This window comes from Nicotiana sylvestris, chromosome 9 (assembly GCF_000393655.2).
Source record: "Nicotiana sylvestris chromosome 9, ASM39365v2, whole genome shotgun sequence".
Taxonomy (NCBI): Eukaryota; Viridiplantae; Streptophyta; class Magnoliopsida; order Solanales; family Solanaceae; genus Nicotiana; species Nicotiana sylvestris.
In genome coordinates, this window is record NC_091065.1 from 150,942,888 (window position 1) to 151,012,962 (window position 70,075).

Genomic DNA, 70,075 nt, shown 5'->3' on the forward strand with positions numbered 1-70,075 from the left:
ACGTGATGATTCAACTAGTAAAATCAACAATGAAGGAGATAAAACAACTCCAGATCGCAAAGGTCAAAATCCTCGACGTGTGAGGAGTCCAACTCCTAAAGATGCGGATGATGAACATGTTGTTGAAATGGTAAGAGCAACAAAGGGAAATTATGGATCCCCTCTCAAGACAAGATCAAGTGATTACAAAGTTGAAAAAAGAGTTTTCAGGTGCTTCCAATATTTCTAATGGAAGAATCCATCAGATTCCTTCCAGCATCCCTACAAATAAAACAATTCAAAGAACCGGTAATAACGCTCCAAGAGAGGAGTTCGGTTTTAATGAGGCAGGAGGTACCGGTAGTGGATCTGGAAACGACAACAATGCAAATGACCCTTTCAAAATCAAGCTCATGAGATACGGGAAGTGCCACGTGTATTAAAGGGACTGGATTCCAAGAAGTATACGCAGCTGCTGTTCAAAACCAATGCGACCCCAGAGTTAATTCCAAAAAGTTCAAGATGTCAGATATTCTGAAATATGATGGGACTTTGAATCCACATGAACATATCATTCCCTACACTATGGCTATAAAGGGAAATGACCTGGCCCAACACGAGATCGAATCTGCCTTATTGAAGAAGTTTGGCAAAACCCTAATGAGGGTGCCTTAACTTGGTATTCTCTTTTACATGAGCATTCTATTGATTCTTTTGATATGCTTGCAGATTCATTTATTAAAGCTCATGCTGGAGCAATAAAGGTCCAAGCTAGAAAGGCGGATATGTTCATAATATCCCAAGGAGAATCCGAACTATTGTGAGAGTTCGTGATCTGGTTTCATAAAGAAAGAATATTGTTGCTAGCAGTACCGGATGAGTGGGAAGTAGAGGCATTTACAAAGGGTCTCAACCCGTTGAGTTCCGATGCCTCTTAGAAACTGAAGGAAAGCTTGCTAGAATTTCAGAAAACCACATGGGCAGATGTTCACAATCACTTTGAGTCAAAGATTAGAATAGAAGATGATCAACTAGGTTCTTCGGTGTCTTCTAAAGGACAGAATCATGATCGGATTCAAGATAAGTTCAAAAGTGATTTTGATGTAGATCATAGGTCCTATAGGGGTTGTTTTCAACCTTATAAAAGGGTCGATGGGCGAGTTAATAAAGGTTTTCAGTCTTCGGATAGGTATGCTTCCGATAGAAGGGCAGATCGTTGTCGAAGTAACAAATCTTTGCAGGAGAAAGAGGTATCAGGGTACCGAGATTCAATATATCCTAGGTTATCCAATTACAAATTTAACATCATCTTGGAATAACAGATGTCAGTTATGAGGAATATTAAAGAAGTTAGGTTCCTGAAACCTAGCTAAAGGGATCCTAATCTATGGTTTGAGTTCCATGGAAATCACGACCACAGTATTGGGGACTACCGGCACCTTCGTAAAGAGGTAGCAACATTGTTGAACATCACCTCAGGGAGTTTTTAAGTGACCAGGCTAAGAGCAACTATGGGAAAACTTGGGATGTCGCAGAACCATCAAACCGGCTGCAAGGTCACCTCATATAACGATAAACATGATCTTTGGTGGAGATGACGTAAATGGGGTGACGTTTTTGGTAGCAAATAAGACAAAGATATTGGTAACTCATGAAAAGAGGATCCGAGAAGTTTTGGAAGATAACATCACCTTTACAGAAGAGGATGTTGATGACTTCTTCTACCACACAATGATGCTCTGGTAATTTCTCTAGATGTTTTAGATTTTAAAATTAAACGTATGTTGGTTGATCCAGGATGTTCAGCCAACATCATACAATGGAGAGTTTTGGAGCAAGCAAAGTTAACTAGAAACATAGTTCCAAGAACAAAGCTTTTGGTCGGGTTCAACTTAACAAGTGTAATGACCCAAGGAGAGATCTTACTTCCAAAACATGCCGAAGGCATAACGAAGACCACCCTGTTCGAAGTGGTAGATGGTGACATGGGATACAATATGATCCTTGGAAGGCCATGGATACATGAAATGCAGGTTGTTCCTTCAACATATCCTCAGCTGTTGAAATTTCCCTTACTGAAAGGGATTAAGCTGATCAAAGGAGATCAACCGACTGTAAGGGAGATGAACGCAGTAACCATATCTAGCAGCAAGGGCAAAGAAATGAGTAAATAGCAATTACATGAACTGGTGCCTTCTTCCACCTCGATTGAAGATAATAAAGAAGAGAATTCATCGAAATTTTATCAGGTACCAGAGGAAACAGATATGACCAAATCAACCGCAGTAGAGCTCGAACAAGTGGCCTTGTTCGAGAAATTCTTTGAAAGAAAATTTCACTTAGGGACGGGGTTGAGCCCCGAACTCAGGTATTCCATTGGAAGTGGATGTCCGCAAGTTGAGTTTGGATCCTAACTTCCCTTCGATAAGGCAGGAAAAACAACTGATATAGAGGTTAGAAAAAGGTTTGTCAAGGAAGAGTCTCTTAATGCAGGATATCATTTGAAACATCTCCAAGAAATATTTGACATTCTGAGAAAATACAACATGAAGCTCAACCTGTAGATATGCGTCTTTGAAGTTGGTTCCGGTAAGTTCCTAGGATTTTTGCTCTCTCAAAGAGGAATCAAAGTAAACCCCTACAAGATCAAATCCATCGAAGATATCTCGAATCAGTTAACAAGTGTGAAGGAGGTACAGAGGTTGATTGGTACAATGGCAGTTCTAAGCATGTTTATCTCAAAGTCTTCGGAGAAATGCCATCATTTCTTTTCATTATTGAAAAAGAAGAATGACTTTGTGTGAACTCCAGAATGCCAACAAGCATTGGAATATTTGAAAAGGTACCTTTATGGACCTCCTTTGTTGTCAAAATCGGAGGAAGGTGAACAATTGTTAATTTATTTGGAGGTCTCGAAAGTAGCGGTATGTGACGTTTTTGTTCGGGAGGAAAAAGGTATGCAATTTTCTATTTACTATGTTAGTAAAGTGTTATCAGGAGCAGAAACACTGTATCCGTACCTTGAAAAGTTGGCCTTAGCTCTCGCAATTGCCTTTTGAAAGCTTAGGCCTTATTTTCAATATCACCCTATAGCCATTGTGACTACCTTTCCCTTGAGGAATGCCCTTCATAAGCCTGAATTATTGGGTCATTTGGCTAAATGGGCAGTCAAAGTTAGTGAATTCGACATTGAATACAAGCCTAGGACTACAATCAAGTCACAAGTTTTGGCCAACTTCGTGGTTGACTTTAGTCTAGGATTAATGCATTTAGCTACTAAAGAATCAGTGTTGGTATGGAGAACGGTATCAGAAGTTTAGACCTTGTTTACGTATGTCTGATCTCGGGGTTATTTTAATAACTCCTTCAGGAGAAACACTGAGACAGGCCATTAGAATCATGCCTTTAACCAACAATGAAGCCGAGTACAAAGATTTGGTTGCAAGACTTGAATTAGCTCGGGGACTAGGCTCCGAGGTGATAGAGATAAAGTACGACTCCCAGCTGGTAGTGAACAAAGTATATGGAATTTTTAACACCAAGGAAGAGCTCATGCAACAATACTTGACAAGGTTCAAGTATTACTTTCCCGGTTCAAGGAATAGTCAATCATCCACATTCTAAGGGAGGAAAATGTGGAGGAAGATGTGTTGGCCAATTTTGGTTCGTCCACGGAAATGAAAGGATCTGATTCTAGTGCGGTAGTTCAATTATTGCATTTAGTTTTGGACATGGATGGAAATTGTGATGTTAAATCAACCAAATTAATTTGGGATTGAAGAAATGAGTTGATACAATATCTAAGGCATGAAAAATTGCCTGAAGACCTAAAAGCATCCTGGGCACTACGGACTAAAGCAGCTCGTTACTATCTTGTTGACGGTCAGTTCTATAGGAGGTCCTTCCAAGTACCATTGGCCCATTGGCTTGGTTTTTAGGGACATAGGAGGCTGACTATGTGATGAAGGAAGTCCATGAAGGATTATGCGGAAATCATTCTGGTGCAGACTCGTTAGTTCTTTAATTGATAACGGCAAGTTACAATTTGCCCCGAATGGAGTAGGACGCGAAGGCATTTGTTCAAAAATATGATAAATGTTTGTGTCGTGCACAGTTAGTGCATTAACCAACGGAACTTTTCCATTCGGTGGTGTCACTATGGCTAGTCATTAAATGTGGTAATGGACAAAGTCGGTCCCCTACCTCAAGGACCCAGTAAGGTAAAATTTCTTTTGGTTTTAACTGACTATTTTACTAAATAGGTTGAAGCAGGTGCCTACCAAAAGATCAAAGAATGAGAAGTGATTGATTTCATATGAGATCATATCGTCTGTCGATTTGGAATACCAAAAGAAATCGCTAGTGACAATGGGACACAGTTTATAGGTTCCAAAGTCACAAAGTTTTTAGAGGGATTGAAGATCAAACGAATCACATCTTTACCATACCACCCGAGTGGTAATGGAAAAGTAGATTCAACGAATAAGGTAATAATTCAAAACTTTAAAAAGAAGTTAAAAATGCTAAAGGCAAGTGGCCAGATGAGCTACCGGGTGTGTTGTGGGCATATCGAACAACAGACACGTGAAACACCATTTTCACTTGTATACAGTGCAGAAGCTTTGATCTTGATGGAGGTCGGGGAATCGACCCTAAGGTATTCCCGAGAAAACGAAGAGGCAGATAATGAAACATTGTTGGTTAAACTAGACGTGCTTCAAGAGCATCGGAATTTGGCATATGTGAGGATGGTGGCACAAAAACAAATAATGGAAAGATACTACAACCGCAGAGCAAATCTTTGATATTTCAAAGTCAGGGATTTGGTTTTGATAAAGGTAACTCAAAGTACTTAGGAGATTAACATCGGGAAGCTGGGACTAATGTGGGAAAGACATTACTGGATTTTTACTATAACCGGGAAAGGATCATATCAACTAGAAAATCAAGATGGACATAAATTGCCATGCAGTTGGAACGTGACTCACTTCAAATGGTATTATTGCTGAAGACCCTTGTTGTTACTAAAAGTATATGCTGCACTATTTTTTGTTTCGTCTAATTTTTTGTCCCAATTAGTTTTTTTCTGGCTAGGTTTGTAATGAGACAACAATGTAAAGCATACTACGAAGAAAGGGTCATCGGCAAAACAAAGACTTCCACTGTTCTAAATCTCATACTTAGAATTCAAACACTGGGGGAAACCATTATGAAGATACTAAAAGTGTTACGAAGACCGGGACTGTTATAATTGGGATCAATGTCTTATTAGGACCGAAAACTGCATAATCAGCCCCGTAGAAGTAAGTTGTAAAAGTTAGCCACATGTATTGGCACATTTATTTACTTAAGAAAAACAATGTTTATGTACATGTACTTTTAATGATAGAGGGAATAAATTACAATAATAACAACAACAACAACAACAACAACAACATACCTAGTATTACCCCACATTGTGGGGTCTGGGGAGGATAGTGTGTACGCAGAACTTACCCCTACCTTGTGAGGATAGAGAGGTTGTTTCCAATAGACCCTCAGCTCAAGAAAGCATAAGCACCATATTAATGAAAATATAGACAAGAAGGGACAATACTAAAAAGCCATAAAAACAGAATAACAATAACAAGATAGTAAGGTGATCAACAATGAAAGAGAACAACGGTTAGTCATAAAATCCTACTACCAATAGAAAGCGAGATTGCGTGTCAATACTACTGTTATGAATGCTCTAGACTATCTACTCTACTACCCTAATCATCGACATCCATACCTTCCTATCAAGGGTCATGTTCTCGGTCAACTGAAGCTAGAGGGAATAAATCGAAATCTTTTTTATCTTATTTCTTAATCTGAGTGATAACATAATTTATGTTTTTGCTTGAAAGTTAGTTAAAACTTCAAATGCTTGTGCCAGAATGAACAGGAGACATCATCTTCAAATAATGGCCCTCTCTTATGAAATCCTCACAGTCAAAGGGTAGATTGCGAAATTGTTAATGCCCAAAATAAAAAGCTATCAAATATGAAAGGAATTCCCGAAGCTTTGTCAGTTAAATGAAAAAGTATTTTTTGCACAACACTTAAGCAAGAAATTTCTTTCATTAAATAAAATGTCAAACTCAATAGAGAAGTTTTGACATTGTTACAAATATAAAAAAAATATACACATCAATTGTTTTTGTTGCCATAGCCCAAAGGGAAAGAAGAGTCTTCGTTTTCATTTTCATTTTCAGGAGAAGGTTATTTCGCTTGCGGTTCGAGGCCTTCTTCCTATTCAGTTTCCTCTTCAGTTCCCAAATATTTGGAGTTAGTATTCAAAGAGTCAAAAGCAGCGGACCGAGTAGGGAGCTTCTTGAGAGCAATTGTCTCTAGTTCACAAGCTTTGGCAATGCAGTCATCGATGCTTGTAATGCCTTATTTGGCCTCCTCCAAAGTCTTCCTCTTCGTGTGGTATATGGCATAGGGTTTTTTGAAGAGGATAGAATCTTCCTGGTCTTGGATTTTAGTTTGGAGTTTCCAAATTTGTATGAGGAACTTATTGTTTTCACTTTAACAATGTTGATCCTGGAATTGAATTCAACATTTGTTGTAGTATAAAGTTGATTATGCTCCATGAACCTTTTTAGTCTTTCCTCCATCTTTGCTCTCTTCTAGTAGTATTGGCCTCCTCGGTTTTGGAGTATAAGTTAGCCTTCAAATTATTGACTTGCTTTACAAAGTCAAACTCTCACTCGGCAGCAGCAGTCACGGTATCATGCAGGTAAGACCACGTAGCCTTTGCCTCTTTAAGTTCTTCATGTAATTGAGTGGCTTCTTGACTATGGGTTATTCTATCTTGCTCGGATGGCTACAATCGAGCCTCGAGGTCACCCATTTGTGAAGCTCTTGCTTCTGAAGCAAGGAAATCAAGGAGGTGCTCGGCAAGCTAACTCTGTTTAGCCAAAAGTTAATCTTGTTCCGTAGTAAGTGCCTATTTATCCAAAATCAAACTTTGTATGGCTTCGGAATCAAGAAGGTAGCCTTGGAAAAATAAAAGCTAAGGTTATTAATTAAAAATATAACAAATGAAAAGGGATGGAAGATGATTAGATTGATACTTGCGCCAAGCAGTGCATGTTGTTGTTTAACAAGCACTCCCCAAAAAAAAGAGTCCATTTTCTCCAATCTTTTTATGTTGCTAGTTTATTTAGATAAATGGCAACTCCACCGACTTGGAAAGTACATGGAACTTATTCAAAACCGTAAGGATGAATCTTCTTATTCCATTAGGGTCTTGGGTGGGTGTCGGGTAAGTATTTCCCAAATTTCCATAGTCGGGTGACCGTGAGGAAGGAACATCTTCCATATGTTCGGATGGAGTCAGTGGAGAGATAGCAGCGAAGTAGAAGGAGAGGCGGTTGTGATCGGCTCAGAAGTTGGCAGTGGAGTAAAGTCAAGGATTGAACTCTTTTGATCGAACGCAACATCAGCGATTCGAAAATGTGATACAGTGTTTTCTGTCAATCCCATTCTGGTTGTAGAGTTTGAAGCTATGGAGTTTGAAGTTCACCCGACTGAGTATCCGGTTGAGCTGATGAAGATCTTTTTCTTCAGAAGAAGAGTAGCTTAATCATCAGTTTCTTCATTATCAAGGACCACTGTGGTCGGTCGGGTTGGTGTTCCTTTCAATTTCTTCTCCTAAGTCCTAGCCGAAAAGGTATGTTTTCTCTTTGGTTTCTTATCTTTGGACTGGGGAATCCGGGAGGAGGCACCTTCACCGGATGCAAGAGTAGATCCATGAGCTCTCCTCCGATTAAGGATATTTTTCAATGCCCATTGATCTTCCTCTGGTTCATCGAGATCCTCGATGTCAGGGCAAACAACAGATCCCTTTAGAAGTCCTGTGTGGTATAAGAAGATAGTTAACAAATGACTCTTAGTCATTTTGAAAGATTGAAAAAAGGGAAGAAGAGCTTTTGTTTATCATGGTTTTTGGCTTTCTACCCAAGTCTAGGGGGGGGCATTTCTTTCCAACTCTAGGATTCTGGTGTAGTAATATTCAAAATTGTTTGTATCTATTGGGCTAGGTTCTAAACCCGTGGTGGTTCCTAATGAGTAGCAGAAATAAGGAAAATGCAAGATTATTGGGTTGTTGTTGGGAGGATGTCCCTAGTAGCAATGAAAATAAACCATTCCATCCACGGTTGTTGTCATCGTCAATGCTGGTAAGGAGGGCATGATGACCATTGAAGATCTTTGGGGTGTAGAAGTTCATCATATGTGCAAGAGTTAGGGTTTTTCCGGTCTCAGAGCACAATTGGCAGAGGCAAGCCACCATATGCCATACGGTTGGGCCCGCTTGTGCCAAATAAATTTGGTACCAGTGGCAAAATTCTAAAATTATTGGGTTGCTTCCTTTACCAACTTCCAAAGTGAAAGGGTATGTATAAACATACATGAACCCTGGTTTGGTGAAGGTAACCCTTTCTACTTTACTAGGAGCGAAGATCTCAATGTTGTTTCATTCGCAATCTTCCTTCACGACAGGGATGCTAGAAAGACGAATGGAATAAGGATACCTATGAACGGGCCAGTGTCTGTCACTTTTGGGATTATTGGGTTCTTTTTGTTCTTGAAGGGTAGATTTGGTGTTAAGTTGAAGGGGTATGATGGAGCGCACAGTAGGAGGTTCAAACTCGACATTAGGCGATTTGTTTTGTTCTTCTTTGGGCCTCTACCGAAGAGAAGGCCAGAGTTTTCCAGGGCAGCAATATTAGAAGACATGATGGTAAGAAATTTGTGAAAAAAGATTTTAATGAGAGAATTGAATTTTGTAGTAGGATTCGAAGGTAAATCAGAGAAGAAGAAGAAGAAGAAGAAGAAGAAGAAGAAGGAGTTGTAAAAATAAGGAGTAAAATTGATGAGTAGTGGAGAAGTTTATAGACGGAAAAAATTGTGATCATGATTACTTCGGCAACTGGCAAAAATATTTGCATAATCGGGGGGTAACACATGTTCGGGTCATTAAATGCGAAGAGATGTGCGTCCTTTCAAGTGTCATAAATTATTCGGAAACTTGCTCGCTAAGCAAAGAGGTTTTATCTACTTCCTGGTAGCACTAAAGTATTGTCATCGAAAAGTAGGGAGACTGTCTGTATGCAGTAAAATTGGTTAATAACAGTTGGACAAATGAGGAGGTGGCACGTGAAACTGAAGACAGGTAAGATGTGAGTCATCAAGAAGTTGGTACCAGTACAAGCACGTGACTGGTGTTGTGTGAATTTTGAAGATAGGGAAACCGATAACAAAGATTTGAAGGGGTGATATCGAATAGCATTCAATAATCAGTCGTTACAGAGAATATTTGCATTTATAGCCAACTGTTATGCAGCCATCAATGACTATTTCATTCTCATTCAAGAGGAGCTTGATTTGGGGATCTTGTCTCGCTAAATAGAGCTATAAACAGAAGAATTAACTAGGGGTGGGCGTCGGTTCGGTCGGTTAGTATGAAAGTATGGTTCGATTTATCGGTTTTGTAATATTAATAACCAAACTAAATCAAAGTATTTACGGTTCGGTGTGGTTTTTTCAAGGTTCAGTTCGGTTATCTCCGGTTTAGTTTTTCGATTATTTACGATGCAAAATTTTTACGATTATTAACAGTGATATCCACCTTGATAGTGTCGAGGTGGATAACTTATTGCATACAAACCAGAAAGGAGATGAATCCAGCTGTGGCACTAAAAGCACAGATTATGCTCCACAAATTCCCTCATCCTCAAGTAATACTTACTACTCGCCATGAAATGAGTAAAACTACGAAACACTGAGATTCATAAGCACCTTACAATTGTTGAAGGAAAGCAAGAGTATGGGTATGGGAACTTCACCACAAGAGAACGAAAAACATAAAGAGACAATCTAAACACATCAATGAGATGAGTATGGGAATAATACTTCTTCCTGAAGGCAGCATAGTTTGCACGAAGAAAGAGCAGAACAATCAGCAAGACATCAGAAGAAATTGATAAGGTAACTCTGAATACTCAACGATTATTAACTTCAATTTTTCGGTTTAACCAAAAACCGAAATACCAAAATCGTAAATCGCCCGAATACCGAAATTTAATAATTTATAAACCGCACACTAATCGAATAACCGATTAAACCGACATCGAAAAATCAAAATTTACGATTCGACTGATTTTTCGCTTCGGCCGGTATTATGCCCACCCCTAGAATTAACATCCAATATAGACAAGAAATATTCTGTACAAAAAAGCTATCCCATTCATAGAATTGCTTTCTTTATTTTATTCTTAACTTTTTTTGGGTCAAATCAATTCACGTGTCTATAACCACATTACAAATTCAACTGTACCGTTTTACGGATAAACAGTTGTTACCTTTCTTTCATTTTTTAAGATGGAAGTAGGTCTAGTATAGAGCATTCTCGGTCTAAGTAAAGATGGACTTGGCTTATCACTTTCCGTTCGGGCTTTGGGGAACCCAAAAATAAAGTCTTTTGATTTGAGAATCAATTTATAGATAGATAAAGAGATAGATAGTATGCCTCTAGTATGGCAAAAACTATGAAACAAGTTGAATTTGCCGAAAAGCTTCTAGTGTTCGAAGAAGGCGTGGATTAAATGATAGAAGTGTATGTGCAAACACATATAATTATGTATTCATCAAATGATTTGGTGTAAACATCAAGTCTTAAATCATCATCGACGGTCACAGTTTGATGCTTTTGATTTGAATTGCGTCTATTGTTCAGAAATCAAAGCATGCTCTAGTAAAAGGCGAATCTAAAATTTAAAATCAAATAGTCTCCAACTGAATACGGTTATGTATATACATATACACACACATCACTCATACTTCAAAATAAATGGGTTCGACATGAGTGTGATTCATCTTATAGATTTAAGTTATATATATAGTAAATATTTTTTACATTATCAGTATAATTTAACATATTATAATGGTTATTTATTATTTTATCAAGTTACTAATATTTATTAGATAAGTTATCCTCAATTACCTTATAATTGACCTATTCGTATGAATAGTTTTGACACCATTAGTAAATAAAACTTACAATCTTATTTAAGGAGAACTCACGCACGCTGACAGTTTCCCGTGCGTCTGTCATTTGTACATACATAGGCCGAGTCAAAAGTAGTGTGTACAATTGCACACGTTACAAATTGCCTTGATCTGAAAACAACTGCATTACTCTTTCCAATGAAGACCAAATCAAGGCCAGGTGTTACTATAAGACTAGGTTTTATACTCCCTAACTTGGAAGTAAATGTTCGTTGATCCTCACACTAGTATATCTTCCCACAAAAAACGCACCAAGCAAAATTTGTGTCAAACCCCCGTGTGCTATGAAAGAGCAAACTTGTGCCATGCAACCTTTGTTCTACTGCCTGGACCACGGAAGATGCTTTTTGCTAGCAATGTATAGTTTCCTGTGAAAATTTTCAAGTTACAACAAAACATATATGAGATTGTCTTTCACCATCAAAGGTAACTTCAGAATTTAAGCTTGTCAAGTTCACTTTATAAGGTTCTCATCAATTAATCTACGCACGTTTTAAATTGTTTGTGTTCAGAATTTTACACTCGTTGACATTTTAATAATCTTTCACGTACATATCTATGTTATGTATCAAAAACGTTCACCCGAACCCATCAATTTAAGGTCCATCCTTTACCTTGGATAAGGGGGTTCGGTTGGGGCGCAGGGAGTTCACCCTGTGATATTGGCTACATCGACAATGATAGCAATGTCTTTCTAGATCTCATAAAAAATCTCATCAAGTACAAGATCTTATCAGTTTATCATCATTATCAGAATACTATCATATAATGCACATCGCATTATATAATGTGCATTATCAAGGGAACGGGGAGATTGACGAAGATGTCGCAAATCGCATCGAGCGGGATGGATGAAGTGGAGGCTCGCTTCCGGTGTTTTATGTGATAAGAATGTGCCACCAAGATTTAAGGGTAAGTTTTATCGAGTGGTGGTTCGACCAGCTATGATGTATGGGGCTGAGTGTTGGCCAATCAAGAACTCTCATGTGCAAAAGGAAAGTTGCAGAGATGGGATGTTGAGATGGATGTGTGGGTGTACCAGGAGAGATAGAATTAAGAATGAAGCTATCCGAGACAAAGTGGGAGTAGCCTTCGTTGAGGACAAGATGCGGGAGTCGAAGCTAGGATGGTTCAGACATGTTAAGAGAAGAAGCATTGATGCTCCTGTCAGGAGGTGTGAGAGGTTGGCCATGGAGAGTTTGAGAAGAGGTCAAGGTAGGCCTAAGAAGTAATGGGGAGAGGTGATTAGACAGGACATGGCGCTACTTCAACTCACCGAGGACATGACCCTTGGTAGGAGGGTGTGAAGGTCGAGAATTAAGGTAGAAGGTTAATGGGTAGTTTTTAGTTGTAGCATGCATGTCCGTTCATATTCTTAGATTTTTATTACATATGTGATTTTGTTCGCCTCGGGTATTGTATTCCATGTTGTTATTATTTAGTACTATTTAACCTTTATCTCTCCCTTTTTCTTCTCTTCCTTCTTTCTTCCTTCCTTGTTTTCCTCTTCTTCTTGCCCTTCCTGAGCCAAGGGTCTATTGGAAACAGCCTCGGGGTAAGGTCTGCGTATAGACTACCCTCCTTAGACCCCGCCTGTTGGGATCGTACTGGATTTTTTTTGTTGTTGCTGCTGTATCATATAATGCACTGTTCCAAAGAGAGTATTCTGACTTCTGCATATTTACAGGTCTTGCTTGGGAGCCACCTCCTATATATCTCCATGACCCGTAGGTACACAAGAATACAGATTGGGTAAACACATGATGCGAGAAAGTTTTTACCGTACAAATTTTCTGCTCTTTTACGTCTATAAAATCTAAAATATGACTTGCAGAACAGATGTTCAAAAAGAGCTACACGAAAACAATGGTGTGATTTCATTTCCAAATGAGATCAGAATCTATTAGAATGTACAGAAAAAGGACCGAAACCTACACAAGAAGATTCTTCTCCTCCTTTTAAATCCCCCAAAGAAATAATAAGGAAATGATTCAGTTTCAATTTTGCTACTTGTTGGAGGTCGTCACCAAAATTTGTGCCTCCAAGAATCATGACTTCTAAATGGAGCACATCACCGACGTTCTGGAGCTCCAAGCTTCAACTTTTAGTACTGGCATCTCAGGTTATGATCTCTTAACTTCTATAGATGATGTTACAAATCTGTTTTGGTTCTTGCTACTTTTGTCATTTACCTGTCTTCCTGCATACTGTACATGTTAGTGTTACCTGTAAGTATTTACATTTCGTATTGCTGCCTTAACCTGCTACTGCTTCTTCTGCCACTACCGCTATCACTAGTTCTCATTCCGCTACCCCATTCTCCATCGTCTTCATCATCTTCATCATCACCACCCATCATTCGACCACACTTCCTACTTCTTCTTGGAGGAGGGCGTTTCCTTTTGATGTTTGCTGTGTATACTGCATAGTCCACTGTATCTTCCTTCATGGCATTCTTGAAATCCTACAAAGAATGGTAATCAAAATGCAACAAATCACATGTTTAGTCTAAAGTTTGTCTCTGTGAGTGCATCCCAATTATGTTGTTGCGTAAAAATATCAAAAGCGAGGAGGGGGGAAGAGGGAGGGGGGCAAACAGCCACTTCAGTTTAGCTGCAAAGTAGTCTATCTTTCCAGAATGAATAGACGCAATAGATAAACAAGTACCGCAGTAACTTTGACTCATTTACTTAATGCTGTTTAATCCTCCTGCTATTGCAAAAAAAATCCTAATGGCCATGGTTAAAATAAGGGGAAACATCACATTCGTAGAAAGAGCGATTAGCCTAATCACATGGGCTATTAAGAGTTCATTCCAGCTTGTCTATTTGGACATAACAAAAGCTAATTACAAAGTGAGAGCCCTAGATTTGCAATCACAACACAACACCTGCAATTTAGCTTCAATAAACAATTACCTGAGAAATAAAACAAAAAAAACATATTTAGAAGAGACAAGAACTGAAAGAGAAGTGTTACGTATTTAACCATGAAAGCTTCAAAAGCATAGGGTGGCAAATTATCCAGAAGATACTCCGGAAGAACTATAAGCTTAGAAACCATAAATGTGTGAATAATTGTCTAGGCATAATCTACGCAACACATATAAGTGTAATATATGTGTTCTCTCAGGATTACAAAACTCCCATACAGAATTAAACATGCAAGTCGATGGACACATACATAGCATCACCACTGCACTTAATTTACCTGATATCTCCGGACAAAGTCTTCATAATTGTTTGGGGGGTCAATGTTAATTTCCTTCACATTGAACTGAAGATTTTGCCTTGAAAGACCTTCCCCGGGTTTTGGGGTTTCATTTGGAGAATATGCCTGATGACATAACCAGCACATATAAGTACCAGGTAGATGCTGCAAGGCATTCATTTGCATAGTCAGAGGCAGAGTTAATCCAGAAAGGCAAACCTGACAACGGGCATCATTTAGATCATACACAATCTTGAGGTGCCTCTTTAGCCTCAGAAGCAACTGTAAAGCACCGGCTGCGAGACATTCCACCTGTATTATGCATAGTTGTCAAACAGAAGAATCAAAGTACTCGCCATCTATTAGCTTGGAAAGTTAAGAGGTAACATGTGAACCATAAAGGAGACGACAGTAAAGCTCATAATGACATATTTCACGTGCTCTGCATGCCAAACCACACCATGCTCATATGGTTAGACTGAACTTGATGGAGAAAGCATACCTGGATCGTGTGCAAATCAACATTGGATATGCCATGTGGATTTAATGATGCCGGATGGGGCATATATGAATTCACTGATCCATAATCTACACAGCCACGATCCCTTTCCAACCCTTCCTGGATTTCGTTGGTAACCATTGTTTCACTCTCACACTTAATAGGTTGAGTGGGCTCTGTTTGAATGCTCCCACTTCCATTTATTTTTTGACTACCTGCTTGTAAAAACTGTAGAAATCCTTTCATATTTGCCTCCACTGTGCCAGCCCTAACTTGAATAATCCGATTTATAGAATAGATCAAATAAAGGGGCTCATCAGGCGATGTGAATGGAAGTGAAGCAAGAATTTCAGTGCAGTATCTGGAAGAGAGGAGGGATAAAACAAATTCAGGATCAGTAGTCCAGATTAACGCAAACAAAATAAACATGGAAAGGGTAACCAACGTTAGGGGCAGTAATCCAGATTGGTGCATACATCAAAAACGAGACTACTGAATCACTCAAGCTTGGTGTATCAAATTTGCGCACAACTGAGGCTATAAATTTGTTCCTTGAAAGACGATTTCCACGGATGAGCTTATAGATTCTAGACACCCCATGCTTTGCATGATCAAATGAGCCAGGGTCCGACTTTCCTGACATGATACCTGGAGCTTTAGCCTGAGCATCTAAACTTTGAGAACCACCTTTATTCATGGCTTGTATGAACATAAATGACTTTTGCAGACCATCACCAAGACGGCTCTCAAAGAAGGATGGATACCTGAAAAGAAGCCACCGACAATTAACATAAACCCATAATATCCAGAGATAATTCTAGATTCTAACAATACAGAGAGCGTACTTCTCATTCATGTTCATCAACAAATGATGAGCCAGCTTTGAGTTCACCTCCTGAGGATCTATTTCAAGCGCTATCAAAAAGGGAACACAAGTAATAGGATGGACAAGACCTTGACGCAATACAACTTCCAGAATCTGTTTGAACAAATTCAAAGGTAGATCAGAATAGGAATCTACCCATAATTCGAATGGGTAAAAGGATCTATCTATAACTCTGAGAATAACTACTCCATGCTTCAGAAAATAGCATTACATAGAATTTCCAAATACTGAGGATCGATATGGGGAAATGTAACGCCAGCAGTGAACAGACCAGCTCTTAGACTAAATGTACTATAAGTGGGAGTGAGTTCAATACATACGAGCAGCTTAATGAATCAGTTTTTACAGGAACAGAAATAAGAAAAATTAGGGAATTACCTTAAGAGCAGACTGACGCACTTGTTCATTCACATCCAAGGATCTTTCTAAGATTTTAGCCCAATACAACTGAACTATTCCCCCACAAATATTGGTATCACCAGCCCCTGCAGCAACTGGCACACTAGGGCCACCAACTGCCGTATTAGCTGCTTCATTTTCACTTGCACTATCTATTCCCATTTGACTTTCAGCATCAAGAAGATACTCATACATGTTTTGCAGTGATTGCATCTGGTCCACGAATGATTCAGTACACAGCATTTCAAAAGCATGACACAAGCAGAAAAGTTACCTTGAGTCGTGGATCAGTATTAGAAGAAAGTGTGGCCTCCAAGATTTTCCCTACATCCTTTTCCAGCATACATTCTGGCCGAGCAATTAAAACATAGCCCAGTGCCTGGAAAGTTACAAAGTTACACAAGTGATGATTACGACATACGTGCAAAAACTTTAAGGGAATAGCAGGACTCACCTGCAATGAGCGGACCTTGATAACATAGTCCTCGGTCTGAAGATATCTCTTAAACAGGTTGATGCTGCTAGCAACATGTGAGTTGTTACTGGAACCAGATACATATAACAAAGAGCTACTGTAACGTATTAGCAAACCCAAGCAGAAAAGAGACCGTCCCACTTGCTGAAAGTTCTGAAAAAGAACTAATGTAAGAATGCCATATAGATCACAAAACAAAATACGAAGAGCAACATCTGTTTTTTCCTAGTAGAGATCAGAAACTTCATGGGGTATAACAAACCTGTTTATTACTGAAACCTAGGGCAGCTAGGCGTTTGAAGAATAACTGGATAAGATGTTCAATAATAGTTGAACACTTTCCAGCAACTTTACTCGCAGAGCAAAGACACCTGTAATTTTGTAAGCAAAAGCTTATAAGGAAACAACTGAAGCATGGAAGATGAAGTTGCGAGAATTTTATGAACAGAAATGGTTAGTTCCTATATATAGCGAGAAGAGGGTATCAATGAGAGTAGATACTTGATGCAAGCATGGACAACAGTCAAGAAAGAATGCCGAACAATCATTTGCTTCAGATCTTGCTCAAGTTCTTCAGCAACACTTTGAGGAAGCTTCCGTAATAAAGGCAAAACAGAATCAATTACAAAAATTATACTCTCCAAAAGCTGGGCCGCAACTCGATTATCAGCCTACACAGAAGCCAGAAGAATAAAGCTTATCATAACTTGTCCGTAGTATCAAACTTCTAAAAGTATACTACTCAATAGAAGAAAAGGAGGAATCGGGAGGCAATAGCAATGACGGCCATAAGTTAACAAGCGGGTACAGCCAATCTTGGATAATATTTTAGTATGAAGGAACATCCACCCACTAATACACAAACTGGATACGCTGTAAGCATTTTTCAATCTATCCATCTCCCACAGACTGATACATTGGAAGGTCAAGGTAGGACACAGTCAAACCATCTCAAGCAACCTCTCATTTTATCATCTACTTGGGTTACTTGAGCCATATGATCAATCATTTCCAATCTAGTCCAATTTTGTATGATTGTACATTCATCTCAACATTGCATTTCTACGACACCAATCTTTTGGATATGTTGGGCCTTAGAGGTATATTCTTTCCCACATAACTGATTGTTGGTCTCACAATCGTTCTATGAGACTGACCTTTCACTATGTTAGGTATCTTCCAATTGCATAGCGCTCCTGTAACACACTAACACTCTCTCCTTTCAGTTATTATATCTTAATTCGATGAGCTACACCTTCATCAATCAAGCTATTTTCTGAGAAGATTAAGCTTATACATCTGGAGCCAATTAGCTTCTTCGTTAATGAAGAGCTTCCATTGATGTGAACAGAACTATTTATTTGAATTATTAAGAAAGCTGCCCTCCATTCCTGCTTTGAGAAGTAGATTGAAGGGGTGAACTTCACTCGCTGGGAATGGGATTCATTCACTTGCATTCCTGCTAGCACTACAAAAAGCTCTGGTCTTAACGCGCTTACTACTGATGTACGCCTTTAGGCACCATAATCTCGTCCAAACTCAATTCACTTTTGTTCATCCAATGAGGACTAAATTACATTTATTCTGTCTGTCTCCGTTAATCCAACTTTAATTGACTCCTCCTACAAGTTCTTCAATTAATACAATATCATCTGGAAATGACATATATCATGGAACCTCACCCTATGTACTATTAGTTAGCTTATCAATATACGGCAAACAAATATGGCCTAAAGCACATCTTTAGTGCAACCCACGATTATGAGAAAGTCCCTTGCATTTTCTCCTACTATTCTCACACTAAGATAACTCACTCATACATATCCTCTATGTCATTTCCATATTTGATAGATTTGTTTCTTCTCAGGCACCCAAAAAAAAGCAGAATTTTTTGTATTTTATCATATACTTTTTTGGTAAATTAATATCTATTAATATTTAGCCACAAGATAACCTTAGTTGTAAATTAACCAAACATAAATCCTAATTAGTTCTTTGCCACCATTGCAATAACTGTATATCTCTGCTCTACCACCATCGTTTCCCAAGGATTCAATCGCATGATTCAAAATTTTAATACCACTATAGTTCATACAACTTTGAATATCTATTGTGCTCTTATGTATCCCAACCAATTCTTCACTCAATTTAACATTTTTCCGCTTCCTAACACAAGATTGAATAGCTTGGTTTCCGAAAATAGTATAAAACATGGTTGGTATTAAATGATAACCCACCTGTTTCTGGTATGCTGCTTTTGGAACTAAATAGACTAAAGTACTATATCACCTTTAAGTTGGCTACATAGACAAAACTGCACATTGAATATGTGCATTGTGCTTCAAACCCAAAAGAGCCATTTGTACTATATCCCTTTCAAGTTAGCACACAGAATGCACTGTTGACACCCAAATGAGCTCTATGCTCTATTATCCCTTGTTTATACCACATGTTTCTGGTATGCTGTCTATGTAGCGACTAACAACTTACAACATCTCAAATTAGTAGTGCATGCACCAAATGCATATGCACACAAAAGATGTACTCGACTCCATTACGAAAATTAAAAATACAACTTTTGTTCTCCAAAAATTAGAAAAGCAAATTTTCTCAACAAGAAGAGAAGAAATAACATAGAACCACAGCGGAGTAGCTTAAAGACCAAGTAGATGCACAACCTGACTCTTCAAATAAGGTTGTAGCGTGACCACAAACTGAGAAGGATCAGAAGCTGGTGCACATAGAGTAGGATCAACAACACAAAAAGCATGCAAGAGCCTCATGTATGGTAGCATGTGCACCTCTCCTTCTCCAGTATTCATCTCCGTCACCTGTAGAGGAAGATACTTGAAGATTCTATTTAATAAAAAGGAAATCCATATATTTAATAGGAACCATCCTACAAATCAGACCTGCAGTATTTTCTCCAATAAGCACTTGCACATCAACTCGCAGCGCCTACGGACCGAAGCAAGGGACACAGGGTTGATGCCAACAGCTTTAGCAGATTGTGAAAAGAAATCAAGAGCTATGTTGCGTTTAATCACAGTTACAAGAGGTTGAAGACTGGGCATCCTTCTGAGCATTTGAACAATTTGCTCTGTTTTCTTAGCCACCTCAAGTGGAACAGAACTTCCATCTCCGAAAAATTGATGTTGTGAACCAGAAGGTTCCTCAAACCAAAACTCATAAAGTGTCTTGCAGACCAGGTCCTATAAACAAATAATAGAACAGCGTCTAAGAATTGCTTCTATGCTACTGGACTCTAGCCATATAAAGCATTGTCCACATCAAGGTTATTCAATGTGACATTGAATTAATCTTCAGGCAAAACAATACAAGTATAAAACCAAACTCAAAATTGTGAACAAGACTGTTTGTTCCATCCACTCCTTGATTGGCAAACCCCAAAATATATCTTGCACAGAGACCAATGCATTCACACCCAAAACATGCTACCAGCCATCATTTTACTATGGTGCAGAAAATGTTTTAGATGCAATGACACAAAAAGTACTCCCTCCACCAAAACTATAACCCCCTTAACTTATAAATAGATCCAGAAAAGAAAGAAAGTCTGAACAATAAGTTGCCAAAAGATTTCGAATTTGTTGCAGACCTAGCATAAGTAAATTAAAGAGTAGACAAACCTAACATATATAAAGAAATGTGACCCTCTAACAGCTTTTTCTTAGACAAGGCGGTCACACAGTTCAATATGGCATTAAAGTAGAAGTTGGGCTTCAAACTTATATTTACCATCACCTATTATCCAAAAAAAAATAAAAAACCACATGCTTGCTCCAAAAGAAATAGCCAGACCTACACATAGGGAGTGTTCAAGACCTAAAATAAATAAGTAAATGTGCAGAGATGATATAAATAAATAAAAGTGCTTGCTGTCTAACACTTCAAATTTTAGGTGATGTGGTCACATGCTTCAACAAAAGTAGTACTTTAAAAGTGGAAAAAAGTTTGTGATAAAGACATCACCTCAAAGCAAAACCAACATTAAATAGTAACTAGCTTTCTGTTCAAGTTTTTGGAGATGAAAAACTTCTCAATCCAGAGATAGGGGAAAAGAATTTAGACATGGACTAAAACGTGCTGGCTCAATTGAATTGAACAGAGAGACTAGTTGCTTTATTGCTTATATGGTACTCTATTTACCTGAATTTAGTTGGCAGGGTTTGGCTGGAAACGGAGTTCAAGAAAATGTACATAAGCCAAATATAAATAAAATACTGAAAGTACCAACAATTCGTTTTGTATGAAGTGGGATCAACAATAAGTAATGTCAATGGATGATCTAAAATTACCTAGTTTCTAAATAAAAATAAGCACATTATTTTAAGGGTGATATCCAGGCCAGCTTGAGCGCACCTCGACTACTGGTGGAGGGATGGCTTGTTTGCCTCCTTATATGGTCTTGGACAATTTGCACCTTATGAGCTAGCTTTGAGGGTTGATTTAGGCCCAAGGTCCATTTCTTCACAACAAATAACCTATGAGGTTTTCTTCTTCAATATTACACTTCATTTTTTATTTAACAATAAATTAAATACTTAAATCTTGTTATACAAAGTTCAAAATTAATTTAGAAAAACCCCGCCTACTATCCAGTCCACCAAAGTGGAGCGTTTGTGGGCTGGATCGGACCCCTTCCCACTTGTATAATGACTGGCTCGGGACCTACCTGCTAGAATTGGGACTGGCCTATCAACCGCACCAAGGAAGTGCCTTCGTCTGAGTCGATGTTTATGGGCCAACCAACCCGTTTGTCAGGTCTAAAGTATAATGATAATTATGGTCAATCATTGGATGAATATACCTTACAAGTTCTACATTTATCTGGCGCAGGTACTGTTATGGTCATGTTGCTTTTATCACCATTAACCACGGACCTGGGCCAAAGAGAATGGGCTAGAATGTTAAACGGGAACAGAAATTGATTTGACTACTTCTACCTGTACACTGGATTCCTCATCATTTACTCGGGAAATAATTTCAACGCAAGCAGTAGTGAACTCCGAGAAGCTAGAATTTGAGGTGCACATGTCCCGAATGATTTTGATAGCACGCTTCCGCACACTTACACCAGTATCCTTTATTCTTTCCGCCAACTTCTCAAAGTACTGTGCAACCAAAAGAAGAGTTAGGAGGACAAATACTGGCATCCTGAACAAGGTATCACCACAAGTTTTGTGGGATCAAATAGATTTAAATTCAATACCTTCAGACCAACATCAGGATAGGAAGCAATATGTCTGCCTACAAGTTCCAATGCAGCTTCTCGGGCAGATGTAGCGGAGTCACAAAACCTCCCTTCCACTGCTGTTTGGACATGCTTATCACCCAAAACCTCCGGATCAACATTTATAATGATACTAACCTGCTCTCATTATGGCACAAACAAGAGGAGCAGAAGATAAGTACTCCAAAAGTTGGAACAAAACAGATATAAATTTTAGAACAAGTATGCAACCGACTTACTGCTCGCAATGCTTTTGCACGAATGATTGGAGAGTTCTCTCGCAAACTTGCCTGTAAAGCATCTTATAATGAGTATAAAAAAAATTAAGTTTCGAGAAAAAAGGAGAAAGTGCTACTTTACCAACCAGAAGCACTTGCAGAATCTTGTCAAATCCTCTAGAGAAAGAACTATTCTGTCCCAATGCTAAAGTTAGCTTTTTTGCCAACTCTCTCGTCATTAGTGAAGAAAGAGAACCAGAGTCACGCACAATTGCTTGTGACTTTAATCTAGCAACATAATACATGAATTTCTGCTGAGAATTAGGGTCATCTTTGTACCAAAGGCAAAGATAGAACCTGCAATAGATTATCTTCTCAGGCAAGGTTATCAAACAGAAAAATACTCATAGCATAAAAATATTTATTTCAGAGAAGCACTGACCAACGAGTAAACAGATGTCCATCATCCACAGCCGCAGCATCGTAGAGATAATTCAGGAGTAGCTGCTGAACAGTCTCCAAATTTGTGATTGCCTCAGTAACTTGTGAAGTCTTTCCTGACTTGTTACGCTTATTTTGACTAGCATCCTTGGACTGAGACTCGCAATGTGATTTCAATACAAGAAGTTGCTTCCTAGAGAAACACATCGGACAATGAAAGCCGCGATTAGGAACATCATGACCCCTAATTCCGGTACAGTCAACATGAAATAGTCTCTGACAACCATGACATCGAACAAGTGATTTGTCAACTCTGGCATCCAAACAAACAGAACATGCATCCTTGGGAAGAGTCCGGTCATTCATGTCCTCGCTTCTCAACTCCTTCACAATCCAGAATTTCTCCTCCCTACAGTGGACTGCATCCTGTTTCAGCCTTGCAGCAATTGTGCCGAGAAGGTCAATGGCCATTGAACGAACAGAAACATCTTTAGATTTCAACCCAGCATTTTGAAGAAGTAAAACACAAAGAACCTGCAAATAAGTGTATCTTTAACATATAGCCAATGAAGTGGATTATGTTAGAAATACAACCGCGTCTCTAATACCTCCAGAAGAGGAGCAGAGGCAGGATATTCGGGCAAATTCAAAGTAATCAACAGATCAATGACAAGATTCTCAATCATTGTCTTCAACTCAGCTGCCTCTTGATTTTTTGTGTTCGTTAGACGTTGAAGAACACGACTCCAGAAAAGACAGCAAGCTTCAGTGATGGACTCATAGGATTTGATAGGGTAACTGGCATCAATTGAGACTTCCAGTGAAGGACTGTCAGATGCTTCCATCAAAACATCCGGAAGGTTTGAACTGCTGTGAACTATTTCAATCAGAAGGCCAGTGATGAGCTGAATTTGCCTCTGCTCTTCATCAGGAAGCGGATAAGTTCTGGGCATGCGCTTTGAAGAGGGTAACTTCAAAAGAATCTGAAGTGCCTCATCCATTATGTAAGCACGATGCTGTGTGTATGCGTAAAATATCTGGACACTCAACAACGTATGCACAATTAAGATCCAAAGCAGTCACTTTTAATTTAGACTTAAAGGACAAACTTATAGTAATGTAGCTTCATTACCCGACTTATTAAGCTTATAGATTCCAATTGCAAACGCTGGATATTCTCAACCACAAGCGTTGTGAAGCAGGTCTTGATAAGCTGGAGAATGCAACTGTCAGGTAGGCGCTCTATCGTGCCCAACTCCTTAAGAAAACCAAGAATCACACAAAGCTTCTGAAGTATATCACTAACAGCAGAAGAAACCCTAAAAAAGTAGAGACACCAGCATGAGGTGATAGGACCATTTACTACGAGAGACAAACAATACTCATTATCAAGGACACCAATTTATAATCATACTTGTTTGATGTTGATTTCCTTGGTTTCACACTCCTAGATCTCTTCTTCTTATTTGGTGAAACAAAGTCCCCATCAGCCTCTTCATCTTCTTCACCTGGAAGCATATGAAAACATAGGTAAAGATTTATCTCTAAGTAAAAGAATATGAACTATATCTAGCAATACAATACTAGGGTTTAATTATAATAGATGGTCTTTTCCAAGATTAGCCAATTAACAGAGACAAAATTGGAATCAGAACTCACAGTTGTAAAGCTACACAAACTAGATAAAACAGAGTGTCCAGAGAAGAATAGAACAAGGAAAGTGTATGGTAATTGATGGAACAAACGTTTTACTGTACCAGTTATCCATGCCACCCTCAAGCAATAAACAATAATGATTCCAAAAGTTATCCCCTTCACGTCTTCTCCAATTTTAGGCTGATTTAATTAGATACTCATCAAATTAGAATGATTCCAGAACCATCACAGAAGTTGTCACACTCTTAGGCGGATCGTAAACAGAGAAAGCCAAGATTGGAAAAGGTCATGTGATGAGAGAAAAGGACAGATAATAGCTATGGGCGAAGTTCAAAATATGAACTGAAAGAGGGAGAAAAATAATTTGGCCACTGCGAACTGACGGTTAGATCTAATTTAATATACTCTACTTCCATATTTTGGTTGGAACACTTTAAAACTCCTTACTGGAGTTCCCAACCAGTTTTCAGCTCTGCAGAAAGATTCTTTCAGCAATTTCCGAGAAACACACATGCTAACCATTCCATTCAAGACATCACCAAGAAGTTTCAAAATCTTAAGATTGTCATTATGCTAACATTGCTTTTAACTTTCTCACATTTTGTATTCGGTTCACAAGAAGTCTTGGGGTAAACACTTCAAAAACTTACTGTCTATAAATTCTACAAGCTATAGAATTTCTCTACTTTTCATTTTCAATTCAATCTAACTCATTCCTTTTCCTTTACCTGACTTCACAAATTACTGAGAAGTCAATTATCCAATGACTTCATAAATGTCCAAATGAAGCCCTAGTATACAAACAATCAATAGTCCAGCTCAGAATCCTACCTTCAGGAACCCCTATGTCGGTTGGTTTGTGCAGCGCACGGTATACGGGATCACTACCAAATATAACATTCATTACTTGGTGCCGAGAGACGTCCATGATTCTTTCAATGATCTGGTACCAAAGACCATGGTCAGCTGGAAAGTTAACATACATAAACGAGACATGCAAAGATACCAACAGAAGAATCTCAAGGAAATCTTTATTTGTAATTAACAAGATACATGTAGTAAGAAAAAAAATTGAGTTAAGAACATACTTCTTCTTTGTATAACTGCTTAGGCATCCCACGGTAAGCCATTATAGCTAAAGTTGCATGAATGGACTCTAAAGCACAAAAAATCAATGACACAACCTCTGTATCCACCTGCATAACAATGGAAAAGCAAAGCTTTGTTATTGATTATGGTCAATTGGTCATGACACTATTATAAAACAACAATCATTAACAGGTGTGGCATGTCGACGAGAACCAAAGATTTCCAGGCGGTAGCATGACCCAATAACCTTGCATAGGTTAATGAACAAGAAAAGGCTGGTAACTCATTGTTTCTGAGAGAGTTAATAGAAAATAGTGGGAGCTCAAGTCGAGAATTAACTGCAAAGAGGAAATTATACAAGAAACCAAATGGAAAATTGTCTGCACTGCAAGTCTAAAGAATAACATGAATTGCATAATTGCTAACTTACCTGTTCATAATCATTAATTGATAAACCTTCTGCTCGATGAATCTGGTGATCTAAGACCCTGAGTGATCTCATTAGAGTATCAACTGGAATCAAATGCAGTGCTTTCTTTGCTCGGATAGATGTGATTTCATTCCGAACAACTTTAAGATCTGCTAAAGACATTGGTAAAAATTCTCTTTCATCCCGCTCATCACCAAAATTTTCTGCTCTGCCACAAAAATCTTCCAAAATCTCACAAAAGCCTGCTGCAACTGCATCTGAGGACAGGAAATATTCCCAAATCATCAAATAGCCATCTAGAGCCAAGAAAAATTAGAAGTGCAGTTACCGAAAGGGAACCTTGACATTCAGAAGCATCAGGACCACTTGATAGTAAACTGTTCTCCCTTCCTTTCTTCTTGACTTTTGGTTTCCTAGAAGATGCGGTAACATCCTGCAATTAAGTGCTAAATTTTAGTAAATACAATAAATCAGCCACTGTATTGATTGTTTTCAAACTTACACTAGTAACATGGTCATGCTGATAATCGTGGATCTCTACAGTGCTTCGTTGTGGCAGTTGGACAGCAGGTATGCACTTAAGAGGACCCGAATCAGCCTTACGATTTTGTGCAGTCCCCTTAATGTGGCCTGAGAAACTTGAACAATGTGCTATATAGTAAAGCCAAGTAATATAAATGACCTAATAAACCATATCACTCAATTGCAAAAATGTGACATCATTTTACAACCAAGAAATCCCAGACGGATAATGGCGCATGGTTTGAAACTCAGTGGATAATGAGCTCGCACCTCTATCCTTCTCCACTTAATAACCAAGTTTTTTTTACCACGGCAAGGTTTGAACATGTGACGTGCGCTTATCCACACATTTTACCACTGGGCTAAGCCAGAAATAGGACATTTTATCTAAAGCCAAGAAAGATAAGATTGTTCTAAAGCAAAACCATGAGTAAATAGTAAAATCAGATCTTGTTAGGTTTAGGTTAAAGAAGTTAATACCTCAAGAACAATGTTAGTCCAAAATAAACTAATGACTTTCATGAGCTGCATTCAATCAATATAAACAATTGTGACTTCATATTGGAGTTAACAATCACAAAGAAGGGGTGAGTTGATTTCAACTACGCTTTCAAATACAGTTGTCGCTCAATACTATGGGCGCCCTTCAAATACTATCTCAAATCATCTAAAAGAACTTGCACAGAACCAATGATTTATCCTTGCGAAAGAATGAAGAGAAAATATGGGTAGAATATTAGTTGGTGCTACACATTGAATTAGCAAAAGGATGTAACACAATCCACAAGCACAGTCAACTATCGCAAAACTCGGAGATCTCCATATGAAATTCAAAAGAGATAAAGGGCCAAAACTTTTGCTCAAAATATAATAGCACCGATTGGACATGGTAGAAATCAAACATAGGAGATTGGAAACAATGAAATCGACTAAATAGGACTTCTTTACCTGCACCTATGCAAGCAAAGGCTTCAGAGTTACATCTAAGCACTTCATTATAGAGGTCCAGATTCCCCACAAAGCCATACGGTTGAGGACTCGCATCAGCTCTAAGGTTCCTGCAATTAAGAATTTATAAATCAAAAATATGTAGAGCAGAAAGTTCTGCCATTCTATGGTCTCCTTTTAGGTAGGATGCGGGCCCAGCATATTCAACTGCATGTATGTCTTCCTTTTCTTTATCTTCTCTTTTACTCGAAGGTTGGCCACTTATGAAGAAAATAGTCAGTGCTTGCACCAAAGGATGTGTAGCCTAGCGACCAATGAAGTTAGATAAAACAGCAAACAAGGGTTCAAATCCCAACAAAGACAAAATTTCTAACTGATATCTTTCCATTTGCCTAAGCCTTGGTAGGTAGAGTTATTTGATACTTGTGCTGATGGGAGGTAGTTAAGTAGCAAGTACCCGGCGGAACAATTGAGGTACACACAAGTTGGCCCCCACACCACCATTTTTAAAATGAGAGAGAGAGAGAGAGAGAGAGAGCTTGTTCTTCTAAATTTTTAATTACAATTAGTAAGCAATTGCAATTTTGAGTTCACAATTATCTCTTATTCTCATTTTTCCCAGCTCAAGGACCTTCAAGTTTTTGGGCATCTCAGACCTTTAATCCTAATATAAACATAAACGCAATGTTCATATGTCATCCACTAACATCTGAAAGCACAAAAATAGGATATACTTGTTACTTAAAGAGGCCAAGAAAAATAAATACAGTTTGATGTACAACTACCCCACACCTCTTAACCTGGCCATTAAATCTTTCTGAACAGAGTAAGTGAACAGGAAAATAGAGAAAAATACTCACTTAACTTGACTGTCCAAACTATTTACAAGAAGAACAAGAAAGAAAAGGTTGCTCAAACTTAGCAAACCTACTAGCTTGAATCATTTGCTCATAATAATCAATTAATAGTGCAAGGCATCTTAGTCCTTTAGATAGAGTAAGCTTATAAAATAATAAACTACCTCACACCAAATTAATTTCCTGCTTTGGCTTTCATGAATCATAAAATGAGAATCAATGCAAGTTTATACTATTAAGTGAGAGAAAATGTAGGACATTTGTCTTTTTATCAATATTTAAGGATTACCGTGGACGAAATGCACATGAAGAAGTGTAAATATGAGGTCCATATAACCTTTTGGTAAGGCAGTTCCATTTCCACCTCTTAGACAGGGCTATGTTGTTAGTCATGCTAGTACGTTTACTTTAGGTCTTATGTTTTTTCGTTTTGATAAGGTAAGGTAAAATGTTTACTTTAGGTCTTAGTCTTATGTTTTTTAGGAACCTTTTAGTCCCATATGAAATTTATATGCCAATAGAAAATATAAAGAGCTTCTAGTACCTTCTATTATTATTGTTATTATTATTATTATTATTATTTATTACTATTATTATTATTATTATTATTATTGGTGGTGGTGGTGTTGTTGATGTTGTTGTTGTTGTTGTCGTCGTCGTTACTATTAATATGGGTCTAAGATGAACTTAAATGGAGCAGCATGGACACTAAGGATTCGTATAGTCCATCCCAACTTGCTTGAAACTGAGGCATAGTCGTTAGTCGTTATGTATAATGCATTTTCGTTTCTGCATTTGTCAATTCATGCTTTCTCTATTTCCTATTTTCTCTGATTGTATATTGATCAACTTACGAAATAAATTTTAGAAATTGACATCAGTTGCAAATTGCAACCCTGTAAAGTTAGGAGGACAAGTGCCAAGCTCTTAAAAGATAAGATGGAGAATTTGAAATACTTAATGCCTTTAAAAAGTGGAGTCATTGAACTTAGAGATTTTAGACCAATAAGTCTAGCAGACGGTGCGACCAAGATTATTATTAAGCTATTTACATCATAGATTGATGAAATTCATCCACACATTGATCTCCTGATGCTCAAAAATTAGTTTGTAAATGGTATTCACTATTCAACCAAAGGCTTGAACTATGGAGAAGCAATTGGAAATAGGTTTTAGTCTATAAGTATGATGGTTTTGGACAATTGCTTTTCTAGGAGTATTTTGACTTTATCATAGATTTATATTCGCGTTAAAATATAGAGACCTTTTAATAATAATAATAACAAAAATAATAATAAAATATTGTTATTATTATTACTCCCTTAATTTTAATTTATGTGACACAATTTCCTTATTAGTCTGTTTCAAAAAGAATGACACATTTTTAAATTTGAAAACAATCCAACTTTAAAGTTTCCATTTTACCCTTATGAGAAGTTGTTATAGCCAAACATATTAAAAGTCACACAAAAGCTTTTACTCTTTAAACTTTCAAGACCACACGTTTTAAAAGTCTTTCTTTTTTCCTTAAACGTTGTTCCGAGTCAAACTACATCACATAAATTAAAACGAAGGGAGTATTAAATATTTAACTTAATTTTCTTTTCTTTAATAACGAAACTTTTATTTTTATTTGATATGATGATGACATAAGTTGAGCTTTAATGACAAAAAATGATCAGTGAGGATTTGTATCGTGAACCCAACTTGTTTGGGACTAAGGCGTAGTTGTTACTGTTGTTGTGATTGGTCTACAGCACTTGTAGCATGTAATTCAATCAAGTCAATGTTGCAAAACTTGAACAACGAAATGCTCAAGCCAGAGAATAGAATCAACTTGATTGCAATATGATTATATTTGTGCCAAAGAAAAAGAATCGCAACTTGTATATATCTGTGGTCTGCAGCACTTCTACACATTTAATTCTACCAAGTCAATGTTTTCAAAGCCTAAAAATAAGTAATCTCACAGACCAGGAAAAAAAAAAGGAGTAAAATTCGTGCCAAAAAAATTCACAACTAAAGTATATATGTGGTCTTAGAACACTTGTACACATGTAATTCTACGAAGTCAATGTTGCAAAGCTTGAAAATAAGTATTTTCTCAAACTAGCAAAAAAAGGACGCAATCTCGAGCTAAAATGAGTAAAATTTGTATCAAAAAAATACACAAGTAATATATATTTCTGGTCTACAACTCTTATGGCATGTAATTCTACCAAGTCAATGTTGCAAAGCCTAGAGATAAGCAATTTCAAAAATAGAAAAAGAAAGATGAATTTCGAGCTAAAATGAGTAAAATTTATGCCAAAAAAAATACACAGCAAACACACACATGCACACACACACGCACACAAAATATATACACTTCTGACGTGTAATTCAGCAAATCAACGTTGCAAAGCCTAAAACTAATAAATTTCTCAAACCAGAAAAAAAAGGAATAAATTAGAGTTCAAATGAGTAAAAAAAAAGGCCAAGTGTACAGGATCTTTCCCATGCATTAATGGAATTGTTTTACTTTATCAAAAAAATGATTCTTCAGCACAATAAACCTTAGTTTAGGCTGGTCCAGAATCTTGGAAGGTGACATTGCCAATGAACAATAATCACTTAGTCTCTGAATTTATTTAATAAAATGAATATTTTCAATTTCTAATGCAAAACATGAAGTATTTCACGCCATGACTAAAGAACTTTGCCTTTCTTCTAGTTGAGAAGAAGACAAGACTTTTGATATCTTGATCACTTCAAAAGCAGCTATAATCCATTTTAACTTAAAAATCTAACATTTGCCCTAGTTTATAAGATAAGTAACATTCATTCGGTCTTACGACCAGGATTACTTCGTAGATGTGATCCATCTACAGATTGCTCCACTAAAGCGTAATTAAGTGCAAAAGTTGCTATGCTACGTTTATCTATAATGAGTATTCCCTTAGAATCTTCACAGGTTGCGTTTTTCTACAGTTGGAATGCTGTATTACTTTTCTGCCCATACTCGGTGAAAATATCACTTAACCGATAATTGGATGCTCTAGGAGTACAAAAACTTAACAAAAAAACAAAAAATTAACAACTAAAAAACACTTAACAGAATATACCTACCAGGCAAAAAAGAAAGTTTTTCATTCATATTCATACCCAAAATCATCTGAAACATGCAAAATCAGAGCTGAAGGATACTTATTGTTCTGCTTCTACCAAGTCAACGTAAAAATAAGAAATTGCTAAAACCTGATAAGTGAAGCAATTCAAACTTGAAATTAGTAAAATCCATGTCTGAATTCTGGAAAACTCCTAATGCATAATTCTACCTGGCCACTGTCACAAAGCCCAAAAATAAGAAACTGCCCAAACCATAGAAGCGAATCAATTCGACCGTGATATTCGTGGCCAAAGAATCCAACTAAGATATACCCTTGTTCTGGAACATTTCTAACGTGTAATTTTTACTAAGCCAATGTTGCAAAGCCTAAAAATAAGAAATTGTTCAAACAAGATAAAGGAGCTTCAAAAAAGATAAAGGAGCAACTAGAACTTGAAATGACTAAAATTCCAAAAAAGAAATATCACAACTAATATATGTCTGTATTGAGGAAAGATTCTACGTGTGGTTCTACGGGGTCAGTGTTGCAAAGCCTAAAAAAGTAAAGTAAAAATGTTGCAAAGACTAAAAATAAGCGATTTCTCAAAATAGAAAAAAAATACGAAAGCTAAAATGAGTAAAATTTATTCCAAAAGAATGTACAACTAATATATATTCGTGGTCTTACAACACTCCTAGGTGTAACTATACCAAGCAAAAGATTTAATTTATATACAATTACGGTGCAACGAAGTTTTTACACTATCAGGATAATTTAACTTATTATAGCATGTTACTCACTATTTATTCTAGGTTATCAATCAATGCTATTAAATAGAGTTACTTGTTGTTAGATAGTTATGTAAATAACCCTAGTCCCACATGGAATAGGAATAGAATGTGTATTGTGTATAGTTGTAAATTGGGCTATCGTAAAACACTTAATAGAATATCAATAACATACTTGTTCCCGTGCTTTCCCCCATGGTATCAAAGCATTGGTGAGAAATCAATGTGCATCATTCCAACGACATCCGGAAAGAAAGAACTCATCAGCGTGCAATTTTCTGGTGATTTGAGAAGTTGTTGCGTCAAAGTCACTTTTTTATCAGTGTTGTGCGTAAACCAATACCACTACAAGGTCTGTCGTAGTCCCGCGACCAAACCCCAACAAACATCACCGGAAAACTCCTCTCTACGCGCCCTAACGCGCCGAACAGAGGAAGAATTTTTTCATCGAGATTTGTACGTGCGCCGGCGCGTGAGCCACTTTTCGGCCAGATTCCGGCAAAACTCCTTGAAGACAGCTTGCTCGTGAGGTGATTCGAAGCCTACCCATTAAGATCCTATCACATTCCGATGATTTTTTCAGATTCCGGTTTCTTTTTCTCAAATTCCATCGAGAGTACTGGTTTTCCGGCGAAACAGTTGTCTAGTCATTTTTCCGGCCACTTTGTTCACACTTTGAAGGTCAAGCAACAATCTTAGACCAACTTACTACTAGTTTAATGACTGGAGACAATATTTGTGATCATTATAACACTTGGTCACACTTCTAATTGCCTGATTTGAAGTTACCATTGGTAATCTTCATTCGATATTTGGTTTTGTTTGGTTAGCCTCTCTTAAATCTATTATAATACCCTAAAGTATTTGTCGACCTCACTCTAGCAGTTATGAACTCTCATGGGATCATTCATCAAATATCTTGTCCGAACACATCTTAACAAAATGAGGTAGCTAAAAAAAAGAATAAGCATATCATTGAAACTGCTCATACCCTACTCGTACAATCTCGTGTTCTGTTGCGTTTTTGGGGGAAACGCAGTTCTCACATCTTGTTATCTTATTAATCATTTGTCATACACAGTTATCTAGAATCAAGTTCCATTCTCTGTCTTGTTTCTCCACTCACTTTTGTTCTCTCTTTTACCCAGTGTCTTTGGGAGCACGTGTTTTGTTCATAACCTTACTCTAGGAAAAGATAAGTTAGCTCCTCGTGTTCTTAAGTGTGTATTTCTGGGTTACTCGAGAATGCAAAAGGAATATCGATACTATTCACCCGACCTCCAGTTATATCTGTTGATGTTACCTTCTTTGAAACCCAACCATACTTCACAGGTCCAAGTGATCACTTGGATATTTCTAAGGTGCTACCAATTCCATTTTTTGGAGATTCAGTCACTATTACTCGCTCATCTTCCTCCACAACTCCAACTCCACCACCTACAGCTTCAATTCCATCACTTCCAGCTCCAGTGATGAAAAAAGCGTCCGCTTCCTCGCTTTAAGCGAGAAGCGAAGCGGAGCGAGGAGCTGGTCGCTGCCCCAACTAAAAGTTGCTCAGGTACACATAAGCGACTGCTTCTCTCTAAAAAGCGAGAAGCGGTGAAGCAGAGCGGAGCGGAAGAAGCGGTTGCTTTTTGAATTAAAAGGCCCAAACGAGTCTTTTTTCAATTAAAAGACCCAAATCGTTGAGTCTTCTGTTTTAGACACTTCTTCAGCAGCAAACTAGGGTTCTAAACCAGCCTTTTCTTCCTCAAAAAACTAACGATTTCTTCCTCACATGAAGCAGCGATTTGTTCAAGCAAACTAGGGTTCTTCTTCTTCTTCTTCAACATTACAACAACAGCTTTCAAGTTTCAACAGGTATGTTTTGCTTTTGCACTTTTTATTTTCATTCTTCTTCTTCTTTTTCTTCTTTTTCTTTTTCTTTTCTTCTTCTTTTTCTTTCTAAACGTCCAAAAATCGCTAAATTTTTTTCAGAAAAATTCTGCCCCGTTTCTGCCCAAATTCTGCCCAATTTGCTCATTTTGTGCTTTAATTGATGTTACTCTTTAGTTTTTTAATTCAAGTATTGAACATTTGCTTACAATTACATGTGTTGTCTATGCCGTATTTATTTTAATTTTTTTTTTTTAAATTCCGCTTCACTTCAAAAAAGAGGGCGTTTTGCTTCTCGCTTCTCGCTTTTCGTGAAATGGGGGTTGTTGCTTTTCCTCGCTTCACGCTATTCACAACACTATCCAGCTCCACCACCTATAGCTCCAATTCCATCACCCAGTCCAGTTCAATCTTCTACAGCTCTATCACTCCTGATTTATCATCGTCGTCAGCGTCCAGCATTCGGTCCAGATGATTCACGTCCTGTATCGGATCATTCACCTATTGCAAACTTGTCTCCTTCTAGTTTATCGGTCGCACCTCGAAAAGGTATTAGATCCACTTTTAATCTCAATCGCATTATATTGGTTTGAGCTATCATCATTACTCATCACGACATCACCCAATTATGCCTTTGTGTCATCTTTGTCCTCTATAATTATCCCTAAGTCCACAGGTGAAGCGTTATTTCATCCTACATGGCGACAAGTCATGATCGAAGAGATGTCTGCAATACATACTAATGGCACATGGGAGCTTGTTTCTATAATAGGTATATCTACTGTTGGTTGTCGGTGGGTGTGTGTAGTCAAAGTTGGTCCAGATGCCAAGTTGATCGACTTAAGTCTTGTCTTGTAGCCAAAGGGTATACTCAGATATTTGGGCTCAATTACAGTGATAAAATTTCTCTCTCGTAGCTAAAATAGCATCAATCAGTCTTTTTCTATCTATAGTTGTTGTTCAACATTGGCCTCTCTATCAGTTGGGCATTAAGAATGATTTTTTTCACGGTGACCTTGAGGATGAAGTTTATATAGAACAACCGCCTGATTTTGTTGCTCGGGGAGTCTAGTGGCCTTGTATGTCGGTTGCATCGGTCACTTTATGGTCTAAAGCAGTCTCCTCGAGGCTGGTTCGGTAAGTTCAATACAGTTATTCAGGAGTTTGGCATGACATGTGGTGAAGCCGATTACTCTGTATTTTATCGGCATTTCGCTTCAAATCTCTATATTAATCTGGTGGTTTATGTTGATGATATTGTTATTATCGGCAATGATTAGGATGACATTACTAAGTTGTAGCAGCATCTCTTTCAGTACCTTCAGACTAAGGATCTGGGCAAATTAAAGTATTTTTTGAGTATTGAGATCGCTCAGTCTAGCTCAGATATTGTGATCTCACAACGGAAGTATGCATTAGACAAGAATAATAGGCTGTAGACATGTTGACGCTCCTATGGATCTGAATTCTAAACTTCTGCCAGGGCGGGGGAGCCGCTTAGCAATCCTACAAGATATAGGCGGCTGGTTGACAATTAAATTACCTCATAATGATAATGACTAGACCTGACATTTCCTTTCTTATGAGCTATGTTGCTCGGACTCTTCAAAAATATCAATGGGTGTGTGCGACACAGGTGCGGCAACTGTTTTGAAGAGTCCGCGCAATATAACCTATGAGCATTATGAGTCAGTTTATGGATTCTCCCTGTGATAGTCATTGGGATGCAGTTGTCCGCATTCTTCAGTATATAAAATCAGCTCCAAGCAAAGGATTAATGTTTGAGGATCGAGACCATGAGCGGTGGATACTCAAATGTAGGGGTGTGCATTCGATTTATCGATTCGATTTTGACCCTTATCGATAAATACTGATCGATTATCGATTTGTACATATGTTTATCGTTATTGTTTCAATAAGGTTTCGATTTTTTCGATTTCGATTTATTGATTTTTGGGGCTTATCGATTCGGTTATCGATTACACCAATAAGAAAAATTGCGGGATTTCACGGAAAGTATATCGCTATAAACACGCCTAACTAATATGAACAAACAAAAGCTAAAATAAGACAAACATCATTTATAACATAAAAATTATGTCAACAAGCACATGCAACGAAACTAAAGTAAGGGATCAAATGTATGCCACCAACACTCCAACGGTATAAACAAACAAAAAATCAAAATACATCATCACGGCTAATTCTGTTTTCCATTAATTTGAACTTCATTCCCTTGAGCTTTAAATATGATCATTCCTTAAATGTGGTAGAGGAAATAATAGGGTTAGGGACTTAGGGTAAAGGGAAGGGTATTATAGAATAAAGGTAAAAAAAATTATTTTTTTTTCTTTTTAGTATATCTATCGGCTTATCGATAAACCGATAACCGAAGAGGACAAAATCAAAATCGTAATCGATAACTCGATAAGGAAAATTTCGAAATTGAAATCGATAAATCGATAAACCGATAACAAATAATCGATTCGATTTATCGATAAACCGATTCAAATGCACACCCCTACTCAAATGCTGATTGGGCAGGATCACCTTCGGTAGGCATTTTACGTCTGGACATTGTGTTTTAATAGGAGGTAATTTGGTATCTTGAAAGAGCAAGAAACAGAATGTGGTTGCTCAGTCTAGTGCAGAAGCAGAATATCGAGCAATGGCTATGGCAACATGTGAGCTAGCTTGGATCAACAGTTGCTCAAGGAGTTGAAATTTGGTGAGATCAACCACATAGAAATCAAGTTGCCTTTCATATTGCATCAAATCTGGCATTCCATGAGAGAACTAAACATATTGAGATTGACTGTCACTTTGTCAGACAAAATACTCTCAGGAGATATTGCTACAAAGTTTGTAAAGTCGAATGATCATCTTGCAGATATTTTCACCAAGTCCCTCACTGGTCTTCGTATTAGTTACATATGTAACAAGTTCGGTACATATGATTTGTATGCACCGGCTTGAGGGGGAGTGTTAGATAGGCATGCAAATAACCCTAATCTCCCATAGAATAGGAGTAGAATGTGTATTGTGTATAGTTATAAATACGGCTATTGTAAAACACAAAAGTAGAATATCAATAATATAGTTTTTACCGTACTTTCTCACACCTGCAATTACCTAAGTGACCTAATTTGCAAATAACAACTAAGATAAATCAGTGGTCCCCAACACTTCTAATGTGTCATTCTACCAAGTCAATGTTACAAAGACTAAAAATAAGCAATTTCTCAACAACAACAAAAAAGACGAAAATTAGAGCTAAAATGAGTAAAATTTATGCCCAAAAATATACACTACTAATATATGTATATGTGGTCTTACAGCACTTCTATCGTATAATTATACCAAGCCAACAATTTAAATTATATACACCGCAATGAATTTTTCAAATTAACAATGAAATTGAACTTGTTATAGCAGATTACTAATCATTTATTCTAAGTTACAATAAATGCTATTAAATAGAGTTACCTAGGTGACCTATTTGTGTAAATAACAACTGAAATATATCCATGGTCTGTTACACTTCTAACGTGTCATTCTACCAAGTCAAATTGCAAAGCCTAAAAAACTTTAACAAAAATAGAAACAAAACAAAGAGACGAAAGCTCGAGCTAAAATGAGTAAAATTTATGCCAAAAGAAATACACACCAATATATATCCATGGTCTACAACACTTATAGCATGTAATTCTACCATGTCAATATTGCAAAGCCTAAAGCCAATAAGTTTCTCAAACCAGAGAAATTAATAAGTTTGAGCTTAAATGAGTAAAAAGTACACTTCTACGTATAATTCTACCAAGTCAATGTTGCAAAGCCTGCAACGAAATCTCGAGCTAAAATGAGTACAATTTGTGCCAAAAGAGTTCACAACTAAGATATATGTGGTCTTACTATACTCCTAGGCCGTGTAATTCTACCTGCAATTACCTGACTAACCTAATTGTGCAAATAACAACTAAGATATATCAGTGGTTTGCTACACTTCTAGTGTGTCATTCTACCAAGTCAACGTTGCAAAGACTAAAAACAAACAATTTCTCAAAAATAGTCGGGGAAAAGAAAGACGAAATATAGAGCTAAAATGAGTAAAATTTACGCCCAAAAAAATACACAACTAATATATATTGGCAAAATACATAATTTACCCCCTAAACTAGGGACCAAATCCATGTTACACATCTTCTGGGAACGAAAATTAACTTACACACTCAACCTTTTCATAGAGTGTCTACTACATGCCAGTTTGGTCTCAGGCCACTTTTTCTCAACAAGCGTAAGCTACGAGCTAGGGGTGTACATGGACTGGGTTGGTTCGGTTTTTATCAAAACCAAACCAAACCAACTATATCGGTTTGGATTGGTTTGGTTTTTATCGGGTTCTCAGGTTTTTTTGTTACATGAATATTATTTCAATCTTACTTTGTTAGAATTATAAATAAAGCTTTGATAAGTGAATATATGTTTGGTAAATATGGAAAAAAAATTGACAAACATATAATCTATTTAAATATTCTAATGGGAGAATTTTTTTAGTAACACATGATAATTATTTTCTTAGTCGTCTAAGAATAATTTTTCGTTAATTTACGCTTTCAAGGTTAATACATGAGAGGATCTCAAATATTTCTACATTTTCTAAAGAAAATTCACTATAAAGTCTTAAAATATAAATAAAATTTATATATTTATATGTCGGTTTGGTTTGGGTGTTTTTACTCAATACCAAACCAAGTCAAACCAAACCTAGTCGGGTTTTTTAATCGGTTTGGTTTGGTTTTTCAGTTTGGTGCGATTTTTCGGTTCGGTTTGAACACCCCTACTACGAGCTAATAAGATTTTGACACGTGTCATTACTTAAAAAAGACTAGAAAAGATACTTCATCTTCCCAAACCAATAGCCGAAAAATCCTTTCAAAGCCAGCAACCAACATTTTCAACGGTCACCCAAAAACAGCAAATTCATTTCATTTTTCGACTTCACTATATCAACAACTCCATCGTGACACCATTCAATTGCCCTCATTTTCCTCCATAACCACCAAGCTTCATTAACTCCCATGTGATACCACCATGGCTTCCACCTCCCCAATCACCGTTTTCAACAGTCAACCCACCATTAAAACCATCTCCATAACCCAATAATCCTTTTCACCAGCAAAAAGTTATATGAAATCATCAAGAATTACAAGAAGATCGAAACATCAAGAGAACCCAGAAGTTGAAAGTGACTAAAGATTGTTGTTCAGAGAAACTCTCTTCAACAAATTAAGATTTTTCCTTTTGGGTTAAGAAAAAATATACTAGTAATTTTGGGAAAATCTGGATCTCAAATAAAATCCGCAGAAGAAGCATCCCAGAAGCTCTATTAAGACCCAATATATCTTCAAGCTTAGGCTTTAGTGGAGAATGGCTCAACCCATCAGCGGGATTGAGGTCAACTGAACAAGCATTAGCAACCATGAGAAGTGAAACAGAAGTACAAAATTGTTAAAAAAAATCGAGAGATTTAATGATGTTATTTATGGGTATTAATTTTGGGACCTTGTGAGGAGGGGGGGCCGAATTGGAGGGAAGGAAGGATTAGGGAGCTAATAATTAAAAAAGGAAAAAAAATTGACATGTAGCATTCAGATAAGAATTTGGATAAACTTTGCAAGTTAACGCGCTTAGTAGCATGCGCATGCAACATTACTAAAATGGTGTGTATTAAGCACACACCGAAAAGCTTGAGCGTGTAAAGTGATTTTTCTCTGCAAAAAATGTGTAACTGGGATTTGGTCTAGGTTCAGAGGGTATTTCGATTTTCGCCAATATATATTTGTGGTCTTACAGCACTTCTACCGTGTAACTATACCAAGCCAACGATTTAAATTATATACACCATAATGAAATTTTTTTAACTAACAATGAAATTGAAATATTATTAATCATTTATTATAAGTTACCAATCAATGCCAATAAATAGAGTTGTCTGCAATTACCTAGGTGACCAATTTGTGTAAATAACAACTAAAGTATATTTGTGGTCGTTGCGTGCAATTACCTAGGTGACCTATTTGTGTAAATAGCAACTAAAGTATATTTGTGGTCCGTTACACTTCTAACGTGTCATTCCACCAAGCCAATGTTGCAAAGCCTATAAAACTTTCTCACAATCGAAAGGAAAAAAGGGACAAAATCCCGAGCTAAAATGAGTAAAATTTATGCCAAAGGAAATACACACCAATATATATCCATGGTCTACAACACTTATAGCATGTAATTCTACCACGTCAATATTGCAAAGCCTAAAGCTAATAAGTTTCTCAAACTAGAAAAATGAACAAATTTGAGCTTAAAGGAGTAAAATGCTACACTTCTACATACAATTCTACCAAATCAATGTTGCAAAGCCTGCAACAAAATCTCGAACTAAAATGAGTAAAATTTGTGCCAAAAGAATTTACAACTAAGATATATATGTGGTCTTATTACACTCCTAGCGTGTAATTCTACCTGGAATTACCTAAGTGACCTAATTGTGCAAATAACAAGATATATCAGTGGTCCGCAACACTTCTAACATATTATTCTACCAAGTCAATGTTACAAAGCCTAAAAAAAAGCATGTTCTCAAAATAGAAAAAAAAAATTGAAATCTCGAGCTAAAATGAGTAAAATTTATGCACAAAGAAATACACACTAATATATATCCTACATCTACAAAACTCATAGCGTGTAATTCTACCACGTCAAAATTGCAAAGCCTAAAGCTAATAAGTTTCTCAAACCAGAAAATGAAAAATTTGAGCTTAAATGAGTAAAACGCTACATATACATATAATTCTACCAAATCAATGTTGCAAAGCCTGCAACGAAATATCGAGCTAAAATGAGTACAATTTATGCCAGAAGAATTCACAACTAAGATATATGTGGTCTTATTAAACTCCTAGCGTGTAATTCTATCTGCAATTACCTAAGTGACCTAATTGTGCAAATAACAACTAAGATATATCAGTGGTCTGCGACACTTCTAACGTGTCACTCTACCAAGTCAATGTTGCAACGCCTAAAAATAAGCAATTTCTCAAAATAGAAAAAAAATGAAATCTCAAGCTAAAATGAGTAAAATTTATGCCAAAGGAAATACATACTAACATATACTTGTGGCCTACAACACCTCGGGCGTGTAAAGTTTCTGAAACCAAGATGAATGAACAAATTTGAGCTAAAATCAGTAAAAGGCGATACTTCTACGTATAATCCTACCAAGCAAATGTTGCAAAGCCTAAAGATAAGCAATTTACAAACCAGGAAAAAAAGGAAAAAAATCTCGAGCTACAAATGAGTAAAATACGCCAAAAATTAATAAATTTCTCAAACCAAAAAAATGAACAAATTTCACTAAAATACCTAAAATTAATGCAAAGACTTACAAATAAGAAACGTCGGTATTGCGAAGCAGATCAGCAATTTTGACAGCGTGACTGATTACGTCACTCCGATTCAACGATCTCGATTCGCTTTCGTCGAACAACCGAAGGTTCTGATCGAGTGCACCGCAGAACACTGGAAGCGACGGTAACGGCAACGACGGCGCAGTTTCGGAGTGCACCGTATTCGATAAGCTTATGCCTCGAGGTACACCACTGCCAGTTGAAAAATTCGCCATTAACGGAGTTCACGCAAAAAACACGCTTCTTTAACACTGTGTTTAACTATTAATTGACATCAAAATTTGGATTTGAGAGTGTGAATCTGAATCTTGCAGAAGAAGTTTTTCAAATTGAGAGGAAAATGAAGCCCTAATGGGATAAATTCAAATGGCGGGGAAAAAGAGTAAGTAGAAAATTTTGGGATTTTTCCAGCTCTTGTATAAAGGATGACCGGAGAGAAAAAGTAAGTTACTGAAATACCCTTTCAGTGTACAGAAAACGCTGGGATGTTGTGTACCATAACTATAGCCCAGGCCGCAAAAATTAGCTTATTTTGATAAGTGTTTTTCTCAAAAATAATTTTGGCGAGAAGCAGTTTGTATTTGGTTAATTAGTTTGAAAATCATTTCTAAATCGCATTTAGTGTTTGGCCAAACTTTAAAAAATTACTTCTAAGTGTATTTTTCTCAAAAGTGCTTCTCAAAAAAATGCTTTTGGAGAGAAGCTACTTTTTTCTGCTTCTCCAAAATTGCTTCTGCTTCTCCTCAAAAGCACTTTTTTTTCTTTCAAAAGCTTGTCAAACACCTTAATTTTTTGGCCAAAAGTGCTTTTGGTAAAAAAAAAACACTTTTGGCCAAAAAGAAGTTTGGCCAAAAAGAAGTTTGGCCAAACAGGCTATACGATTTATTCTTTTCACAAAACTTTTATTGCAGTAATAGTACTAATTTAATAGAATGTTTGCTAAAAAAATTAAAATTAATATCCGTTAGATCAAGGAAAAAGTAATGCAGAATCGAAGTGTAACCTGTAGTTTTTAAGGAATGAAAATTATGATACTTAAATTCTATTGTAAAAAACTTATATCAGTATCACTGAATTATAAGTTTTGGTGGTATGTAGAATGAGTTCAAAGTTCAAACATAGTATCCATTTCCCCTTTCACCCTTTCCCTCCCTTGCGGTAATTAAAAAGGTTCAAGTAACTCTTGAGAAATTATTTTAAAAAAATATTATTGGATTTAGACATGCATGCTTAAATAATGAAATTAAGATGGTAAGAATTATATAGGGTTTGCTTGAAAAGTCGTGTATAATTATTAAGGTAATAATACTTAGTACAGTAATTACAATGACATGTTTGCTTGTCAGAATGTAATTACAATATAATTATCATTGTCATATTTGGTTGGACATTACATAGTTAAATAAACTGTTTTTGTTGCAATTAACATGTAAATAAATTTTACTGTGTGACAGATATATATATATATATACGTACTTTGGTGGATTAGTTCTTGTTATTTTATGCGGGTTTGAGTATTTAATATTGGTATTTGTGCTTTGAAAAGAAGTACAAACAGAAAGTAAGAAGTAAAACACATCAATACTTTTTTCATTTTTTTCTTGGGGAGACTCATACAACAACATACTCAGTATAGTCTCACAAATGGGTTGGGGAGACCCATATGAAGATAAAAATAAAGTTTGATACTTTCGTGATCTTTTAAACCTTTTGAAGTTGTCTCGAGATTTCTTTTCCAAAGATAACAATGAATTATTGATAATGTTTTTCGTTTTCTATAATGCCATATTTTTGTTAAAAATTGAAAACAAGCAGATCTTATTCCCATACTAGATAGTTATAGCCCGTGCCACGGGCCCAATAATGGCGAAATTGTAGATAATAAAAGTTGATGCATGAAAATAACTATCAAATCAGAAAAAGACAACATTGAATATTAAAATACGAAATTGCACATAATAAAAATTGTAGATAATAAAAGTTGATGCATGAAAATAACTATCAAATAGGATAAAGATGACACTGACACTGAATATTACATGTTGGATATTATTTACAAACATATAGGGGGAAATATCGATTCGTGGATGTTACGTGGTTAGAGTTAGACACATTATTTACATTCATGAGAGCAATACTTAGGGGTGTTCATGGTTCGGTTTGGATCGATTTTTCCCTAAAAAGAAACCAAATCAAGTAAGTCGGTTTTTCAAATATTAGAACCAAACCAATTAAGTCGATTTTTTCTCGATTCGGTTTATGCCGATTTTTCGATTTTTCGGTTATTTGTCGGTTTTTTCTTAAATATAACACGTACACTACCAAACACACATTTCGGCGACCACATTTTCAACTTAACACTATCAAATCAATTGCCCTTTGAGAAATCTATTATTTACCAAGATATATTGATGATAATTGAATCAAATAATGATGAATAATTTAAGGACTCAATTAAAAATATATTATTTTTAACATGAAATAGATTCTTACATATAACAAAAGAAAATTACCAACTAAACTAGAATGTAAAGGAAAAGAACTGTACTAAAAGTGCAAACGATTAATATTTAGTATAAAATTTTTAAAACTTTGTATAAAAGTATACATATATATATAGGTGTAATAATAAATTTAAAAATAGCTACTCCTATATTTGGTTTGGTTCGGATTTTTTAATTAAAACCAACACCAAACAAAATTTGATCGGTTTTTAAATTTCAAAACCAAAACCAAACCAAACCAAAAAGTATCGATTTGGTTTGGTTTTTGGTTTGGTACGGGTTTTCGGATTTTTATGAACACCCCTAGCACTACTTATATATTGAAGACATATTTCTTATTCTTCTAATGGTATATGGAAATTTCACTCCCATCATCATCAAGCCGCCCAATTGAAGTTTGAAACTATATTTGTGCCACCTTTCCTTTATTTTGTACTTCTTTTTTTCCAAGTTGACATTATCTTGTACAGTTGCAGACATTTGTTAAGCTCTTAACTAAGATGGTCTATTGTTTGAGGGACTTAAACTTGAATGAAGAAAGGTCTAGCGCTCACTACATAAATTAAGTCAATGGTTCACAAGAGGGAGAAAGAAAAACAAAGATAGAAGTTGATGGGAAAAATAATAATTCCGCCCAGTAATATATCCACGGAAAATAATAAGAACACAAGAGAGTAACAATGACATCAACTCTTTTAATAGGGTAAAATACAATAACCGAGCAGAGCAATATTACCACTATAATATTACAATCTAGTGGTGTCAAGAGACTACTACAATTTTGAAAGAAATAACACTCTTTATTTAAAATACCTCACTATAATATTACTCACACTCACTATTTATCTCACAGACTACAATCTGTGAATTATTCTCTCTAACTTGTATTGCTTCTCTCTTATTTTGGTGTTTTTAAACTGAACGAACGAAGCCCCTATTTATAGGAGAACCTGCCAAACATTGAACCAATCATATTGCATGGTTCTGCAACTTGCAATTTACAACTTGGAAATTGCAAGTCTTGTTACAATATAAAACATGTTGCACCGTCCAAAACCAACTACATAAGTTGGTTTTGCAATTATGTGTAACGATCTGATCGGTCATTTTGAGCAATTGTGTTTCGCTCGGTTGTTTGAGGGCATGAGTAGCTCTGTGTGATGTATTATGACTTGTGTGACTCGTCGGTTTTGGTTTTCAGATTATTCGAAATTGATTTAGAAGAATGATTCTCGGTAAGAAGCTTCAAATTGGAAAGATTTGACCAAATTTAACTTTTTAGAATTTGACTTCGGATTGGATCTTTGATGTTCTGTTAGCTCCGCTTGGTGATTTTGGAGTTAGGAGCGCGTCTGAAATGTGGTTTGGAGGTCCGGAGTAGATTTAGGCTTGAATTAGCGAAAGTTGGAAATTTGGCGATATCGGTCGGCAATGGAAAATTTGATATCGAGGTCGGAATAGAATTCCGGAAGTTGGAATAGATTCGTGGCATCATATTTGACTTGTGTGCAAAATTTGGGGTCATTCGGGCATGATTTGATTGGTTTCGGCGTCTTTTGCGGAACTTGGAAGTTTATAAGTTCTTAGGCTTGAAATCCAAGGGTAATTTGGTATTTTGTTGTTGTTTTGAGCGATTCAAAGGTTTGACTAAGTTTGAATAATGTTATGGGATATGTAGGTATATTTGGTTGAGGTCCCAAGGGCCTCGGATGAGTTTCGGCTGGTTATCGGATCATTAGTTGGCTTTGGAAGTTGTCAGATCTCTGGTCTCTAGTGTAGGAAGTGAGGACCGCACAAAATTGGTGCGGACCGCAGAGGTACTATGTGGCCGCGGAAGGTATGGCTCAGGGTCCGCGGCCGCGGCAGAATTATGCGGACTGCGGTGAGGAGTGTGCGGCCGCGACGGATTTATGCGGACCGCGCAGTGAAGGTTCAGAGAGCACTATATAAGCGAGGTTTAGGGTTTTATTTCACATCTTGGACTTTGGAAGCTCGGTTTGAGGCGATTTTTTGGGAGTTTCCTAGGAAATCATCTAGGTAAATAATTTTAACTCGGTTTTGGCTAATAATCATGAATATATCATTGAATTCATCATTCGATTAGTGATTTGGGATGAAATTTGAAAAAATTGGTAGAGTTTCATAAAATGAACTTTTGGGATTTGGAAGCCGATTCGAAGTCGGATTTGAGTGAAACTAGTATAGTCAGTCTTATAATCAAATGGATTGTTGGATTTTGCGACCTTTGTCCGATTTCGAGACATGGGTCCGGGCCCAACTTTTGAGTTGACTTTTTGACTTTGACCTAAAGCTATTCTTATGGGATTGATGTCTTTAGCTCGTGTTGATTGTATCGAATTGTTTATGGCTAGATTCGAGGCTTTTGGAGGCCGGTTCGAGAGGCAAGGGCATCACGAAGTAGGATTTCGATCGATTTGAGGTAAGTAACGATTGTAAATCTAGTCCTGAGGGTATGAAACCCTGAATTTTGTCTCGTTTACTATTTTGAGGTGACGTGCATGCTAGGTGATGGGCATATGGGCATGCACCACTGGGAATTGTGACTTGGTCCGTCCCGTAGCAACTATAAGTTACGTATTTGATTGAAACTATATGATACTTATGTGTTGTAGTTTCTGTAAATTGGGTTGAATATCATATTTAGGCCTTGTGCCATAACTGTTTGGACCCTTAGAGGCCTTTTTATTATTATCCTCTCACTATTTTTGGTTGAAAATCTATACTCAGTCATGTTATACTTATTGATTTCATAACTCAGTCTTTATTACTCTATTTTGATGCTTATAAAAATATTGTTTTGGGATGAGTATCCTATTTTTTATACTGATAGCCTGAGTGGCTTGAGAGGTTTATGACTGAGTGAGGCCGAGGGCCTGATTTGTGAGGATATTTATGGGATCGGGCTGCATGCCGCAACATGTTGTTACTGATTCATGGTTGAGTAAGGTCAGGGGCCTGATTGATTTATGCCACAAGGTGGCTTGTTATAGCGCTTGGGCTGAAGGAGCCCCTTCGGAGTATGCACACCCCTAGTGACCGCAGGTACCCTGATTGTAAGTGATGTTTTGCCCCATGGGTTGTACATGAGTGATGGTGAGGTATGGTCGAGGGGCTGTATATGAATGACTGTGAGGTTTTCCCGAGGGGCTGTATATGAGTGATGTTTTGCCCGAGGGGCTGTTTATGATTTCATCATTTTTTTACTCACTGTTGCAATGAACCTCCATTTGAGAACTATTGAAATATCTTCAAATGATTTCACTGGAGCTGAGCTTAAAAGAAATGATTTGATTCAAACTCTGCTTTTAAAAGCCTTTTGTATTTTTACTGATATTTCATGACTTTATATGCTTTATTGCTCGTTACTACTTCTCAGCCTTTATTTACTTTGGTTACTTACTGAGTTGGCGTACTCACGTTACTCTCTGCACCTTGTGTGCAGATCCAGACGTTTCTAGACGCGGTAGCAAGTGCTGATTGTTCAGTTGCAGATCCATCGGAGTTAGCGAGGTAGCTGTCTGGCGATCGCAGCCCTGCTTTCCTCCCTCCTTATTTTCCCTTAGTCGTATTCAGTTATTTCTAGACTGTTTTAGTCTTAGTATTTCGGATGGATTGTAGTAGATGCTCATGACTTGTGACACCCCGATGTCGGGCTTTTCTTTCCACACTTTCGTTGTTCAGGTTTTCCTTTATGAAGTTTTATTATTAAATAGCTTGAATTTATCTTTGAAAAGAAATATCGTGTTGTTTTTGGTAAAGAGTCGGCTTGCCTAGTACCACGATAGGCGCCATCACGACATGGTAGTTTGGGTCGTGACATTATGTTTATGCCGCCCATTGCAACTTGTTATCATTTTCTTTCTTTTATTTCTTTTTGTTTAAGTGAGTTCCACAAATTTGCCCCTTAATTTTGATTTTTCTTCTTCATTCCAAGATTTGATCTCAATCTCTGAAAATCTTTAAGCTTGAGAAGCTTTGTGAAAATATTTGCAACTTGATTATGAGATTTCACAAATTTGAGCTCGACTTCCTTCTTGGCAATACATTCTCTGATGAAGTGATACCATGTGTCTATATGCTTGCTTCGATCACGATACATTGGATTCTTCACGAGTGTTTGTGCGGATTTATTGTCAACACAAATCTTTGTAGCATCAATTTGTGGCAAATTGAGCTCCTTCAACAATCTTCTCAACCAAATAGTATGACATGTACAGGATGTTGCTGCTATATATTCAGCTTCATAAGTCGAGAGAGTAACAATTGATTGTTTCTTTGAACCCCAAGAAATAACATAATCGCCCAAGAAAAATACAAAACCGGTTGTACTTTTTCTATCATCAATATCTCCCCCATAATCACTATCATAAAATCTCACAAGGTTGAAATCACTAGAAGAAGAATCAAATAGCCCAAACGCAATCATACTTTTTAGGTAGCGAAGAATTCTTCTAGTGACCTTCAAGTGAGTGGAGGGAGGATCTTCCATAAAGCGACTTACTACTCCAACTGCAAAGAGTATATCTGGCATGGTACAAGTTAAGTACCTCAAACTTTCCACAAGACTTTTAAAAAAATGTGGGAATCACTTTTTCTCCTTCATCAAACTTGGACAATTTTGTCCCACTCTCCATCGGTGTGTTCACGGGGTTGAAATCGAGCATGTAGAACTTCTTTAATATCTCTTTTGTACAGCTTTCTTGAGAGATAAAAATTCCATCCTCCATCTGCTTCACTTCTAGGCCTAGGTAGTATGACATGAGCCCTACGTCTGTTATCTTGAACTCACGGGACATATCTTTCTTAAAAGCTTTAATCAAACTTGGGTTATTACCCGCGAAAATAAGATCATCAATATAAAGACAAACAAGCAAGATATCTTCATTAGTATGAACTTTAAGATAAAGAGCATATTCATGGAGACAACAAACAAACCCATTTTCTTGAAAATACTTATCGATGCAACTACTTCATGCTCGTGGGGCTTGCTTCAATCCATATAAAGCTTTGTTCTACTTCAGTATTTTATCTTCATGGTTTTTGACTATGAAGCCCAATAGGTGTTCAACATAAACTTCTTATTCAAGATAGCCATTCAAGAAGGCTGTCTTGACATTTACTTGATGGGTTTTCCACTTCATTTGCACCGGCAAAAAGATCAGAAAACAAATTGTCTCCATGTGGGCAAAAGGTGCCTAGATTTCTTCATATTCAATGCCTTGCCTTTGATTTTAACCTTTAGCCACAAGTCGTGCCTTGTATATCTCCACATCTCCATCAACATTATTCTTTGTCTTGTATACCCATTTCACTCCAATTGCTTGATGACCCTTGGGAAGAGTTGTTAACTTCCAAGTGTTGTTCATCTATATTGACTTGATCTCCTCCTCCATGGCTTATCTCCACCTTTTGTCTGTAATTTCATCAAGGTTCATTAGTTCCTTGTCAGCAAAAAGACGATATAAAAAAATCAAAATTAGTAACTTCTTTGTGTCCTCATATATCTCTTGAATAATCCTTGTCCTTCGAGGGTGTTCATTTGAACTTTATTGAGAAGAGGGAGATGCAACAGTGGTTGGAGAAGGAGGCGAAGTTGTATCCTGCACAGGCTTCACTATCTCTGGCTCTTCATCATCATAAAAGTGTGGAAGAAAATCATATGAAGTTTCTTCCCGAGCTTCCCAGTTTCATGCCAATTCTTCATCAAATTCAACATCACGACTCACCACCACCTTTCCTCTACTTGGGTTGTATAGCTTATAGCCTTTTGAACTCGTATCATAGCCAACAAACACGTGCTTGACACTTTTTATCATCAAGCTTCGCTCTCCCTTGATGTGGCGCATGAGCATAGGCTATGCTCCCAAAGATTCTCAAGTGCTTGACACTAGGCTTTCTTCCACTCCATGCTTCTTGAGGGGTTTGATCTCCAACATTCCTTGTTGGAGACCTGTTGTTCAAATAAACTGCACAAGAAACAGCTTCGGCCCAAAATTCTTTGGGCATACTTTTAACTTTCAACATACATCTAGCCATATTAAGAATAGTTCGATTCTTTCTCTATACAACTCCATTTTGTTGGGGTGAATAAGTTACCATTAGAGGGCGACGAATTCCATGAGACTAGCAGAAGTCATTACATTCTATTGAGGTGAATTCGCCTCCTCTATTAGACCTTAAAGCTTTTATTTCATAGCCACTTTCTTTTTTCACAGGTACTTTAAATTTTTTAAAAGCAGCATAAGCTTCAGGTTTTTGGTTCAAGAAATAAACCCAAGTCTTTCTACTAAAGTCATCAATGAAAAGCAGAAAGTATTTACTTTTACCAAAGGAAGGTGGATTGATTGGTTCACACACATCAGTGTGAACAAGCTGAGCAGTTTGGTTGACCTTGGCATGGCCTCCTTCGGAAAACTCATCCTTGCACGTTTTCGAAGAAGACAAGCTTCGCACAATTGATTGGGATGGTTGATTGATGGTATCCCATGCACCATGTTCTTTTCTCCCATTGATTTGAGCTCTTCAAAATTCAAGTGCCCAAATCGCATGTTCCAACACCATGATTCATCTTACACGTTAACCTTCAAACATTTTGCATCAGTTGTTTTAAGATTCAGAGAAAATAATCTATTATTTGCCATATAAACTTTAGCAATTAGAACTCCACTTAAATCTCTAAACAAAATATGCATATTTTTTATGTGGATGTCATATTCCTTTTCAAGAAGTTGGCCCAAACTCAAAATATTATGTTTTAATTTTGGTATATAATAAATACCTTGAATTAACTTGTGACTACCATCTTTACAGGAGATCAGAATCGTACATATCCCTTCGATTTGAATCTTTGAGGTATCTTCAAAGGACACATTATCTCTCAACATTTTATTGATCTCCACAAATTTCTCTTTGCATCCATACATATGATTGCTTGCTGCATTGTCCAAATACCACAAGCTACAATCATCTTTGTCTTCTTCTTTGAGTGCCAACAACAATGTTGGCTCATTTTCTTCTTTCTTGTCGTCAACAAGGTTAGCTTTTTCTTCAATATCGCTACGACATTCCCAAGAGTAATGGCCAAATTTATAACAATTATGACACTTAATTTTTTATTTGTCATACATTTGTCCATTATTTTTGTCACGACCCAAACTGGAGGGCCATGACTAGCACCCGACCACACTTGCCGAGCACCAACGTACATTTCATCTAACCTTCATTATTATCTTTTAGGGCTGACGAGATCAATATAAATGGTAGACCTGGATCATGGACAACCAGCAATAAAATATGACGGCATGAACATACATAGCAGGGGATGACCAGACAATCAAGAAACTACATATAAGGTATGAGCTACCACGCTACTATGAAAGACTATACAACAAAAACTAGCCGACAAGGCATACCAAACTATACATGAGTCGACACCTGTCTATGAGCCTCTAAAGGAACATAAGTGTTGCAACATAGCCGGAACAGGGCCCCGACATACCCATAATGTCTATAACAAAAATTGCATACCAAGACCAAGGCAAGTCCGGAGAAGGGATCTCGCCAATCACCGCTGAACTGGACAGTCTACTGTGGTGGGGGAGCTGCACCTGCCTGTCTATCAGGACCTGCAGCACGACATGCAGCGTCCACAAATAAAAGGACGTCAGTACGAATAAAGTACTGAGTATGTAAGGCAAGGAACCATAAATACGATCAGTAATGTAAGCAAGGATAGAGAATATACAACCTGTAACATCTTAGTACCTCTGAGGGCTACTTACATGAAATGCATGATACATATGTATAAATACATAAACCTTTAAAGCATTCGCCTCTGTGGGCATCATCATCATCATATCGTACCCGGCCATAATAGGCTCGGTAAAAGAAACGTACCTGGCCATCATAAGGCTCGGTAGAATCGTACCCGGCCACGTGGAGCTCGGTAAAACCCAACTGATCAGTGGTTGCACAATAGGTGCCGTACCCGGCCAACTATAGCGTGGCTCGGTAGAGTAAAATAGATACATATATATAATGCATGCTCGACTCATGGAATCACATTCTAAACCTTTCGGAGTGACGTAAGGTCGGTATCCTCTGTACACGTTATTAGGACTAACTCTTCACTATGAACCTTATAAGAATCAGGAAGTACCAACAACATTGATAACATAAGAATAAGAGAAGCAACATTAACATCAATCGTTCCATAAGAGGGAAAACAATGTAAGTACTGCTAGCTTCTAAGAGTAGAGTATCTTTGGAAGCTCGTTCATTACATTATGTACAATCGGAGTCGTGCAAAAGAAGGAAAGGGATAGCCTCACATACCTTGTATATACTGCCCCAATCTCAAGCTATGCAATTGTCAAAACTCCTTAGTCTACAATAAGAGAAACGATACTATCGTTATCATTTAAGCGTCATAACTATTATGTATCGACCACAACCTATTTTACGATGAAACGGACAACACCTCCCCTATATATATGACCTCACACCATTCAAAACAGTCACCAAACAGCCCAAACAACATCAATAATAAACATATTGAGCCTCCCAAAATAGTCCACACACAGCCTAATCACTCCATACATACGACGACCACCGTAGTCGTGTCAAACAACCTGGAAATGTTACGAATAACTATCAGCCCATAACCCTACATATATATGGTGTTTCTCCACACCCTTCCTCCTCCAAAACTCCACAAAACAGTAGTAAAATACGCAGCCCAACAGCAACGCAAAACAGTCCACAAAACAATAACATTACTACCAAGCCTTTCGATATATATTTCACAAGTTCTAGCTTCAATGGCTTAGCCGCAACTTGGATAATCTTAAATACATATAGAGTAAGAGGTTCCTTACCTTTATACAGAAAGAACAACTCCAATTTGACCTTAAATTTCCATGAAATATCCCTCCAATGCTGCCACAACAACAAAAAAACGAAACTAGCGATCAATTAGTGTTTTTCGGCACTAGAATCACTTTAGAAGGCTTGAAATCACCTAGGATTGATATTAAGAACATGAGGGAGTATTTACAGAACATAAACCCTTTAAAACAACCTCCCACACGAGCTGGAACGACACAAAAATGAGCAACAACAAGAAGAACAAGAGACTTACTAGCGCCACGGAATTCCCGACACTTGATTTGTGTTGTTTGCCCTTTTTTGGGTCTTGAATCTTGAGAGAACCTTGAGAGGATGTTCCTAGGGTTCTAAGGTCTGAAAATAGTGAGAAGAAATGACTTAAAACGGGTTGGAGGCATCCTATATAGGTCCAAATATCTTAAACCGCCTTAGTGGGCCCCATAGAGAGGTGTTTGGCGCAGTCTCGCGAAAACGTGAATATCTCTCTACTCCGAGATCGTATCGATGAACGGTTTAATGAGTTGGAAACTAGACTAATAGATCTTTAATTTGGTTGGTATATAACCCAGTAATTCCTTTTAAATTATGATAAAAGAATAGAAACATTTGACCTAATGTTTAAGTAAAATTATGAACCTAAGTTGCGACAACTTTTGTCGACTTTTGTTTCATAACTCATTTGACTTCAAGACTTATGATACGGATATTATATGATTAAAATACCTTAATAAATGACCTCTTGAGTGTATTAAGCACCGCTAGATTACCTGAAAATACGAGTTACAACATCCTTGATTCATTTAACTTCTAATACTGGTTAATCACCCTTATACACTCTTGTATCACTTAAGACCAATAGGATTGACTTCTTATCATCTCAAAGATAATTCCTTCTTGGATTTATGTTAACTAATATATGGCATGAACTAACACATGTGGATATGGGTTGTAACACCCTCCCCCCTTAGGAACATTCGTCCTCGAATGTAAGGGTTTATGGGGAGTTTAAATCATCGTGGATTCCAATGGAAATTTCCGATCAATTTTCCCCTATAAAATGGTCACTAGCAAAACTTGCAAGTAATTAAGCCCAACATATGGCTTCACAAGGCTACACAAAGCATTATGCGTATTTACATTATCTACATATCACCATTTTGTATTAAGGAGGAGTATTCTCAAATTATTGCTTACCTCATAGAGCCGTTTCACCTTCCAATGTATCCTGTCTTCCACCAGCATCCTTGTTATCTTCATTCTGGAATAAGTAAGGGTATTTAGACTTCATCTCCTCTTCTGCTTCCCATGTCATTTCTTCCATATTTTTGTTCCTCCACAATACTTTGACGGAAGCTACATCTTTTGTTCTCAGCTTGCGGACTTGCCGATCTAATATCGCCACTGGCACTTCTTCATATGATAGGTCCTCTGTAACTTGTACATATTTGATAGGGACGACTCGAGAAGGGTCTCCAATACATTTTCTCAACATAGATACATGGAATACCGGGTGGACAAATTCCAATTCGGATGGCAATTCTAACTCATAAGCAACCTGTCCAATTCGTCGAAGAATTTTATACGGCCCGATATACCTTGGACTCAGCTTACCTTTCTTCCCAAAACGCATAATACCCTTCATTGGTGAGATCCTCAGGAAAACCCAATCACCAACCTCAAACTCTAGATCACGACGTCGGACATCAGAATAAGATTTTTGCCTGCTTTGTGCCGTCCTCAATCGCTCCTGTATCACTTTCACCTTCTCAATAGCTTGGTGAATCAAATCTGGCCCATATAATTCTGTTTCACCGACTTCGAACCATCCAACTGGTGATCTACATCTCCTCCCGTATAGTGCCTCGTATGGGGCCATTTTAATACTGGAATGGTAGCTATTGTTATAGGCGAATTCTATGAGTGGAAGATGATCATCCCAATTCCCCTTAAAATCTAGAACACATGCTCGTAGCATATCTTCCAGTGTCTGAATGGTACGTTCAGCCTGTCCGTCAGTCTGCGGATGAAATGCAGTGCTGAGATTTACCTGTGTGCCTAAACCCTTCTGGAAAGACCTCCAAAAGTTAGCCGTAAATTGAGCTCCTCGGTCTGATATAATAGATATGGGCACACCATGAAGCCTAACAATCTCCTTGATATACAACTTCGCATAATCTTCAGCCGTGTAAGTTGTCTTCACTGGCAGAAAATGGGCACATTTTGTAAGTCGATCAATTATCACCCAGATGGAGTCAAACTTATGATAAGAGCGAGGTAATCCAATAATGAAGTCCATATTAATCACCTCCCACTTCCAGGTCGGAATCTCTATATTTTGAAGCAATCCACCGGGTTTCTGATGTTCTATCTTTACTTGTTGACAATTGGGACACTGGGCTACAAATTCTGCAATAGACTTCTTCATATTATCCCACCAATACTGCTCCTTGACATCATGATACATCTTTGTCGAGCCGGGATGGATGGAATATCGGGATTGATGAATCTCATTCATAATCTTCTCTCGCAACCCTGCCACATTAGGCACACACAATCGGCTCTGGTATCTCAGTGCCCCGTCTTTTCCGATCCCAAAAGCCATACTTTTACACTGTTGAATGCTTTCTCTTAATCGTACTAAGATAGGATCTTCATATTGTCGTGCTTTTACCTCGGCTACCAAAGATGATTCTGATGTATTCTGTACAGTAACACCTCCGTCATCAGAGTCTAACAATCTGATTCTCATATTGGCTAGCTGATGAAGCTCTTTAATCAACCCCCATCTACCTGCCTCAATATGTACTAAGCTTCCCATTGATTTACGGCTGAGAGCGTCTGCCACAACATTGGCTTTACCGGGATGATACAATATCTCGACGTCGTAGTCTTTCAATAATTCAAGCCACCTACGCTGCCTCAAATTCAACTCTTTCTGCTTGAAGATGTATTGTAAACTCTTGTGATCTGTGTAGATGTCAACATGGACGCCGTATAAGTAGTGCCGCCATATCTTCAAAGCATATATTACTGCAGCCAATTCCAAATCATGGGTTGGATAATTCTTTTCATGCTTCTTCAATTGTCTTGATGCATAAGCAATCACATTCCCACGCTGCATCAATACGCACCCCAAACCTATACCTGAGGCATCACAATATACCACATAACCTTCTGTTCCTTCAGGAAGAGTGAGCACTGGTGCAGATGTCAATCGATTCTTCAACTCCTGAAAACTACGTTCACAAGTGTCAGACCACTGGAATTTGGTAGCTTTTTGTGTTAACTTAGTCAATGGTGATGATATAGAGGAAAATCCTTCTACAAACCGCCTATAATATCCTGCTAGCCCTAGGAAGCTGCGGACTTCTGATGGTGTTGTAGGTCTCGGCCAATTCTTTACTGCATCGATCTTCTGAGTGTCGACACTAATACCCTCATCAGATATCACATGGCCAAGGAATGCTACTGAGTTCAGCCAGAATTCACATTTGGAGAGCTTAGCATATAACTTACGATCCTGAAGCGTCTGTAATACTATCCGCAAGTGGCCCGCATGTTCCGCCTCCGAACGAGAATACACTAGAATGTCATCAATGAATACAATCACGAACACATCAAGATAGGGCCTGAATATAGTATTCATGAGATCCATAAAAGCTGTTGGGGCATTTGTTAGCCCGAACGACATCACCAAGAACTCAAAGTGCCCATATCTTGTCCGGAAGGCCGTCTTTGGAATATCCTTCTCCCTAACCCTCACCTGATGATACCCTGAACGTAAATCAATCTTGGAGAAATACTTGGCACCCTGGAGTTGGTCAAACAGGTCATCAATTCTTGGAAGTGGATACTTGTTCTTTATAGTAGACTTATTCAACTGTCGATAGTCGATACACATCCGTAACGACCCGTCTTTCTTCCGCACGAATAGGACTGGTGCACCCCAAGGTGAAGTGCTAGGCCTAATAAAGCCCTTATCCAGCAAGTCCTTCAACTGCACCTTCAACTCTCGCAACTCTGCCGGGGCCATTCTGTATGGAGGAATAGAGATCGGTTGAGTGTCAGGCAACACATCAATGCTAAACTCAATCTCCCTTTCAGGAGGAAGGCCTGGGAGTTCATCTGGGAAAACATCTGGGAATTCGTTGACCACAGGGATTGATTGTAAAGTAGGCGGTTTCGCCTCCGCATCCCTAACGCGAACGAGATGATAAATGTAACCTTTTGAGATCATTTTCCTTGCCTTAAGATAGGAAATAAACCTACCTTTCGGTGTAGCAATGTTCCCTTTCCATTCAATGACGGGTTCACCCGGAAATTGGAACCTAACCATCTTCGTACGACAGTCAACATTTGCATAGCATGAGGCCAACCAGTCCATTCCCATTATCACATCAAAATCAACCATTTCTAACTCAAATAAATTTGCCGAGGTTTGACGACTACAAATCATCACAGTGCAACCTCTATATACCCTTCTAGCAATCACAAAATCTCCTATCGGAGTAGATACCGCAAGGGGTTTACTTATCAATTCAGGTTCAATGCCAAACTTATTAGCCACAAAGGGTGTAACATATGATAATGTAGATCCCGGATCAATCAGCGCATATACATCATAAGAAAACACAGATATAATACCTGTAACAACATCTGGAGACGACTCGAGATCCTGTCGACCTACTAGAGCATAGGTTCGATTTTGAGCACCACTCGAACTCGGCACTGCACCTCTACCCCTACCACGACCTGTCGACTGCTGAAAACCCCGTGCTGGAGGTCGAACTGATGAGGAAGAACCAGACACAGATCCAGTCGGCTGAGCCATACCATCACCTCCTCTATTAGGACAATCCCGCATCATATGGCCAGGCTGCCCGCACGAATAGCATGCATCAGAACCTCGACGACACAGTCCAAAGTGGGCCTTGCCGCACTGATCACAATGTGGTGTTGGGGGTCTCATCTGACTAGTATCCCTGTGATGTTGCGAGCCAGATGCCCGCGAACTCTGACCTGGACCAGAATAGGATCGATCATATCGAGGCCTCTGAAACTGTGGAGGAGCACTAGCTACAGGTGGCGCCGAACTCCTCGAAAACTGTGGCCTGATGCGGCCTCTGAAGTCATCAGAATACCCTGCAAATCTCGCCCTCTTATGCTGGCCCCTATCCTGCTCCCTAACTGCCCTCTGCTGGCGCTTACGATCCTCTAGGGTCTGGGCATAAGCTTGAATACGGGAAATATCCATTCCATCCACCAAGGAGGTTGTCGTACACTCATTTATCAGATGTGGTCCCAACCCATTCACGAACATATGCACCCTATCACTCATCTCGGCCACCATATGGGGAGCATACCTTGCCAAAGAATCAAACTGCATACTGTACTCTCGTACACTCATATTACCTTGTCTAAGGTTCAAGAACTTATCAGCTCTAGCTCGTCGTATCTCAACTGGCAAGTAGTGACGAAGAAAGGCCTCAGAAAATTCCTTCCACACAGCTGGAGGAGGGTTCGGACCCCTGGATCTCTCCCAACTATCATACCAGAGAACCGCTAAATCCCGTAGCCGATAAGAAGCCAACTCTACTGCCTCTGTATCACTAACATGCATAACCCGAAGTGTACGATGAACCTGGTCAATAAAAGTCTGTGGGTCCTCCTTGGGGTCTGATCCGGTAAACACTGGAGGGTCTAAATTAATAAAATCACGAACTCTTGTACTAACTGGTTTCTCAGCAGCACCTGTATTCTGCCTCTGAGCCTGAGCAGCTACCAAGCTAGTCAATAACTGCAAAGCACTCCGCATATCCTGGTCTGGAGTGCCAGACGGAGGAACTGGAGGCGCTGGGTGCCTTCTAATATCCTCTGGAGGAGATGGAGTAGATGAGGTATGAGAGGGCATCTCACTCTGAGCCTCACTTTGTCTTGCTCTGGCTTGGGGCACCTGACTGGTACCCTCTCCCGCTGCTGTATCAAGCCGTCTACTAATCGTTTGCTTCCTAGTCGAAGGCATCACTGAAAAAAACAAGGTGAATATTAGAGACGAACACTTACGACTCAACTCTACGCACGATCTAGATTCAGGAAGAAGGTAACAACCCTAGATGTCATGTAGCCTCCTGATTATAAATGTGGCGCGCTACACATCCATAATCAAGACTCTACTAGACACGGCTCATAGACAACCCCTAGGATAGACTTGCTCTGATACCAAGTTTGTCACGACCCAAACTGAAGGGCCATGACTAGCACCCGACCACACTTGCCGAGCACCAACGTACATTTCATCTAACCTTCATTATTATCTTTTAGGGCTGACGAGATCAATATAAATGGTAGACCTGGATCATGGACAACCAGCAATAAAATATGACGGCATGAACATACATAGCAGGGGATGACCAGACAATCAAGAAACTACATATAAGGTATGAGCTACCACGCTACTATGAAAGACTATACAACAAAAACTAGCCGACAAGGCATACCAAACTATACATGAGTCGACACCTGTCTATGAGCCTCTAAAAGAACATAAGTGCTGCAACATAGCCGGAACAGGGGCCCGACATACCCATAATGTCTATAACAAAAATTGCATACCAAGACCAAGGCAAGTCCGGAGAAGGGATCTCGCCAATCACCGCTGAACTGGACAGTCTACTGTGGTGGGGGAGCTGCACCTGCCTGTCTATCAGGACCTGCAGCACGACATGCAGCGTCCACAAATAAAAGGACGTCAGTACGAATAAAGTACTGAGTATGTAAGGCAAGGAACCATAAATACGATCAGTAATGTAAGCAAGGATAGAGAATATACAACCTGTAACATCTTAGTACCTCTGAGGGCTACTTACATGAAATGCATGATACATATGTATAAATACATAAACCTTTAAAGCATTCGCCTCTGTGGGCATCATCATCATCATATCGTACCCGGCCATAATAGGCTCGGTAGAATCGTACCCGGCCACGTGGAGCTCGGTAAAACCCAACTGATCAGTGGTTGCACAATAGGTGCCGTACCCGGCCAACTATAGCGTGGCTCGGTAGAGTAAAATAGATACATATATATAATGCATGCTCGACTCATGGAATCACATTCTAAACCTTTCGGAGTGACGTAAGGTCGGTATCCTCTATACACGTTATTAGGACTAACTCTTCACTATGAACCTTATAAGAATCAGGAAGTACCAACAACATTGATAACATAAGAATAAGAGAAGCAACATTAACATCAATCGTTCCATAAGAGGGAAAACAATGTAAGTACTGCTAGCTTCTAAGAGTAGAGTATCTTTGGAAGCTCGTTCATTACATTATGTACAATCGGAGTCGTGCAAAAGAAGGAAAGGGATAGCCTCACATACCTTGTATATACTGCCCCAATCTCAAGCTATGCAATTGTCAAAACTCCTTAGTCTACAATAAGAGAAACGATACTATCGTTATCATTTAAGCGTCATAACTATTATGTATCGACCACAACCTATTTTACGATGAAACGGACAACACCTCCCCTATATATATGACCTCACACCATTCAAAACAGTCACCAAACAGCCCAAACAACATCAATAATAAACATATTGAGCCTCCCAAAATAGTCCACACACAGCCTAATCACTCCATACATACGACGACCACCGTAGTCGTGTCAAACAACCTGGAAATGTTACGAATAACTATCAGCCCATAACCCTACATATATATGGTGTTTCTCCACACCCTTCCTCCTCCAAAACTCCACAAGATAGTAGTAAAATACGCAGCCCAACAACAACGCAAAACAGTCCACAAAACAATAACATTACTACCAAGCCTTTCGATATATATCTCACAAGTTCTAGCTTCAATGGCTTAGCCGCAACTTGGATAATCTTAAATACATATAGAGTAAGAGGTTCCTTACCTTTATACAGAAAGAACAACTCCAATTTGACCTTAAATTTCCATGAAATATCCCTCCAATGCTGCCACAACAACAAAAAAGCGAAACTAGCGATCAATTAGTGTTTTTCGGCACTAGAATCACTTTAGAAGGCTTGAAATCACCTAGGATTGATATTAAGAACATGAGGGAGTATTTACAGAACATAAACCCTTTAAAACAACCTCCCACATGAGCTGGAACGACACAAAAATGAGCAACAACAAGAAGAACAAGAGACTTACTAGCGCCACGGAATTCCCGACACTTGATTTGTGTTGTTTGCCCTTTTTTGGGTCTTGAATCTTGAGAGAACCTTGAGAGGATGTTCCTAGGGTTCTAAGGTCTGAAAATAGTGAGAATAAATGACTTAAAACGGGTTGGAGGCATCCTATATAGGTCCAAATATCTTAAACCGCCTTAGTGGGCCCCATAGAGAGGTGCTTGGCGCAGTCTCGCGAAAACGTGAATATCTCTCTACTCCCAGATCGTATCGATGAACGGTTTAATGCATTGGAAACTAGACTCATAGATCTTTAATTTTGTTGGTAGATCACCCCGTAATTCCTTTTAAATTATGATAAAAGATTAGAAATATTTGACCTAATGTTTAAGTAAAATTATGAACCTAAGTTGCGACAACTTTTGTCGACTTTTGTTTCATAACTCGTTTGACTTCAAGACTTATGATACGGATATTATATGATTAAAATACCTTAATAAATGACCTCTTGAGTGTATTAAGCACTGCTAGATTACCTGAAAATACGAGTTACAACATCCTTGATTCGTTTAACTTCTAATACTGGTTAATCACCCTTATACACTCTTGTATCACTTAAGACCAATAGGATTGACTTCTTATCATCTCAAAGATAATTCCTTCTTGGATTTATGTTAACTAATATATGGCATGAACTAACACATGTGGATATGAGTTGTAACAATTTTCTTGGTAGTAATCACGTCCTCTTCTTTCTCTTTGTCCACGACCACGACCTTTGAATGTTTGATGGATATTAACTTCATTGTTGAAGTTGTTACCATTACTTCTTCCTCTTCCATTATTGTCACGGCCTCGTCCCCGTCCATTCCCTCGATAGATCTTTCCACCTCCATAATCCTTGAAGGATGCTTGAGTTTTAAGAAATTGCTCCAATGACTCTTCCTGTCTCATTTTGATTTTTTTTTCGTGGGCCTGTAAAGAACCCTCCAATTGATCCACCATCATAGAGTCTAAATCTTTAAACTCCTCAATAGCACACACCACAAAACCAAATAAAGTGCGAAGGATCTTTTCTACCACACGGACATCTTCTATGTACTTCCCGTATCTTCTTAATTGATTTACAACATCCTTCACTTTTGAACAATAATCCGAAATGCATTCGGATTCTTTCATTTTTAAACTTTAAAATCAGCCCTTAAAGTTTGAAGTTTTACTTTCATTACCTTGTCAACTCCTTGAAGAGAATTTTGTAAAATCTCACAAGCTTCCTTTGAGGTGGTAGCATTTGCCACCTTCTCAAACATGACATCATCCAAACATTAGTGGATGAGCGTGAGGGCTTGTTGATCCTTCTTCATTATCTTTGCCAAGACATATTTTTCATTTTGAGCCAGAGCTTCCTCATTATCGGGTTCTACATACCCTCTATCTAAGATTTTTCACACATTCTGGGAGCCAAGAATGGCTTTCATATGTAGATACTATTTCTCATAATTATCTTTTGTGAGACGGGGGCACTGAAAAGACATCAGACCATTATTCGTAGTCCAATAAGTTAAAAAATGAGCCGAACATGATCCGAGTCACACTCGAGCCCCCGAGATCCCATCCAAACATACCAACATATCCTAAATCATCATACGAACTTAGTCGAAGCCTCAAATCACATCAACCAACATCGAAAACACGAATCGCACCCCAATTCAAGCCTGATGAACTATTAAACTTCTAACTTCTAAAGCCAATGTCGAAACCCACAAAATCAACTTCGATTGACCTTAAATTTTGAACACAAGTCATAAATGATACATCGGCCCTATTCCAAAGCACGAAACCAAAATTCGAGCCTAGTAACAACAAAGTCAACTCTCGATCAAACTTCTCAACTTTCCAAACATTCAACTTTCCAACCTTCATCAATTCAAGCCAAAACGACCGATGGACCTCCAAATCAAAATCTAGATATACTCCTAAGTCCAAAATAACCATACGAAGCTATCGAAACTATCAAAACTCAATTTCGGAGTCATTTACATATAAGTCAACATCCGGTCAACTCTTTCAACTTAGACTTCCAACCTTGGGATTAAATGTCCCAATTTATTCCGAAACATCGCCGAAACCAAACCAACCACTCCGGAAAGTCACATAACAACAAAAGAATATAGAAGCAATAAATAGGGGAACGAGGCTACTATACTTAAAACGACCGGCCAGATCATTATATTCTCTCCTTCTTAAACAAAAGTTCAGCATCAAATGGGCCTAGAATCATACTTGGAATCTCAAATAGGTGTGGGTAGCTTCTCTGCATCTCCTGCTCGGTTTCCCAAGTAACCTTCTTAACTAGCTGACCTCTCCACTATACTTTCACTGAAGTTATATTCTTTGACCTCAACTTTCGAACTTGTGGATCCAAAATGGCCACCGGCTCCATATCATAAGTCAAATCCCCATCTAAATGAACCCTGTTGCAGTCCAAAACATGAGATGGATCACCAAAATACTTTCGGAGCATGGAACATGAAACAGTAGGTGAACACTCGATAGACTAGGTGGCAATGCAAGCTTGTAAGCCACCTCTCCAATCCTCTCAAGCACCTCAAATGGGCCAATATACCGAGGGCTCAACTTGCACTTCTTCATGAACCTCATAACACCCTTCATGGGTGAAACTCTGAGCAATACCTTCTCTCTTACCATGTAGGCAACATTACGAACCTTCCGATCGGCATTACTCTTTTGTCTAGACTGTGTCGTGCGAATACGATCCTGAATCAACTTCACCTTTTCCAAAGCATCCTGAACCACAACAATACCTAATAGCCTAGCCTCACCCGGCCCAAACAAACCAACCGAAGACTGACACTGCCTCCCATACAAGGCCTTATACGAAGCCATCTAAATACTCGATAAGTAGTTGTTGTTGTACACAAACTCTACAAGCGGTAGAAACTGATCCCAAGAACCCCTAAAATCCATGACACAAGTGAATAGCATATCCTCCAATATCTGAATGGTGCACTCAGATTGTCCGACAGTCTGAGGGTGGAATGTTGTACTCAACTCAACCTATGTGCCTAAATCTCGCTGCACTGCTCTCCAAAACTATGATGTGAATTGTGTGCCCCAATCTGAAATAATGGACATCGGCACACCGTGAATGTAAGGCCCCAGAAAATTTCGCTAAGTAACTTAGGATTTCGTGGTGCCGCATCGGCTAATTATAATATTTTATGTGGTATTAACATGGTGGGCATCAGTTGAATTTTGTAAATAAGTGTGCAAGGCCTATGGTAAGTAATTTGGGGGACAAGGAAAGGCCTAAGCCTAAGTCAAATTGGAAAAGTTCATAATAGGCTAAGATTCCAAGTGAGTTTGCACAAGTTCACACTTTGAACGAGCATATCTATATATATATATATATATAAGGTTTTATGTGATTAAAGACCTATAAGATGAAAGGTCTTCGAGTCTAGTTTCCAACGCTTCAAACTGTTCGTCATTTAGACATTCCTACACAAAGGTATGATCAAATTACCAAAGGCTGGAAAATTGCGATCCTGTGTCGAATCTGCGATCGCAAATATGTTGCATTTTTGACTCTGCGATCGCAGATTTGTCGCAGATTGGGCCAGTGTAGCCCAGTTTTGGGAACCTACTTTGCAATGCATTCTACGGCCCACATTCTTGTTTTGCGGTCCATTCTGTGATCGTAGACCCGATTTCGGAGGCTTATTTTTCCTATTTTTATAACCCGACCCCATTTTAATATATAGTCTTTGGGGCTTCATTTGGGGTCATTTTCTACTGTTTTTAGAGAGAGTTGAGAGCATATAGAGAGATAAAGAGGGAGAAGGAGCCTAGCTTCATAATCACCCATCTCTTGCTCAAGTCTTCAAGAATCAAAGAACTCAATCACATGTTCTTCATATAAGAGATTGGGATTGCTAGAATTTCCGAAACGTCGTAATAACTTAAGGAAAGCTTAAACAAGGTATGTGTGGCTAAAACCCTATATTTTAGGAATGGAGCTCCATCGGTGTTTGTGTGAATACGGTAAGATTAAAGTTGAATTGTTGCATTGATTGTTGTTTCACATGAATTTGGGGTTGCGACCTTATAGGCGTCAAAGATGTGTCTCAATATGATCAATGTTCTATTCTTGATAACTTGAAAGGGTGCAGGGAATATGAATCATGTATTGAAATGCTTAGACCTTAAATTGAGATTGAAGCTGCATATGTTGTGCCATCTATGTGAAGTCTCATCTATGTTTACAATTCTATTTGCTCTTGTGTGCACATATTATCCTAAATTACAAATCTAACATTGAAATTGGGAATGATGTGAGATATGGCCTAGTGCCAAATATATGACGTGATAGATGTGGCCCCAAGTGCCTATGAAATGATATATGTGAAACAAAGACTGAAATGAGATGATTGATGAAAAATGAAACTCCTTGGTAAGGAGGCCTAGCCGATCGGGCCGAGATCGGACACCATGCCGCACACATGGTGGTATTGTATTTGTGATTGAAGTATATGTCTCAAATGAGGCAACCTAGCTGATCGGGTCGAGATCGGACTCCGCTCTAGATAGCGATGGTATTGTGGACAATGATGAACAGTATGAAACGCCCCAAAACTAAAAGCTATGGGAAATAATGTGAAAAATTGTATGATTCTTTTATTTGATAATGTGGTGACCATTTAAAGTATTTGAGTTATACTTGTGATTCCTTTTATTTGATGATGTAGTGATTGTTTAAAGCTTTTGTTGAATCCTTATGATTTCCCTGTCCTTGTATGGTTGTTCTTTCTAATGAGATGGTGTTTAGTTATACATACTAGTGCTATTCGATGGCACTAATGTCCCTCTTACCGGGGGTGCTACATCTTTAAATGGATGTAGGTGTTTCTATAGCAGGCAGTGTTGGTCGCAGCTAGTGCCGCATCATCCTTTCAGCTGACTTGGTGAGCCCCACTTCATTTTGGGGTCATGTTTCATCTGTTTATCATGTACTTTGCATTTGAGGTATAGCCGGAGCCTTGTTGCCGACATTTTCATATTATTCTTCAGTTGTATTTAGAGACTCCGTAGACAGGTTGTGGGTAGTGTCGGGTATTGAAATTAAAATAGAAATATCAATGTTTTGGCAATGATGTATAAAACTTGTAATATCTTCAAAATTGTGAATGAAGTTGCTAATGGAAATGAAATGGAAATTGTTAATGACATGTTTATAGAATTTGATTAATGGTGTACATTTTCTCTTTATTCAAAGACGAATTTGGGTAGTATGAAACCTAACAGGCTTGCTCAGTCGAGGTTACTCGGTTGAGCGCCGGTCGTGCTCCTCGGGTTTTGGGGCGTGACAGTGAAGGCAAACAATCTCACAGATGTAGACCTCAGCTAACCGCTCTAAAGAATAGGTAGTCCCAACTGGAATGAAATATGCGGACTTAGTCAACCGGTCCACAATCACCCAAATAACATCAAATTTCTTCCAAGTCTGTGGGAGCGTAACTACGAAGTCCATGATGATACGCTCCCATTTTCACTCAAGAATCTCAAGCCTCTGAAGCAAACAGCCTGGTCTCTGATGATCGTACTTTACCTGCTGATAGTTCAAGCACTGAGCTACAAACTCCACTATATCTTTCTTCATTCTCCACCACCAATAGTGATGCCTCAAGTCCTGATACATCTTTGCATCACACGGATGAATGGAATACCGCAAACTGTGGGCCTCTTCAAGAATCAACTCACGTAACCCATCCACATTGGGCACACAAATATGACCCTGCATATGTAACACCCCATCATCTCCAATAGAAACCTCTTTGGCATCACCGTGCTAAACCGTGTCCTTAAGGACAAGCAAATAGAGGTCGTCATACTGACGCTCTCTGAAGCGATCATATAAGGAAGATCGAGAAACCATATAAGCTAGAACTCTGGGCTCCGAAACATCTAACCTCACGAACTGATTGACCAAGGCCTGAACATCTGATGCAAGTGGTCTCTCACTAACAAGAATATATGCAAGGCTACCCATGATTACTACCTTTTTACTCAAGGCATCGGCCTCTACATTGGCCTTCCTGAGATGATACAAGATGGTAATATCATAGTCTTTTAATAGTTCCAACCATCTATGTTGTCTCAAATTTAGATCCATTTGCTTGAACAAGTGTTGTAGATTCTAATGATCTGTAAATACCTTATAAGACATGCCGTAGAGATAATGCCTCTAAATTTTCAATGCATGGACAATGGATGCCAACTCTAAATCATGAACGATGTAGTTATTCTCATGAGGCTTCAACTGGTGTAAAGCATAAGCAATCACTCTACCCCTTACATCAAGACATACCCAATACCAATCCGAGAAGCATCACAATACACTGTATATGAGCCCGACACTAAAGGTAAAACTAGAACCGGAGCTATAGTCAAGGCAGTCTTGTGCTTTTGAAATCTCTCCTCACATTCATCAGACCACCTGATGGGGAATTCTTCTGGGGTGAACCTGGTTAAAGGCGTTACAATGGATGAGAAACCCTACACAAAGCGGTGATAATATTCGGCCATGCCGTGAAAACTCCGAATCTTAGTAGCTGAAGACGGTCTGGGCCAACTATGAACCACATCAATCTTCTTCGGATCCACCTTGATCCCCTCACTGAATACCACGTGCCCCAAGAACGCCACTGAACTGAGCCAAAACTCACACTTGAAGAACTTAGCATAAAGTTTCTCCTCCCTCAATGTCTGTAGTACAATCCTCAGATGTTGTGCATGCTCCTCTTGGCTACGTGTCTTCACAAGATATCATCAATAAATACTATGACTGGAACAATGTTCATCAGATACATGAAATCTGTTGGGGAATCGGTCATCATGAAAGACATCACAAGGAACTCGTACTGACCATAGCGGGTCCTGAATTGTCTTCAAAATATCAGAGTTCCGAATCTTCAACTAGTGATACCCAGACCTCAAGTCAATCTTAGACAACACTATAGTTCCCTGAAGCTGGTCAAATAAGTCATCAATGCACGACAAAGGATACTTGTTCTTAATTGTAACTTTGTTCAACTGCCTATAGTCAATGCACATCCGCATAGTACCATCCTTCTTCTTCACAAACAGAACCGGTGCACCCAGTGCGACACATTAGGCTTAATGAACCCCTTATCAAGAAGATCATAAAATTGCTCTTTCAATTCCTTCAACTGTGCTGGTGCCATGCGATACGGAGGAATAGAAATGGGCTTAGTGACAGACACTAAGTCAATACCAAAATCAATGTCTTTGTCGGGTGGCATGCCAAGCAGGTCTACAGGAAACACATTCAGAAAGTCTCACACTATCGAAATAGAAGCAATGGTAGGATTATCAACACCAACATCCCTCCAAAAGCCAAATATGACAAATATCCCTTCCCAACATTTAGATATGAAATCACTTTACTGGGAACGTAGTCCAAAGAACCTCTCCACTCGATCCTAGGTAATCCTCGCATTGCCAACGTCATGGTCTTAGTGTGTCAATCCAAAATAGCATGACATAGGGACAACCAAGCCATGCCTAAAATCACGTCAAAATTAACCATACTAAGCAATAAGAGATCAACTCTCATCTCCAATTCCCCAATGGTCATCACACACCGATACACACGATCAATAATAATAAAATCACTCACCGGCGTAGATACATGAACATGCGTAACTAAGGACTCACGGGGCATATCCAATATCGAGCAAAATACGATGATACATATGAATAAGTGGAACCATGGTTAAATAATATGGAAGCATCCTTGTGGCACATTGGAACAATACATGTGATCACTGCATCTGAAGCAACGACCTCTAGCCTGGCAGGGAAAGCATAGCATCGAGCCTAACCACTACTTGATTGGCCTCCCCCTTTAGGGAGACCTCTAGTTGCCTAAGTCCCACCCTAAACTGGCTGAGCGGGTGGTGAAGTAACTAGTGCGAAAGTCATAGCCTAAACCATTTCCTGAACTAGACCTCCCAAAAGATGGGGACAATGCCTTTTTATATGACCAAAGGTCTCCACACTCAAAGCAACCTGGATCCAACAATGGCAACTGGTACTTAATCGGACCCTGAGAACAAGAATAACTACTAGAAGGACCTGATACAGATGAAATCTAAACTGATGGAGCATGAGATGAACCCTGAACTAGGAAGGCACTGAGAGATGACTAACCCAGACGAGCACTATATGAACCATGGCTAGCTGATACACTATGACGAACTGGACGAGCTATCTGAGCGGGCCTATAAGGGTGACTCCCACTGTGGTGGGACAGTCCTCCAAAAGAAACACCGCTGAAACCACCCGAACCACAAGGCTTCTTGGCCTCCCTCTCCTCACGCTCCTGACTACGAACCTACTTTAGCCGCCTAGCAATATCAACCACCTCGTCAAACCTAGCACCTAATGCAATCTCCCAAGTCATGACTAAGTGCAGCCCATAGTTGTGGCCATCAATGAACCTCCTAATACCCCACTCTCTCTCTCCCGGTGGGAACCAACCAGATCGAGTGGCGAGCCAACTCTGAAGTAACAAAACTAGCCTTGAACTGAAAGCAGTGACAAGATCAGAATGGTATAGTCTAAATCCAAATAATAACAATACAGAGATAACAAAAAAATGATAGTAATAAATCTTTTATATCCACGGAAGATAATAATAACACAAGAGAGTAACAATGACCCCAACTCTTTTAATAGGGTAAAATACAATAACTGAGCAGAGCAATATTACCACTATAATATTACAATCTAGTGGTGTCAAGAGACTTCTACAATTTTGAAAGAAATAACACTCTTTATTTAAAATACCTCACTATAATATTACTCACACTCACTATTTATATCACAGACTACAATATGTGGATTATTCTCTCTAACTTCTATTGCTTCTCTCTTATTTTGGTGTATTTAAACTGAACGAACAAAGCCCCTATTTATAGCAGAACCTGCCAAACATTGAACCAATCATATTGCATGGTTTTGCAACTTGCAATTTACAACTTGGAGATTGCAAGTCTTGTTACAATATAAAACATGTTGCACCGTCCAAAACCAACTACATAAGTTGGTTTTGCAATTATGTGTAACGATCTGATCGGTCATTTTGAGCAATTGTGTTTCTCTCGGTTGTTTGAGGGCATGAGTAGCTCCGCGTAATGTATCATGACTTGTGTGACTCGTCGGTTTTGGTTTTCAGATTATTCAAAATTGATTTAGAAGAATGATTCTCGGTAAGAAGCT

The 70,075-nt window shown here is 38.3% G+C and overlaps 3 protein-coding genes across 3 annotated transcripts; 1 reads left to right on the forward strand and 2 right to left on the reverse strand.

The window, feature by feature from the left end:
- The first annotated feature begins 1,760 nt into the window (after positions 1-1,760).
- Positions 1,761-2,153, forward strand: LOC138878413 (uncharacterized). The gene has a single exon (XM_070158090.1). The coding sequence runs from the start codon at positions 1,761-1,763 to the stop codon at positions 2,151-2,153; it is 393 nt and encodes a 130-aa protein (XP_070014191.1).
- Positions 2,154-12,930: 10,777 nt separating this feature from the next.
- LOC104210534 (sister chromatid cohesion protein SCC2) lies at positions 12,931-41,564 on the reverse strand. The gene is made up of 28 exons (XM_009759457.2): positions 41,152-41,564; positions 27,104-27,213; positions 26,136-26,263; positions 25,973-26,066; positions 25,634-25,890; positions 25,203-25,310; positions 24,946-25,057; positions 23,873-23,966; positions 23,591-23,777; positions 23,067-23,495; positions 22,460-22,992; positions 22,164-22,374; positions 22,039-22,089; positions 21,779-21,937; positions 21,513-21,680; positions 19,458-19,757; positions 19,224-19,376; positions 17,047-17,216; positions 16,808-16,916; positions 16,525-16,698; positions 16,345-16,449; positions 16,050-16,283; positions 15,631-15,764; positions 15,262-15,549; positions 14,789-15,146; positions 14,506-14,598; positions 14,287-14,412; positions 12,931-13,540 (listed from the first exon to the last, which is right to left on the reverse strand). The coding sequence occupies exons 1-28, from the start codon at positions 41,385-41,387 to the stop codon at positions 13,313-13,315; spliced, it is 5,349 nt and encodes a 1,782-aa protein (XP_009757759.1). The 5' UTR covers positions 41,388-41,564; the 3' UTR covers positions 12,931-13,312.
- A 6,037-nt stretch (positions 41,565-47,601) lies between these two features.
- LOC138878414 (secreted RxLR effector protein 161-like) lies at positions 47,602-48,228 on the reverse strand. Its single transcript, XM_070158091.1, has one exon. The coding sequence runs from the start codon at positions 48,226-48,228 to the stop codon at positions 47,602-47,604; it is 627 nt and encodes a 208-aa protein (XP_070014192.1).
- Between the last annotated feature and the right edge of the window lie 21,847 nt (positions 48,229-70,075).

Coding starts and splice junctions, on each gene's coding strand:
- LOC138878413 (XM_070158090.1), top strand. CDS start 1,761: ATGTTGGTTGATCCAGGATGTTCAGCCAACATCATACAATGGAGAGTT.
- LOC104210534 (XM_009759457.2), bottom strand. CDS start 41,387: ATGGCGAATTTTTCAACTGGCAGTGGTGTACCTCGAGGCATAAGCTTA. Junction 21,938..22,038: donor GTGCAAAAGCATTGCGAGCA/GTAAGTCGGTTG, acceptor TAATGAGAGCAG/GTTAGTATCATTATAAATGT. Junction 19,758..21,512: donor ATGAGGAATCCAGTGTACAG/GTAGAAGTAGTC, acceptor ATTTGTTTATAG/GACCTGGTCTGCAAGACACT.
- LOC138878414 (XM_070158091.1), bottom strand. CDS start 48,228: ATGCCAGATATACTCTTTGCAGTTGGAGTAGTAAGTCGCTTTATGGAA.